This window comes from Oncorhynchus masou, chromosome 1 (assembly GCF_036934945.1).
Source record: "Oncorhynchus masou masou isolate Uvic2021 chromosome 1, UVic_Omas_1.1, whole genome shotgun sequence".
NCBI classification, from domain to species: Eukaryota; Metazoa; Chordata; class Actinopteri; order Salmoniformes; family Salmonidae; genus Oncorhynchus; species Oncorhynchus masou.
In genome coordinates, this window is record NC_088212.1 from 72175344 (window position 1) to 72247432 (window position 72089).

At 42.0% G+C, this 72089-nt stretch overlaps 1 protein-coding gene across 1 annotated transcript; it reads right to left on the minus strand.

Moving 5' to 3' along the window:
- Positions 1-6709: 6709 nt before the first annotated feature.
- LOC135550109 (synaptotagmin-9-like) lies at positions 6710-56031 on the minus strand. The gene is made up of 7 exons (XM_064980606.1): positions 55369-56031; positions 39098-39602; positions 37804-38362; positions 13131-13251; positions 12705-12876; positions 10998-11127; positions 6710-9208 (listed from the first exon to the last, which is right to left on the minus strand). Exons 1-7 carry the CDS (start codon positions 55514-55516, stop codon positions 9140-9142), a joined length of 1704 nt encoding a protein of 567 aa, XP_064836678.1. The 5' UTR covers positions 55517-56031; the 3' UTR covers positions 6710-9139.
- Positions 56032-72089: the final 16058 nt, after the last annotated feature.

The window sequence follows — 72089 nt, forward strand, 5'->3', positions numbered from 1 at the left end:
GCTCTCAGGAGTCAGTGCCATGTCAGGAGTGGAGGTCTGGGTAAGGGGTTCTGATGTGTGAACCTCTGTCATGGTCTTTGATGAGACCATGGAGATCTGGCTCTGAGAGGTGCCAGTAGTCTGTGTGTCTGTGTTCATATCTGTTGTCTGTGTTTCCGTCTGTGCCTGTGTCGAAGTGTTGGTAGAGGATGGCTTTCTCTCTGTCCTAGTTGCCATAGACGAGGTGGGCAGAGGGACTCCGGGTAGCTGCCACTCCAGCGGGAGGACGGCCAGGTTCCTAGCAAAGGAAAACTGAGAGAGGGAGCTCTACGCGGAGGAAAAGGGGGGTTAGGTTGAGGTCAGAGGGGAAACTGTCTGGATGTTTGAATCTCTGTCTGTACTCATAGTAATTACGGTTTCAGTAACCTACGTGGGAACGTGGTAGAGTCGGAGAGTCAGGTCTTATGTACATTTCCTCCACAGGGGTCGTCACTTGCCGTGGTGTCCTTCGATTTATCTGCATAAGACAATTGTAACACCCAACGATAATGTAGCATTATGGGAAGGTTCTTTTGCTCACAATAAAATATGATACAGCATGTTTGGTTGTCTCACAGAGTTAGGTCTTTGTCCCGAACTAGTTCCCTTGTCTGTTTCTGGTGTTGTACTTCTGGGTTTGTGGTCTTGAGATGATTTCAACAGCTGAACTTCAGTCCGGTCTTTTTCCCTCCCCACCTTTCCATTACTCTTGTCCTTGACCCTTTTGGTTGTAACATCACCTCCAGACAAGTCTGAACCTGTGTAGATTAGACATTTTGAAGACACGTTCTTCCAAGTGGAGCCAATCTCATTCTATATCTAATCAGCAGACACCCCATAACACTCACCGGTATCAGATGCATTATCTTTGTCCTGGTCCTTTCTACTCTGTCTGTTCTGAGAGGGACGAGTCTTCCTCAGCTTGACTTTCCCACCACAGCAGAAGAGAGTGAACAGCTGCAGGGCCGCCACAGCTGGATGGATGCTCTTCTTCTTCTCTTTCTGCTGGATCTCCTTTGCTTTCTCCTCAGGGGAGACCTCAGTGTCGCAATCAGTACATCAGTTAGAAATCTACTGACATTTCAAACTACAATATCAATGTTGAATGTACGTAGCAAATGAGCTCTAGCTTGATTAGCAGCAAATATGATTTCATAAGTGTGTTTCCATGTCCAAATGTTACACCCTAATAAGTAGTGTTAGTGCTGTCTGTTCTGCATTTGTGGTCCTGAGATTCAATGCAATATTTCTCTCCCCCAACCTTTCCTTTTCTCTGGTCCTTGATCCTTTTCACGTCACCTGCAGAGTTGTCCAAGCCTGTAAGTGAAACATTTCTAAGACACATGATGTGTTTTTTTCTCCAAGAAAAGCCTAAATAGTTGTACTATGTAGCAACACTAATCAATATACACCTCCTAACACTCACCAGTATCAGAGTCATTATTGTTGTTGGTATCGTTTATCGTTGTTCCCCTTCTCCCCTCACCACTCTGGGAGGGATCAAAGGGTGTTTTCTTCACCTTGACGCAGCTCAGCAGCGTAAACAGCTGAAGAAAGTTCAGGGCTGGAGGGATCCTCTTCTCCTTGGGTTTATCTTTATGTTCCTGTGTCTCCTTTGGTTTCTCCCTATGGGATACCTCAGAGACAGGGTCACTTAGTCTCTGACCCATGTCACGCCAGGGTAGTGTACTTTTGTAATCAATCAAATCACTTATTAGTCGAGAGATCGTTCAAATGTAGCTAATGCCTCTACCTGAGCTTGTCTGACAGTTTTAATGTGTTCCGAGATTATGACATAAGTGTGTTTCCGTGGCAACATGTTACCTCATAATGTTCCCTTATAATAACTAGTGCTCCATCCCTGGTAAAGGGGCATTGTGACATCATCAGGTTAGTTACCTATCCGCATATCCACCCAAAACACTGGAACAGCTTATTTCTATAGACCTAGTCTGCCCGTATGCCTGTATGTCTGTCTGTCGGTACAGATGAAGGATCTTAATTTTATCATTCTTTTGTTTCTGAGAATTGTACTGCAGAACAAGAAATGCGAAGATGTATTTGTATTACAAAAGGCTTTGTAAGTTTGTAATTTCTATTTTAAAAGGTCAGACTTGATTTGCACTAATAAACAATGTATCAACCCCTTCAAAATCTTACTTAATTATAATCCACATAATAATTCACATTTCCTGTTGCTGCAGAATTATTTTCCTGCTGTAGCAAACTGGCTCAAGTTAAAATCCTACAACTATGTACGTATGTCTCTCTCTTTCCTTCTCTCTACCTCTCTCTCTCTGCCTGTACTCATTTTCAACCTCTGCCTTCACCCTATTGCAGCAGTTTATTTTCTCATTATTTGCCTGCATCATGTTGCAAGGAGAGAGTGGCTGAGCACAGGTCAATCACTCCACAATGAGTATGATTATACAGTTGATTATCAAGTGCCACATTCAACAGACTACTACTGTTGGCAATCAGAATAAATGCTTGTTGTAGTCCAGGAGTCGACTCAGTGAATACATGCAGCCCAGTGGGCAAGAGTCATGGCAACACGTCTATTCATACCTCCTCTATGTCTGCACTATTAAAAGCAAATCTCAGCACCTGTTAGTGTCAGCTTTTAAGTGCTACATGTCAGCCTGATAATTACTCTGTGTGTCATCCGCTGAGGCGATTAGTGATAAAAGCTCACACAACATGATAGGCTAACACCTCTGTAGGCACCTGGATGGATCACAGTAGTTTATCCACTTCACTCAGACCCCTAACGAGAGGTTTGCAGGTACGCACGCACACACACACACACACACACACACACACACACACACACACACACACACACACACACACACACACACACACACACACACACACACACAGAAAGAGAGACAGAGACAGACAGATGCATCACAACCAATCACCCTATTGTCATACAGTAATGGTTGGTGTAGGTGGACTGCAGGACCATGGGTCATGGTTGTTAACCAGACGAGAGGCGACAGCAGGCTGGCTGTCATAAAGGCGCTCAGAGAGACCTGTGACACTGCGCATACTAATGGTAACTAAATTATTCATCTGTAGCACGGCAACATCCAACAGCAGCGCAGCTAGCTAATGGCCTGGTTTATATCAGTCAGGAATGAGAGGCCTTATCTACATCACAGCAACTCTAACCATTGGCCTGAGTGATGCTATATGCTAGACAGAGGAGAAGAGAGGGATCATGGACAATAGAAAAGAAACAGACTGCAGCTAGCTGAATGTAATGGGGAGCAGATATGGAAGAGGATGTTCTACAGTGCAGTAGCAGTGCAGTAGCACCAGTCTCTGTCTGTTGCCAGCACTAGTGGTAGAGGTGATACACGCTCTCTCTTTATGGTGGTCCATGTCAATGCCCTGCTTAGCAGTGTTATGTGCTATACAGCATAGTGTATGGCTGTGTAAAAGCCGTATGTTAATGACCTGTGAAAGAGCAGTATTGACGAGCTGCGTTAAAGCAGTAAGACCATGAGATGGTGTGTTTGTCACGGTCTTCTATATGCGAAGGAGAGTCGGACCAAAATGCAGCGTGGCTATTGAGATCCATGTTTAATGAAAACAAAGTGAACACGAATCAAATACAAAAAAACGATACACGAAAACCGAAACAGCCTAATACTGGTGCAAACTAACACACGACAGAAATAAGGACAATCACCCACAACACCCAACACCAAACAGGCTACCTAAATATGGTTCCCAATCAGAGACAATGACTAACACCTGCCTCTGATTGAGAACCATATCAGGCCAAACACAGAAACAGACAAACTAGACACACAACATAGAATGCCCACTCAGATGTGACAGTGTTTTATATCCCATGGGATGTGGGACCTGAAGTAAAAGGCAATGTCTTGCCTTGATATAATGATACAGTAAAAATCATGGAAGAAAAAATACATTTCCATTGGCCTCTCTAGCTGGGATGAGTTAACAGAGATATCATCACTGTGTGGCAGGTGGAGCATGAAGAAGCCCCAAATGGCCATGTAGAAATCTTAATCTGTGGTGGACACTCTAATGTACTTGTACTCTTGCTCAGTTGCGCACTGTCGTCTCCCACTCCTCTTTCTATTCTGGTTAGGGCCAGTTTGCGCTGTTCTGTGAAGGGAGTAGTACACAGCATTGTACGAGATCTTCAGGTCCTTGGCAATTTCTCACATGGAAAAGCCTTCATTTCTCAGAACAAGAATAGACTGACGAGTTTCAAAAGAAAGTGCTTTGCTTCTGGCCTTTTGAGCCTGAAATCGAACCCACAAATGCTGATGCTCCGGATACTCAACTAGTCTGAAGAAGACCAGATTTATTGCTTCTTTAATCAGGGCAACAGTTTTCAGCTGTGCTAATATAATTGCAAAAGGGTTTTATAATAATCAATTAGCCTTTTAAAATTATAAACTTGGATTAGCTAACACAACATGCCATTGAAACACAGGAGTGATGGTTGCTGATAATGGGCCTCCGTACGCCTATGTAGATATTCTAGCCGTTTCCAGCTACAATAGTCATTTACAACATTAACAATGTTGACACTGTATTTCGGATCAATTTGATGTTATTTTAATAGACAAAAAATGAGCTTTTCTTTAACAAGGACATTTCTAAATTAACCTAAACTTTTGAATGGTAATGTAAAGATAAGGTTGAGCGATGGCCGAGCGGCACAGGCAAGATGCAATAGAAGGTATAAGATACAGTATATACATATGAGATGAGTAATGTAAGACATGTAAACATTATTAAAGTGGCATTGTTTAAAGTGACTAGTGATCCATTTATTAAAGTGGCCAATGGTTTGAGGCGGCAGCCTCTGAATTAGTGATTGCTGTTTAGGAGTCTGATGGCCTTGAGATAGAAGCTGTTTTTCAGTTTCTTGGTCCCAGCTTTGAAGCACCTATACTGACCTCTCCTTCTAGCGGGGTGAACAGGCAGTGGCTCGGGTGGTTATTGTCCTTGATGATCTTTTTGGCCTTCCTCTGACATCGGGTGCTGTAGGTGTCCTGAAGGGCAGGCAGTTTGCCCCAGGTGATGCGTTGTGCAGACCGCACCATCCTCTGGAGAGACTTGTGGTTGAGGGCGGTGCAGTTGCACTACCAGGGGGAGATACAGCCCGATAGGATGCTCTCAATTGCTCTCATCTGTAAAAGTTTGTCAGGGTTTTAGGTGACAAGCCAAATTTCTTTAGCCATCTGAGTTTGAAGAGGCGCTGTTGTGCCTTCTTCACCACACTGTCTGTGTTGGTGGACCATTTCCGTTTGTCTGTGATGTGTACGCCGAGGAACTTAAAACTTTCCACCTTCTCCACTACTGTCCCTTCATGCGGATTGGAGGGTGTTCCCTCTGTTGTTTCCTGAAGTCCACAATCATCTCCTTTGGTTTGTTGATGTTGAGTGAGAGGTTGTTTTCCTGACACCACACTCCGAGTGCCCTCTCCTCCTCCTTGTAGGCTGTCTCGTCGTTGTTGGTAATCATGCCCACTACTGTTGTGTCATCTCAAACTTGATGATTGAGTTAGAGGCATGCATGGCCACACAGTCGTGGGTGAACAGGGAGTACAGGAGGGGGCTGAGCACGCAACCTTGTGGGGTCCCAGTGTTGAGGGTCAGTGGAGTGGAGATGTTGTTTCTTACCTTCACCACCTTGGGGTGGCCAGTCAGAAAGTCCAGGACCCAATTGCAGGGCGGGGTTGAGATCCAGGGCCTCCAGTTTGATGATTATCTTGGAGGGTACTATGGTGTTGAATGCTGAGCTGTAGTTGATGAACTTTATTCCTACATAGGTATTCCTCTTCTCCAAATGGGATAGTGCAGTTGTAACCCCAGAATATTGTTGTATAATTCTAAATACTTTTTATACCAATTTTTGGTATAAATAGCCTCTAAAATATATGTAAACAGACCCATAAATTTCAACATTTTGATTTTCTTGGAAACTGTGTTTGTTATTATATTATACAATATCAGTACTTGTTGCATTTACAACTTGTCTAAATCCTATCATCAACTGATTTCAGCCCGTGCATAGCTGTGGATTGACTGCATTGTTTAAATGGAATGTTGGCATATTGGCATAATTTGAAAAATGTATGGAATCATTGCTATAAAACTGTCTGGCTATAGCTAACAAACATACAATGCAGATAATCTTCAAATGCATTGTTTTACACTATCTTATCACAGCACTGGCAAACCATGTTTGACCACCTCCCTGACCAAAATGGCTGACCCTTTAGACCATCATAAGAAGGTTCATAACCATTCTAGCATTCTAATTCCTAATTCTATTTCCAAAGCATCCTGTAGGTTACACAGAAAGGGGAAATTGCCCTGTTTATAGCGAACGTTTCATCTTCATCATCATCATCTAAACGGTGTCACGCATCATCTTCTGAAGTGGAAGTGTCCCATATGCAGGGAGGGAATGTATCGGCTGATGACCAGTGGAGGAAAAGCACCCAGTTGTCATACTAAAAGTAAAGATATCTTAATAGAAAATTACTCAAGTAAAAGTGAAAGTCACAGAAAATACTACTTCAGTAAAATTCTAAAAGTATTTGATTTACCAAAAGTAAATGTAATTGCTAAAATATACATAAGTATCATTTAAAATTCCTTATATTAAGCAAACCAGACAGCACCATTTTCTAGTTTTTTATTTTATTTACGGATAACCAGGGCACACTCCAACACTCAGACATAATTAACAAACAAAGCATGTACTGTATGTTAAGTGAGTCTGCCAGATCAGAGGCAGTAGGGACGACCAGTGATGTTCTCTAGATAAGTGAGTGAATTGGATCATTTTCCTGTCCTGCTGAGCACTGTATTTTGGGTGTAATGAGTATTTTGTGTGTCAGGGAAAATGTATGGAACAAATAGAACATTATTTTCTTTAGGAATGTAGTCAAGAAAAAGTTGTCAAAAATATTTAAGTGGTAATTTCAATTATTTTTGCTCAAATACTTTACACCACTGCTGATGACATGCTCAGCTAAAACAGAAATACATGGCTCCAGTTCCTAGTGTTTTATCTTGTCATATTTAAAATGTACACAATGTTGGCTTGTTATAGATGTGGATGGAGCTATGAAGTAGGGCTGGTAAATGTGGTAACCTTCACAGTAGCCATAAGAGTGATTTCCAGAAATGGTAAAAGTCCATAGTACAACAGACATTACGTAATTCCCATGACTAAAGTCAATACAATGTCAGCCATCATTCCAGAAGAGTTCAACATATAAAGTCATTAATCACTAAAAGCATCAGATAATGAAACATGGATATTCAACAGACAGTCACGTTAGATCTCTTCTGATCTACAGTATATCTGATAAACTGGCTCAATACACGAGGTACAATTGATTAGATTTAGAACACCACACTTCTAGTGCTGCGGGTAGTAGGCACAGATCTAGGATCAGTTTACCCTCCTAATCCCTAACTTTACCATTTGGAGGAACATGCTAAATTGACCTGAGAACAGCATATGGAGTAGGTACAACTCTGATTTTTGGCACTTTGTGAGGGGCAGGCATGTCTAATTTAAAACACCCTCTCTGACAGTGACAAATCACAGCTCATCATCACTGGAGGCAGCTAATCCATGAATGGCAACGGTGGACCAATTTAGCCCCAGAACATAAAGCCTACGCAATAAGGAGCTAATGGTTCAATACCCAATCAGCTTGCTCTAAAAATGACAAACCTGTATGATACTGAAGGAAACAGTGGAGTCAATATTCTGTCAGAGCTTCAAATGTACAAGTGTACAAGTACATGTATCCCCAAGAGGTATGCATAGCCAAACCCAGCTGATAAAGTCAAACAGTATTTAGCAACTAGGCATGTACCCAGATTATTCTATACCATATTGATAAATCATCTGTGAATGTTCCGAGCAGATGTTCATTTGGCATTGGTTTCTATGTGGATTCATTAGTAACCTTCTCACAAATACAGGCGTTTCTTCCTGTCATGGTTATTCACTCGGCTGCAATCTCATTTATTGGATTTGTAATATGCAAAGATAAACAACGGATCATCGACAAGGTACAAAACAAATGACTAGACCCCATCTACATCTCTCAGAAAACACTTAGACTCACACACACACACACACATCACTGTTTTTTTTTTATGTCATATGACTATCTCTTGATACCCCTTCTCTCTGGTCTTGATCGTCTCTCCCCCTCTCTCTCTACAGTATTTCACAGTCACTCAGTTTGTGCCTTTTCCTATTTTATTATGACATTTAGCTTACTGTAATAACTTAATAGAATCACCTTCCCCCAATTACACACAATAATTGTATTAATTTACATGATCAGATTAGGCATGTTGGGTTTCATTACCATCTGGTTTTACACTTGCCTTTTATCGCCTCACGATAATCTACAGTTGTCATAGCAACAGGTGAGGAATATTAACATTGACCACCCAGCTGTGTTTTTATCAATAAATATTTATTGATAACATTTGAAAGGACATTTTTACGTACAGGTACTAAGTCTAAGAAATGAACTGCCACTGCACATGTCATGTGATCATGCGACAGAACATTCTATTCCAAGAACAGAAACCGAAAGAAACTGAGGAGAAGATATTCCACCAAAAAACCATGACCTCATGCACTGTTTCCAAATGAAATATGTATGTCAGTTCGACTGGTTGTTTTTAAGTACACTGTGCAATACAGACACACCCCATTAAAAACAGGTAGAGCAAGACTAATGTAAAAAACGGTTACTTCAAAATCAGGCTTAGACCAAACTGTTAAAACCTCCTGGTTGTTTTTGTCATCCATTTTCTTTTTGGGACTGAATAAAAAGACAACAACCATATTATGTGGTCACTCAACATGCAACTGAATCAATCCTAATCCCCATGCAAACGCCCTGTCCCAGAGACACAGAGCTGACAATGGCTGGTCTCTGATGACCATAAGATCGACCGCACACTGTCATGACGTATAGCAGTATGTCGACCACTCAGCAGGACGGTACTCCTACGATTGGGCTGGGCCGCCTGCCCCTTCTCCTTGTGGTCGTATTCCGGGAGGGACCAGACGGTTAAGCTTAGGGAGACGGAGGAGTCTTCAGGGAATTACAGGACCCTGCCTGGCTCCCGCCTGTGGTGCCTTGGTACTGTGGGAGAGAGAGAGAGAGAGAGAGAGAGAGAGAGAGAGAGAGAGAGAGAGATAAACCTCCAATAAAGATAGCTGTGTACATGTAGATTAGTAGTCCTAGAGACATTCTGTAAAGGGGATGAAGATAACAGATCATTTCGGGTCAGTGTATTGACCAAATCTGCTACTTTGATAAACCGATTAAATTGTGAGTTCTGTTTGTAGGTGAAGTTCACTGCACTGTAGTTAAAGCTTAATAGCAGCAATTGTGACCTAAAGACATTAATAAGAGCTCACAAATTCAAGACTCTCTCACTAATTGTAGGTGATAAGCAACAAGCTGTGCCAAACTAAAATGTGTTTTGGAAAGAATCTTTATTGCCTCTGAATCCTCCTTAGAGGACTGCCAAACAGAACTACTCTCTAAAACACCCGTAGTGAAAACAGAGATTCTCTCAAACTCCCAGCACTTCAACATGAAAGCACTTGATTGATTATTTCGCTTGCAGAAATCTAGCCGCTCAGAATCGGTTAGTTAAGCAAGCAGAAAAACGTCTTCCTCTCTTTTCATCTCATCGAGGTCAGATCTATTTTCCAGTGAAAGGGTCAGTTCTTCTTGACAGTAATTGTTCTGTTTGCTGGCTAAAAAGCAAAAAGACAGAAGCCATTACGGAAAGAGAGTGAGGGAGAGAGTGATGGTTTACAAAGCAAACAAACACACAAACATAGTTGAGTTTGAAGTCCTTTCGCGTCCCGGGCGTGTTCTGAATATGTGACTTTTTGGGGGAAGGCCTTGTGAAGGCAGAACAACATTGATTCAAATGGCTGGTGAGGCAGACTGCTAAATAATAGATGTGCTTTCCTGGGGGCTCAAATTAGGATTTCAAAGCATAGTCACATAATGTAACTAACTAAGTAAGTAACCCTGAAGCAAACAGAATAGTCTGCTTAATTGTTCCTTTTCTCAAATCCTCCTCTGTCTGTCTATCTCTTTTCTTGCTCTCGTGCTGTCTCTTTCACTTAATCTGCAGTATGTCTCTCCCTATCTGTCTGACTCATTCTCTCTTTCTCTCCCTCGCTCCCTCTCTAAACATTGGTGGTTCACTCAGCTGTGTTCTAAAGGAAGACAGTCTCCTTTGTTGCCAACACAATGAAGCCATTACACAAGGTTGAGTGCACAGGTCACACAGTCTCTCCTTCAACTCCTCAACACTCCTCTCCACTCAATCTATCATCCTAATAATAATAAAATAGATGTATTATTATATCTTTCCAATTAATGTCAGCTATTGTATGTATACCGTTGTTCAGCTACAATGAAATGTAGAAAGGCCTTGATTCTTGACCACTAACCACCTGTACACATGAAAGTCTGATTTTAATTGTATTTTTCCCTAGTAGATTTGGCTCAACAACAACATCAAGAAATCAAGGTAGTTCTACTCGCTGAAAGCATTGGCATTCTCAGCTGTGGTTGTTTTTAACAATGTAGGATTTTTTTGCGCTGGGAGGTAGAGAGGTTGAGAGCCTCTTAGGGTATTGATTATTGAGAAGAATGAGGCCTTAGAAAAGAGGAGGATAATTTTGATGAATGAGTTTCTGTGGCAGGTAACAACACTCTACCGTCTGAAGTCTAAAACCACCAGACAGGTCAAACTAGTCAACTTCAAGATGTTGGGTATTTGAGTCATTTTGACAATATGCAATAGAAACCTATTTCAGCTGAGACAGACCTTGAAAATGTTGCACTTGGAAACAAAGACATATGTGGGCACGCACACACACACACAAACGAACACCGGCTTTACCTCTATGAGCGGGTGCCAGTGGGCGATGGGTTTTCGTGGGTACGACAGCATTTCGCTCCAGTGGTCTCGGCCTAGGTGCTCTGCATCGTTGCCCACTTTACACACCCCGATGACCTCATTATGGCCTACACTGGATAGAGAAACACACAGAGGCCTTCATTACTCCTGCCTTTGGACTGGAGATGAAGGAGTACTGTCTCGGCCTAAACTTAACGTTTATTTGGGTAGTAAGATAAACCTACAAGTTTAATCCTAACTCTAGACAGAACATTAAAGTAACATTACAGTAACCCTGTGTGGATCTAAAAGTGAATCACATGTCTAATTGAAAATGTGCGAATTCAGTGAAAAATAGGACATCAACCAAAATGTATGATGGAATGTGAAATCTCAGGAAAGAACATTCATATTGCGTCTGTATGAATGGTGTGACAGAGCAACATGATGTGACAGAATGAGAGTATCTTTTCAATAACGGTGTGACAGAACAGTCATTATTTTGTAACATTTTTTTATTTCACCTTTATTTAACCAGGTAGGTCAGTTGAGAACAAGTTCTCATTTACAACTGCGACCTGGCCAAGATAAAGCAGAGGTACACATAAACAAACGTACAGTCAATAACACAATAGAAAAATCTATGTACAGTGTGTGCAAATGTAGAAGATTAGGGAGGTAAGGAAATAAATAGGCCATAGAGGTGAAAAAACTACAATTTAGCATTAACACTGGAGTGATAGATGTGCAGATGATGATGTGCAAGTAGAGATACTGGGGTGCAAAAGAACAAAAAGACCAATAACAATATGGGGATGAGGTAGTTGGGTGGGCTACTTACAGATTGGCTGTGTACAGGTACAGTGATTGGTAAGCTGCTCTAACAGCTGATGCTTATAGTTAGAGAGGGAGATATAAGTCTCCATCTTCAGTGATTTTTGCAATTTGTTCCAGTCATTGGCAGCAGAGAACTGGAAGGAAAGGCGGCCAAAGCAGGTGTTGGCTTTGGGGATGACCAGTGAAATATACCTGCTGTAGCGTGTGCTACACGTGGGTTTGCAAAACTAGGTGGTCGTGTGAATATGTCTGCCTTCACAGTAATGATGATACATTTGCCATGGTGGAAAAACATAGCGGTACTAAAATGAGAATTGATAAGAGAAAGAATAGAAAGAAGATAAAGACGAGGAGATGTTGGACTGCTACCCACAAGATAGGAGGCCCTGGAGTAACGTAACCTTCTCTATTTCACTCCCATCGGCATTGAAAGCTTTTTAACCCTCTGTAGGCCTTGCATCAATTCTGAATAAGTATTTTCTTGACTGGAGATACCTACTCTCTCAAGGGGCTATAAGAAGCCTGATAGACTGACAAGTACATAAAGGTATATAATGCATAAGAACCACAATTTAAAAACTACTGAGTCACTAAGTTAAAATCTACTGAGTTAAAAGCTACTGAGTTAAAAGCTACTGAGTCACTGCGTTAAAAGCTACAGAGTTAAAAGCTACTGAGTCACTGAGTTAAAAGCTACTGAGTCACTGAGTTAAAATCTACAGAGTTAAAAGCTACTGAGTCACTGAGTTAAAAGCTACTGAGTTAAAAGCTACTGAGTCACTGAGTTAAAAGCTATGGAGTCACTGAGTTAAAAGCTACTGAGTCACGGAGTTAACAACTACTGGATCTCTGAGTTAAAGCTCATTTACTCACCGGTCATAGTCCATGACGGCGATCATAAGGCCGATCTGGTCAATGTTCTCTGGGGGGACATCAAAGACTATGGCTTCATTGTAGACAGGGTTCAGAGTGTTCCTCTTAGTGGAGGTCTTCCTCTTCTTTAATCTCCGACCGTCACACATTAGAGAGACCTTCACATACGGGTCTAGAGAGAGAGAGAAAGAAAGAGAAAGAGAGAGAGAGAGACTGAGACTGAGACAGATTGAGACAGACTGAGACCGAGACATAGAGACCGAGAAAGAGTCTGCTGTGCTAATTTTGTTGCCTACAGCATATGTTGATGTTAAGTAGTATTGAATAGAAACACACAGTGTTATAGTGATGTGCTGAATAGAAATACACTGAGATATGCGTTTTTGTGGTAGTATTGTTATGGTGTGAGGTAGTGTTGACTTCTACCTGATGCCCCAGTGATGTCCATGGCCTTAAGGTTCCTGGCCTTGATCATGGTGATGGTCAGTCTGCCGGCGGTGGGCAGGTAGCACAGAGAGAACATCAGGTCTCCCAGGTCCACATTATCCTGCAGGGTGGAAACACAATACAACACCACAATATCAACCACATTATCCTGTAGGGTGGAAACACAATACAACTCCACAATATCAACCACATTATCCTGAAGGGTGGAAACACAATACAACACCACAATATCAACCACAATATCATGCAGGGTGGAAACACAATACAACACCACAATATCAACCACAATATCATGCAGGGTGGAAACACAATACAACACCACAATATCAACCACATTTTCCTGTAGGGTGGAAACACAATACAACACCACAATATCAACCACATTATCCTGCAGGGTGGAAACAAAATACAACACCACAATATCAACCACATTATCCTGCAGGGTGGAAACAGAATACAACACCACATTATCATGCAGGGTGGAAACACAATACAACACCACAATATCAACCACATTATCCTGCAGGGTGGAAACAGAATACAACACCACATTATCATGCAGGGTGGAAACACAATACAACACCACAATATCAACCACATTATCCTGCAGGGTGGAAACAGAATACAACACCACATTATCATGCAGGGTGGAAACACAATACAACACCACAATATCAACCACATTATCCTGCAGGGTGGAAACACAACACAACACTATCAACCACTGTATCCTACAGGGTGGAAGCACAACATAATATCAATCACTGTATCCTGCAGGGTGGAAACACAATACAACAATATAAATCACTGTATCCTGCAGGGTGGAAACACAACATAACAATATCAACCACTGTATCCTGCAGGGTGGAAACACAATACAACAATATAAATCACTGTATCCTGCAGGGTGGAAACACAATACAACAACATCAACCACTGTATCCTGCAGGGTGGAAAAACAATACAACAATATCAACCACTGTATCCTGCAGGGTGGAAACACAATACAACAATATAAATCACTGTATCCTGCAGGGTGGAAACACAACATAACAATATCAACCACTGTATCCTGCAGGGTGGAAACACAATACAACAATATCAATCACTGTATCCTGCAGGGTGGAAACACAATACAACAATATCAACCACTGTATCCTGCAGGGTGGAAACACAATACAACAATATCAACCACTGTATCCTGCAGGGTGGAAACACAAAACAACAATATCAATCACTGTATCCTGCAGGGTGGAAACACAATACAACAATATCAATCACTGTATATCCTGCAGGGTGGAAACACAAAACAACAATATCAATCACTGTATATCCTGCAGGGTGGAAACACAACACCACTATATCAACCACTAAATAAATAATCTCAAAATAATCAACATGCGGTCAGGATCGGTCAAGGACAAGATACTTATCATTCTTACCCTCAATATCATTAGAATAAGTATGGAATAGAATGCTATCACAACAAGCTCTGATCATATCAAGCACAAACCATTGCCTTGGGATTTTACAAGGACTTGAGCCAACATGTTGACCAAAGATCCCATGGCAACTCTCTAGTTGGTTTCGGTGAAGGGTAGGAAGAGCTTTTTCTCATGAGATTAACAATGGCAAATTCCCTCACTCTCTTTATAACTAATATGTTGCTAATTTATAGGAGAACTCATCACCGACATGTCCTCATAAGTATCATCACAAACTCATAAAGATGAAATAAAAAATTAAAAACTCGCTCACAGGTAATGGTGTAGTAGCAAAGATGTCAGGATAGATATATCTGAACCCTTCCCAGTCATTGGTCTGGAAAAGTCCCTCTCATATTTCCAATAATAAACAATGATGCTACACGAGTGAGAAGACTTCTGTTCGGCTGTAAAAAGCAACAGCTCAATTATCACCTTGTTCTGAAAATAACTCTGTAGAGTTGGTGGGATCTCCTCCTGGTGATCTTCTCTGACACACTGAGAATTCCACTGGAACATTTTAATGGGAGAGCAATAACTTTCAATGCAATATTTTAATTGATTAACCCAATGAAAAGTTTCATAAAAACGTTACCAAACTTACACAAAATATAACCCTGCAAATAGCCATAATGGTGCTGTACAATGTGTTTGAAAGAGTATTCAGTAAGCAACCATTTGTTTACCTTCATTAAACAACTTTGTTCCAATATTTCTGTCATTCAGTGATATTTATTCCCATAGTAATTTGTTATGGATCCATAACTAAATAAACATCAGCATTTTGAAAGAGTATTTTTATTATTATTTTATTTACTAAAGTGTAAAGGTGTTGATGAAAAAATACTGTACTGCTGTTTTAAGTTAGAAATGTAACACTTCAGAGTACTTAAGCATCGAATACATTGCAGGTAGGGGGATCTATTGTCCTGCTAATCGTGCTACAAGTGTTTGAAAACCTGTTTTCAAAATGCCACCAGCTGTCCATCATGACTGTAAATAAAAACACAGCATATTGTTTACATCTTGTTTACATTCTTTATTGTAACCACAATGTCACAAATAATTGTATCTACCTTTCCAATTACTTTTAGAGTTTGGGATTAATTTGATTAATATTATGGTGTTTCTATTCCAAGGAATATGAAAAAGACTCTGGGTTTCCGTTATCTGTACAACAGACGGTCAGGTGTACTGTACTGGGCTATTTAGCTAAAAATGCAGTGTCCTGCGGGCACACGGGAGACTGGGGTTCAATTCCCCGAGAGGGAGGAAGGAGTAGACTGTCATTGTAAACTGGCTTGCGTAGTTAAGTAAAGGATACAGTAAGAGTATAACATTTCTACACCCTCATTTTCTAATTCTAGTCTAATACCCAAACAGAGATTGAGTGAAAATAAAAATCTCAAATCAAATCAAATGTATTTGTCACATACACATGGTTAGCAGGTGTTAATGCAAGTGTAGTGAAAATGCTTGTGCTTCTAGTTCTGACCATGCAGAAATATCTAAAAAGTAATATAACCTAACAATTTCACAACAACAAGTGTAAAGGAATGAATACGAATATGTACATAAAACTAAATAAATGAGTGATGGCCGAACGGCAAGATGCAGGAGATGGTATAGATTACAGTATATACATATGAGATGAGTAATGCAGGGTATGAGAATATAGAAAGCGGCATTGTTCAAAGTGGCTAGTGATACAGTACATCAAGATGGCAAGATGCAGGAGATGGTATAGATTACAGTATATACATATGAGATGAGTAATGTAGGGTAAGTAAACATTATATAATATAAAGTGGCTAGTGATAAATTGATTACATCAATTTTTCCATTATTAAAGTGGCTGGAGTTGAGTCAGTGTGTTGGCAGCAACCACTCAATGTTAGTGATGGCTATTCAACAGTCTGATGGCCTTGAGATAGAAGCTGTTTTTCAGTCTCTCGGTCCCAGCTTTACTGACTTCGCCTTCTGGATGATAACGGGGTGAACAGGCAGTGACTCGGGTGGTTGTTGTCCTTGATGATCTTTTTGGCCTTCCTGTGACATCGGGTGGTGTAGGTGTCCTGGAAGGCAGGTAGTTTGCACCCGGTGATGCGTTGTGCAGACCTCACTACCCGCTGGAAAGCCTTCCGGTTATGGGTGGAGCAGCTGCCATACCCGGCAGTGATACAGCCCGACAAGAAGCTCTCGATTTTGCATCTGTAAAAGTTTGTGAGTGCTTTTGATGACAAGCCAAATTTCTACAGCCTCCTGAGGTTGAAGAGGCGCTGCTGCGCCTTCTTCACCACGCTGCCTGTGTGGATGGACCATTTCAGTTTGTCCGTGATGTGTACGCCGAGGAACTTAAAACTCTCCACCCTCTCCACTACTGTCCCGTCAATGTAGATAGGGGGCTGCTCCCTCTGCTGTTTCCCGAAGTCCACGATCATCTTCTTTGTTTTGTTGACGTTGAGTGTGAGGTAGTTTTCCTGACACCACACTCCGAGGGCCCTCAACTCCTCCCTGTATGCCGTCTCGTCGTTGTTGGTAATCAAGCCTACCACTGTAGTGTCGCCTGCAAACCTTATGACTGAGTTGGAGGCGTGCATGGCCACGCAGTCGTGGGTGAACAGGGAGTACAGGAGAGGGCTCAGAATGCACCCTTGTAGGCCCCCAGTGTTGAGGATCAGCAGGGTGGAGATGTTGTTACCTACCCTCACCACCTGGTGGCAGCCCGGTGGATCTAGGGTGATATGGTCCTTGACTAGTCTCTCAAAGTACTTCATGATGACGGAAGTGAGTGCTACAGGGCGGTAGTCATTTAGCTCAGTTACTGTGGCTTTCTTGGGAACAGGAACAATGGTGGCCCTCTTGAAGCATGTGGGGACAGCAGACTGGGATAAGGATGATTGAATATGTCTGTAAACACACCAGCCAGCTGGTCTGCACATGCTCTGGGGACGTGGCCGGGGATGCCTTCTGGGCCTGCAGCCTTGCGAGGGTTATCACGTTTAAATTTTTTACTCACGTTGGCTACAGTGAAGGAGAGCCCTCAGGTTTTGGTAGCGGGCCATGTCAGTGGCACTGTATTGTCTTCAAAGCGAGCAAAAAGGTTGTTTAGTCTGTCTGGGAGCAAGGCATCGTGATCCGCATCGGGGCTGGTTTTTCTTTTGTAGTCCGTGATTGACTGTAGACCCTGCCACATACCTCTCGCATCTGAGCCGTTGAATTGCAACTCCACTTTGTCTCTGTACCGACGCTTAGCTTGTTTGATTGCTTGGCTGAGGGAATAGCTACACTGTTTGTATTCGGTCATGTTTCCTGTCACCTTGCCCTGATTAAAAGCAGTGGTTCTCGTGTTCACTTTTGCGCGAATGCTGCCATTCATCCACGGTTTCTGGCTGGGAAATGTTTTAATAGACGCTGTGGGTACAACATCACCGATGCACTTGTTAATAAACTCGCACACCGAATCAGCGTATTCGTCAATGTTGTTGTTCGCTGCAATGTGGAACATATCCCAGTCTACGTGATCGAAGCAATCTTGAAGCGTGGAATCCGATTGGTTGGACCAGCGTTGAACAGACCTGAGTGCGGGTGCTTCCTCTTTTAGTTTCTGTCTATAGGCTAGGAGTAACAAAATGGAGTCGCGGTCAGCTTTTCCGAAGGGAAGGTGGGGGAGGGCCTTATATGTCTCGTGAAAGTTAGAATAACAGTGGTCTAGGGTTTTACCAGCCCTGGTAGCACAATCGATATGCTGCTAGAATTTGGGGAGCCTTGTTTTCAGATTATCCTTGTTAAAATCCCCGGATACAATAAATGCAGCCTCAGGATATGTGGTTTCCAGTTTATATAGAGTCCAATGAAGATCTTCCAAGGCCATCGATGTGTCTGCTTGGGGGGAATATACACGACTGTGATTATGATCGAAGAGACTTCTCTTGGTAGATAATGCAGTCGGCATTTCATTGTGAGGAATTCCAAGTCAGGTGAACAAAAGGACTTGAGTTCCTGTATGTTGTTATGATCACACCACGTCTTGTTAATCATAAGGCATACACCCCCGCCCTTCTTCTTACCAGAGAGATGCTTATTTCTGTCGGTGCAATGCGTGAAGAAACCAGGTGGCTGTACCAACTCAGATAGCGTGTCTCGAGTGAGCCATGTTTCCGTGAACGTTACAGTCTCGGATGTCTCTCTGGAATGCTACCCTTGCTCGGATTTCGTCTACCTTGTTGTCAAGAGACTGGACATTGGCGAGTAGTATACTCAGGAGCGGTGTGCGATGTGCCCGTCTACAGAGCCTGACCAGAAGACCGCTCCGTCTGCCCCTTCTACGGCATTGTTGTTTTGGGTCGCCGGTTGGGATCCGATCCATTGTCCTGGGTGGTAGGCCAAACAGAGGATCCGCATCGGGAAAGTCTTATTCCTGGTCGTAATGTTGGTGAGTTGACGTTGCTCTTATATCCAATAGTTCCTCCCGACTGTATGTAATAAAACCTAAGATTACCTGGGGTAACAATGTAAGAAATAACACATAAAAAAAACTAAATACTGCTTAGTTTCCTAGGAACACAAAGCGAGGCGGCGCCGGAAGGTCATTGATTTATCAAGACCAGTCCCCATGCTTGTCTCAGAGCAGTGCAAAACGGTGCTAAAATAGTTGTAGGCTATTGCATCTAACTTCAATATACTCTTTAAATAAATAAGACCTACACCAATTTTAACAGCACATTACTCAACACTAGTGAGACTCAAGTCGCCTACGGTAGGCCTACAGTACATCGAAAAATATGACATGACTCTCCGCCAATAATTACATATAGAGGATTGGAGGATATTTCTGTAATTCAGCGATATTTATTCCCATAGTAATTCGTTATGGATCCAACTATCCAACTAACTAAACATCGGCCTTTTGAAAGAGTATTTTTATCATTATTTTATCAATGAAAGCATAAAGATGTCATTATTAGTTACATCATTTCAGTGTGAACCTGCAGACTGGCACTAAGAACAGAACAGCGAGAACATTTCCCTAGTCAGCGCCATTATAAATGCAATGCCCCTTAAAGTGTTGCCAGTGTGGCGGGGTGGGGGTCCACCCCCTTCCCCATGGGCTAGGTAGGTCTTCTGTGCGCGGCTCTGCGGCCCATCCCGTGCCCCCTGCCCTCGTGCCTTGAACCTTGCACTCTTTCAGTAGATACAGCTGTAGAACTGCAAGGCAGTCCCATTGTGCGCCACTCGGGAGCCATGATCAATATATATTGTCCTGCTAATAACAGGGTTAATAATATATACATGTGAGGATATCCAACAGGATTTTATATAATTCTAAATTAATAATAATAATAATAATAATAATAAATCGCTTTGTTTAAAAAATAACAATATTTTGGAGATTATTTCATTTTCAAATAATGTAAAATGAGGGAGAAAAAGGCCATTCTTGAACATGGGGCTAATGGGGCTAATTTCTCATTTGTAAATAAAGCCAGTTTGTTATTTAGAATGATTTATTTCTGTTTTTAGATGGAGAAAAACCAAAAACCTACAGTCATCTCATGGGTTTCCCAGTCAAGGCCAACTCAGGTATTCAACCTGCATCTGTAGCAACACAGCTTGTTCTGCTATGCAGTGTCTTAGACCATTGCACCACTCAGGTGCTGTACAACATGACTGGCCGGGAGTGGCACACAGTACTACAGTAAGAGCAAAATAATCCTAAAAATAAAATAATAAAAACCTTAGTGTAACAATAGTTTTAGTAAGTAATACTGAAATTGTGCACAATTATCAGTTTCTCTTTAGGTTTATGTCGCCGATTCATTGTCAGTTAGAGACACAGTAGGACCCAAAACATAATCAGTGCTCTGACTCCCCCTTGCGCTGGTCTGGAGCAATGAAGTGGTGACGCAGGGTACCGTACTAAACCACAAATTACCTCTAAAGTCCCGCGGTGTAAGCTGTCAACTTTTAAAGGTGGAACCACTGTATATAGTACTGTAGTCCTACTAATGAATACAACAAGGCATTCCTAAGGCATCTTGATGCGTATGCAGCCTTGCACTCCATCAAAAAACTCTGAAGCATTTTTTTTTTACAATTACTTTCTCCTTCCCAAACTAGATTAGTGAACACAAACAGAATGCCCCTCAGACTGTTAATAGCAGTGTGTTCTGCTGGTCTCTCTCTGCCGTCTACCATGCCCGATGGGGGGGGGGGTGTTTGTTTTCTCCCAGAACCCCCTGTGGTGTTCCGTAATGAGGTCCCTGCGTCCTGTGACATTTACACGCCTCTCCCTAATTGTCTTCCTATCAGGTTGCTCAGGGGTGCAAGATCCGTGTCCCAGGCACCCGGGGACCCCCCATAGGGCCTTCGCCAGCAGGTAATTGCATTTTAAGAGGGCACGGGTGGGAAGGGGGTGACAGTAGATGTAGGAGGCAACTGCGGGTGTAGGAGAAGGTGACTGTGCTCCACTGAGAGTCTCTGGTCATCACGTCGCCTCACAGCCCCAAATCTCACTGGCTTTACACATCCCAGCTAAAGTACAGCCTCGTAGAGACAATACACTGCTAATGCCAATGATCAAAGAAATAGCCATGGTTTCAGGTAACATAATCTACTTACAGTAGCTACTACTCTGCACAGAATAAGCTAAGTGAGTCCTACAATTGTGCAGTCATACCTCTTTGTTTCAGAGCATCAAAATGACATATAAAAGGATTTCATCTATGGTCATGGCCTCAGCACAGATGTGGAATATACAGTAGCTGCACTTCCATTGAACTGTATAGGCCCTTCACACTAGAGACAAACAACAAGTGTACTGGATCCTGTGTTTGTCGGAGACGTCTTCTTATTGTGTGCTCATAGCTCTAAATCATTACAATATGACAATGCTTCCGCCTCCTTGGTGCTGCATCTTCCCCGAGCAGAGGAACACAAACCTGAAATAGCTTGCCTGTATAACTGACTGGGTGCTGTCTCTGCTTCATTTATAACAATGACTCTGCATTCACCATCAATAGAAGCCTATGCTGTGCCGTGATTTTGACAAATGGCCAATATTGCAGCAGATAAGCAAACACCCCTCTATAACCAGCAGGGCTGCTCTCCTGCGAGTCTAGCAATCAGTTATACGTCAACTAAGCGGATATTGGTTTTGTGTGTGTGTTCGTGTATGTATGTGTGTTAGTGTGTGTGGCTTGAATGGAATGCTATTGAACATAATGAAACCAGTTTGGACTCCATTCCATTCCAACCATTACAATAAGCCTGTCCTCCCACCAGCCTCCCATGTTCACATTGCTTGATGAGGAAAACCAGTGAGAGGAAGACACAGGAATACATCCAGATGACTTTACAGTCTCTGTTATGGTTTTCCTCTACAGTCTTCAATCATCCCTGTCAAACTGGGCTGGTCTCAAGACAGTGAATAGAAATGGGCACTAAGGCCACACAACAAGCAATGTATTTCGAATGACTTTGTTTTAAAATCCCAGGTAAACTTAATACCCGGGGTAACAGATCAATATGAACATAATAAATGTATCCCACAGGAGCCTGTTCGAGTAACAATTTGTGTACTCAAACTATAAGCAGAGGTCAGATGTAACCCCTGAATCTCCCTCCTACCCCATCTCTGCTCCATCTTTCTGTCAGTCACACTTATTGACCTCCATCAGGAATCCTTCCCTCTGATTGGTTGTCAGGCAGACAGATACATCACGCTACCCCCACCATCATATGGGAGTTAATGGGGGCCACTCATCTACAAACAACACAAATAACAGGTCACGTTCCACACAACCACCTTGGATTGTCTTTAAATGGCAACCACAATCTAGCCTTATCAAGGCTATTCCTCCAAGAAAGATGGATTTGTGAAAATTACTTTTTTTCATTGTTAGAAAATCACAATACTCATCACATAAGTGCAAACACACAGGGTGCAGCTTGCGACCACAGGGAACCATTTAAATATAAACAGGTTCTCCGGCACAAAATGCGTATCAGCCAATTAAAATTGTCGATTTACTTGCACATTACAGAACGGTAAGTTACAGCTGGTCCCATCAGATAATATGGCACATGTTAGCCCTATGCAAGCCTCAATAGGTGGCACTGAATATATCCTGGCAAAAATTCTTCATCAGCCTATCAAAGATCTCAGACTTTATATCCACCAACCAACAATGTGTTGTTTGACGTACTCGAAATAGGCCAAGCTACAAATAAAACTGTACTTCCACTGTTTCTCTGACGCTTTCTGGGATGTCATTTGAACAACATCACTGCTCTACTATTTCGGGAGCCATGACTGTCATCAACTACGTCTATGTTTGGTGTGCAGTGGTATCAGACTGCAGTAGTAACACACACTCTGTCTACACATATTCAAAGTTAACACGCAGCTGGTAAACATAACAGCAGGTTACAACAGATCTGAAAGGCTGTGAAAATAACATTGAACAATACAACTGTGTCTAGCTAATGATGAAAGGGATGAGGAGTTGTTATTTTGTCATTCAAGGCAAGTTGCTATCTTACAATAACTGTTCCATTTCAGAGAAACTGCTACATTTCCAAAGTAATTGAGGCGTGTCGTTATCTTACAATAACTGTGATATTTCAGTGCAACTGGCATGTTGTAAAGAATAACATTCAGTCCCCATGTATATCTTCCCCATCATACCGAGCACTGATACAGCTGGTCAGTGAGGATTCGCCTGTGTGATTCTGTCAGCTATGTGAGGAGATGTGGATCTGATTGCCTCAGGTTGTGAAAGAAGTGAGAGATGAATGATCTTGTCAGCTCTATGAGACTCCTCCCTCTTTCTCAGTAACACTTCAGCGGGGTTGTTTCATACTATCTCACCCTTCATCTCGCTCTGTTTTTTTGTTCTTTCTCTTTTCCCCTTGACTAGTGGTTCAGAGAGAGGGAAGATAGAATATATTGGGTGGAAACAGAGTGTTATAGACACTAGAGAGTAGTCCTGTCAGGGTTCTTTGTTTCTTCTGATCTATGATAATATAAGTGTGCTCTGACATGTTTCACTGGGTCCAGACTCTGACTGGCTACATGATAGCTTTGAAGGAAATGCGTTATTTATAACTGGAGGATCTCTGGTTCAAGCCCCCTCAACAGACAGAACAGTTTTACCATCAAGACCCTAACAACCTCCTCCGATATGCAGGTGTATTCATGTCACAGTACACAGTGAGCGGTTAACCCAAGTGTACATAATATACTGTAGCTAGACTCTGTATGAGCAGAGATCCTCCAGTTATAAGTAATGCATTACCTTCAAAGCTATCATGTAGCCAGTCAGAGTCTGTCATTTGCAGTAAATTGTTGTGTTTGGGGCCATGTGCTTGCTCATGAAAGTCAAGAGAAAGCCATTTCACTGGGCTGGGTCTGTGAACTGTTCTCAAATAAAATAAAATAAAATTACATGTGTAGACCTTACAGTGACATTCTTATTTACAAGCCTTTAACCAACAATGCTTTACGAAGTTAATTAAGAAAGAAAATACAAATAAGTGCTAAGTAAAAAATTGATAATAAAAAAATTGAAATGAGAAAATAGAAGTAACAAATAATTAAACAGCATCAGTAAAATAACAAGCGAGGCTATATACAGGGGGTACCGGTACAGAGTTAATGTGCGGGGGCACTGGTTAGTTGAGGTAATTGAGGTAGTATGTACATGTAGGTAGAGTTAAAGTGACTATGCATAGATTATGAACAGAGAGTAGCAGCAGAGTAAAAGAGGGGTCTGGGTATCCCTTTGATTAGCTGTTCAGCAGTCTTATGGCTTGGGGGTAGAAGCTGTTAAGAAGCCTTTTGGACCAAGACTTGGTACCGCTTGCCATGCGGTAGCAGAGAGAACAGTTTATGACTAGGGTGGCTGGAGTCTTTGACGATTTTTAGGGCCTTCCTCTGACACCACCTGATATAGAGGTCCTGGATGGCAGGAAGCTTGGCCCCAGTGATGTACTGGGCCGTACGCACTATCCTCTGTAGTGCCTTGCGGTCGGAGGCCATACCAGGCAGTGATGCAACCAGTCAGGATGTTCTCAATGGTGCAGCAGTAGAACCTTTTGAGGACCTGAGGACTAGAGGCTTTGTCGTGCCCTCTTCACAACTGTCTTAGTGTGTTTGGACCTTGATAGTTTGTTGGTGATGTGGACACCAAGGAACTTGAAGCTCTCAACCTGTTCCACTACAGCCCCGTTGATGAGAATGGGGCGTGCACGGTCCTCCTTTTCTTGTAGTCCACAATCATCTCCTTTGTTTTGATCATGTTGAGGGAGAGGTTGTTGTACGCAACTTAATGATAGTCTTGGAGTCGTGCCTGTCCATGCAGTCGTGAGTTAACAGGGAGTACAGGAGAGGACTGAGCTTGCACCCCAGTGGGGCCCCCTTGTTGAGGATCAGAGTGGCAGAGTGTTACCTACCCTTACCACCTGGGGGCGGCCAGTCAGGAAGTCCAGAATCCAATTGCAGAAGGAGGTGTTTAGTCCCAGGGTCCTTAGCTTGACAGAGCATCTTAGACAGATATCATGTGGTTTGGATTGGGTTTGAACTGTTCCAGAGAGCTTCATGTGCCCTCAGGCTAAGGAATGCTAACCACAGACAGCTCAACACAAACAAGACTACTGCAATCCAATTGTAATATCATTGTGAAAATAAAATATAAAGACAAAAATCTATAAATGTATAACTTACAGGCTATAACAGAGTTTTTCCTGGTCAGGTTACATGGTAGGGAAAACTCCTGGTCTTAGTCATGAGGGATGTATGATTTCTTGGTCTTGGTCTTGGTTAGGGCTGCTCCCTGTGGTTGATGGGGCTCCAGACTTAGTGGGAGGCCCAGTCCAGCCCTAGACATGCTCTAGTGATTAATGGATGCCATCACCATCTCTGTGTCAACCTGTCAAAGCTGCCTCCCTCTCACTAACAGCCGAGATTTAGGTCACTCCCCTCTGAAATGAAGCCCTCCATCCTGCTATGTGTATTCAAACATAAACATGCACAGAAGCACATGTGGCACATGCATGTACACTCACACTCCCGCACACACACACATGCACACACACACATACATCCAAATACCACTGCTCTCAATTATGTGCCTGCTGTCAAATGAAATACCATGAGCTTGAGACTGATATTTCTGTCCTTCCCAAATATAGATACACTAAAAGCTAATGACCCATGTTACCAGTCAACCCCTCACTGGAACATTATTTAGGTCATATTCCTAAATAATGGCTGGATCAAAGTGGCAAATACATTTGAAGTCTAATTAAACTTATCAAAGACCCAATATGAGTGGCCATTTATTAATTACTACCTATACTGAGTCTGCCCTCCATGATATACTTTTATTTCTCTGCCCAGCCTATTACCACCCTCATTGTGTCCAACTGTACACTCTTAGAAAAAAAAGAGTGTTCCAGGTAGAACTGTTTTGTATAAGAGTGTATTCATATTATTATTTAGACGAACATTAGTATTCATGGTTAAAGTAGAGCTCATCAGAGATGGTGGGTACACCGTCATCTCACCGTCATCACCCAGAGAGAGAGAGAGAACCAATTGCCTGATTACCAGACAGGTGAGGTGGAGGCAGAGGAGGCAGAGCTTAGGGGAGGAGGGAGGTGAGAGAGAGGAGGCAGAGGAGGTGAGGGGATGGAGGTAGGGTTCAGTTGTGTCACAGAGCATCCAATTAAACCACACTGAGACAGTCAGACACATGCACACATGTGGCCAATATGTTAGACAACCAATTATGTGAGACAAGAAGATAGCAGTGGAGGGGAGAGGAGAGTAGGAGAGGGTACATGAGAGGACGGCTGATGTTAACAAGGCAGCAGAGGGCCTGCATTCAGATAATTACCACTGAGTACACTCTGAAGCCCAACCTTTACATCCAAAACCCCAGGGCCTCAATATCTCTATGTGAATGTAGCCCAGCACTAACACAGGATTCAGCAGGGCATTGGTTGAATCAGTACTGGAAATGTCTGCACACCCTCTATGTAGTTTCGCAGGAGTAGGGCTGGCCAGCCCTAGACTTACACTATCCAACCAGCCACATTGGCTGGAACAAAAGTCGACAGCCAGGGCCAGAGTAGGATTGACCACCCCTGGTCTAAGTGCCTTTGAGTTCCATTGATATGGGTTGAAGGGAAAGGCAGGTCATTAGCTATTCCTATTATTCTCCAGGCAACAGGGCACAGGGCTCTAACACAGTCATCCTGAAGGAATAATGAGTCACTTAGAGTCAGGTCACCTGGGTTCCAAACTCATGAAAGTCAAAATGGTCGCTGTTCAGACAAACTACAAGACTTGTATCACTATTAAAGGCACAGAATCACCTGAACCCCAACACAGAGGACAGAATAACCGGCTCATGAATTATTATTATGCATGCTGTCAACATTTGAATGCTTTCCTTGCTATGTGACTGTATCGCAAACCTGTGTGCACAGGAATGCTCTGAGTGGGTGTTAAATCCTCTGTGACAAATGTCATCATATATCAGTGTGTGTGAGGGTGTTCTCTTCATCAGCTACGCCTCATTGATTCAGCACTGACCTCCCTGGAATAATATGAATCATATTTTATAATCAATGGGAGGGCAGAGCTCTGATAAATGTCAGTTCCATGTGACATGAAAAACACAGACAGGATCAATGGTCACATCAAAGTTACTGTAGCTCACACACTCACACACTGAGAAAAGCGCTGGTCCATCAATGAGATCACTGAAGACAGGGCCTACCTGTGATTGTCCACAACAAGACAGGTCTGTCTGATCTTACACAGCTTTGAAAAGGATTGCTGTGAGGAGATGATTAAACATCTCTATTCTAAGAAGACATAATGGGGAGAAGTGGTTGGGGAGTGTCATATAACAAATTGCAGGAGACAGCAGTCTACAGAAAAAAGTAGAGAGAACTTAATTTGTAATTTTTAAAATGTACATGCACATTTTCTCCTCTCCTCGACTGCATGTGCTGCTGCAGGAAGGGGGGCATTGCCTAAGCAACCAAATACTTGTTTGCTACAACACCTTGCTTGTTTCAGCAAGGAGCAACAATATTTCTTCACGTTGTAGAGTCCAAACCCACTGTCTCCAGGTCATCTATAAGTCTTTGCTAGGTAAATCCCCACCTTATCTCAGCTCACTGGTCACCATAGCAACAACCTCCCATAGCACGCGCTCCAGCAGGTGTATTTCTCTCGCCATCCCCAAAGCCAACACCTCCTTTGGCCTCCTTTACTTCCAGTTCTCTGCCGCCAATGACTGGAACTAATTGCAAAGTCACTGAAACTGGAGACTTACATCTCCCTCACTAACTATAAGCATCAGCTGTCAGAGCAGCTTACAGATCACTGCACCTGTACACAGACAATCTGTAAATAGCCCACCCACCTAACCCAATCTTTTTGCTCTTTTGCACCCCAGTATCTCTACTTGCGCATCATCATCTGCACATCTGTCACTCCCGTCCCATCTTGTTTTTTCTTAAGACAGTTTTTATTTATTTTCATGGTCTTCATCCATAACTGTCGGTTACAAGGTTATACAGTACTTGTAGTTGTGCCAGCCCTAAGAGTGGCAGACATACAGTACCAGTCAGAAGTTTGGACACAACTACTCATTCCGGGGTTTTTCTTTATTTTGACTATTTTCTACATTGTAGAATAATAGTGAAGACATACAAACTATGAAATAACACATATGGAATCATGTAGTAACCAAAAAAGTGTTAAACAAATCAAAATCTGTTTTATATTTGAGATTATTCAAAGTAGCCACCATTTGCCTTGATGACAGCTTTGCACACTCTTGTCCTTCTCTCAACCAATTTCACCTGGAATGCTTTTCCAACAGCCTTGAAGGAGTTCCCACATACGCTTAGCACTTGTTGGCTGCTTTTGAATGGTAGTGTATTTTTACACACACACACACACACACACACACTGAACTTTCCATCACACAAACACACACAGAGCTGTCAGTTGTCTAATTTACGTGGCACTGTGATGAGCACTCATTCCTGATGACCTCAGGCATCATCACCATGGGCCCATTTAGCTCTGCTGAATGAGGTTAGGACCTGGTGGAAAGGAGCTGAGATGGGGTGAATTGGGAAGATTAGTGCTTAATGCTAATACTAATGATAATGCCTCTGTGTCCTTCACCAGGGACCACTGGATGGAATAATGCAGAGAAAGTGATTATGAGTTATCTTCCTGAAGGAGACAATGCTTCACTACTGAGAGATGAGATACTAGCAAGCACATGTAGAGGTAGAGCCCTAGGGGTGCTGGAGCACCTGCCCATTTTGGTGGTGTTTTTTAAATATTTTTTTACAAATTACTTCTTATTTGATTTCTTGTCTCTTTTCCTATTAATTTTTTGTCTGTTCTCCCGAGTGGTGCAGCAGTCTAAGGCACATCTCAGTGCTAAAGGCGTAACTACCGACCCTGGTTTGATTCCTGGCTGTATCAAACTGGCCGTGATTGGGAGTCCCATAGGGCAGCGCACAATTGTCCCAGCGTCATCCGGGTTAGGGTTTGGCCGGGGTAGGCCGTCATTGTAAATAAGAATTTGTTCTTAACTGACTTTAAATTTAAAAAAATGTAACTGTAAATATAATGAATTGCCCAGCAAACTAGATAATTTCTCAAACTTAACAATCTTGAAAAAAGTCCCCTCACTCGCCTTTCTGCCACTGTGAGTGTGGAAGTTCGTTGCTGTACATTTTTTGTTTTATGTTGGGGGGGGTGCCTTTTTTTCTCTCACTTTGAGGACCTGCCCCAGCTGCCTCTGTGCACAGCCCTGGATACCAGGAACATATACTCCATCATTACCTTGCACATTAAAATAGATAGTCTACCATATGTGACTGGCAACACGATCCTAGACTTATTGTAATTCTTGACAAAAACTGTTCTTTTATACAGTTTATAACAGTACAGACTTCACTGAAGCTGGAGACTTATATCTCCCTTTCTAACTTCAAGCATCGGCTGTCAGAGCAGCTTACCGATCACTGTACCTGTACACAGCCAATCTGTAAATAGCCCAAGCAACTACCTCATCCCCATATTATTACTTACCTTCTTGCTCTTTTGCACCCCAGTATCTCTACTTGCACATCATCATCTGCACATCTATCACTCCAGTGTTAATCTGCTAAATTGTAATTATTTTGCTTCTATGGCCTATTTATTGCCTCGCCTCCTACTCTTCTACATTTGCACACACTGTACATAGCTTTTTCTATTGTGTTATTGACTGTGCATTTGTATATGTGTAACTCTGTGTTGTTGTTTTTGTCACACTGCTTTGCTTTATCTTGGCCAGGTCGCAGTTGTAAATGAGAACTTGTTCTCAACTGGCCTACCTGGTTATATGGAGGTAAAATAAAATGAAATAAATAAATAAAAGACTTAGATCTTCAAAATGGTGTATCATACACTGCAATTGGATAAAGTTATGGGAAAGTAATGCTGCCATGGAAGTTTATGTAATTGTTTACCCCCTTTTGAGAAAAAGCACTTCAAAGTTTTTGATATGATTTTAACATTTGCTTTGTTAGCTCTTCTTTGTTTATGGTTATTCAACATCGTTCACACCCTCTTAATCCTTAGCCCCACCCATCTCTTTGAGAATTCAAATGTAAACACCTGGGAGTCAGCATGGCATTGTCCTCCAGAAAGTAGTCTCTCACAACCTTCTGCAACTGAGCTTTGTTGATAGCACCACCTAAATTCTGTGCAGCAACGTTATTGAGCGCTTTAGCAACACGTTTGCAGTTGTCCAAGGCTGTAGCAGGTAGCCTAGTGGTTAGACTGTTGAGCCAGTAACTGAAAGGTTGCTAGATTGAATCCCCAAGCTGACAAGGTAAAAATCTGTTGTTCTACCCCTGAACAAGGCAGTTAACCCACTGTTCCTAGGCTGTCATTGTAAGTAAGAATGTGCCTTGCCTAGTTAAATAAAGGTTCAATAAAAAAAGCTATATAGTCCCAAAAATATGTTATAGAAAAGAGTATGTATAAACTGACCAGGGGAGCCTCCATTCATTTTTACACAGAAGCCTGTGACATGACACACCAATAAGGACTCATCTCTCAGCATTTCCAGCCCCTCCACTATCTCAGCCAATCATGGCTAGCCTGGAAGAATCCTGTATTTCTCCCTATATTATTTTTTTTTCAAAAGGCTCTCTTTTAAAGTAGGAACTAGCGTCAAATGCATAGGATCCTGTAACCAGTCACATATGTGCAGGCAAAATCTGAGGAGAAACACAATGATGTGTAGGCTAACTGAAATTAGACTCAATTTAATAACATGTTTGCACCATGTGGATTAATGTCTCCTATTTTCCTTTGTGGGATTCCAAGACGAGGTACTTAAATATATGCCCAAATATATGAACTTCATATTGCCCCAGACCTGTCAGAATAATACATCAGAGTCTCTCATTAGGCTCAGTGTAGTAACAATGATCTGATACCTTACTCCAGGTTGAAGAAACATTCTTTTCACCAGCACCACAGTAAGACAGAACAAAGTCATCATAAAATAAATCCTCTTTGAAAAAGTGGAGATCCATTCACTCCACGCACAAGCTAACTCCTCTAATTTCTCCCCAACTGTCAGCTCAGTGAGCTGGCTAGCAGTCATTTCTGTTTTCTCCATGGTAAAACACTCTTTCTTGGGTACAGTTGAAGTCAGTTGAAGCGTCTAAAGCCATGACATAATTTTCTGGAATTTCCCAAGCTATTTAAAGGCACAGTCAACCTAGCGTATGTAAACTTCTGACCCACTGGAATTGTGATACAGTGAATTATAAGTCAAATCATCTGTCTGTAAACAGTTGTTTCACTAACTACTTGTGACATGCACAAAGTAGATGTCCTAACCGACTGGCCAAAACTATAGTTTGTTAACAAGATTTTTTTTGTCATATATTTTTCAACTGTGATGTTTTACAAAACTTCTGAACATTTCTATTTCCATAGTTTCTACAGATTGTAAATTAAACATTTTTGCTAAGTGTATTATTAAATTATTGATCGATTGACTAGGACTTGTCAAATCATCCAGCAGTGCTATTTGCAGAGTTAGCTCCAGGTAAATGTTGCAATTCTTCAGCCATTCCTGAACCTGCATCCAAAAACAAGCTCCATATAAAGCTACATATGGACAGTAACAAAACAAATGATCAAATGATTCTGTCTCTTCGCAGCAAAATCTGCAGAGCTGGGATGGTTGTATCCCCCATATATACAGTATAACATTCTAATAATTTTAATTGAAAAACTCTACATTTTGAATCTGGTGTCATTTTGTGTATAAGTTGATTAACCATGTGCCATGGAATCACTGCAGTGCTGAAACTATTTAGAGCTATTGTTAAAGACTATTTGAGAACATGTATGTCAAGGCCTGGTGCCTTTTACATCCACAAAGACATATGACATGTTAGCTAGCTAGATGTACAGTACTGTGATTGGTTGTCTTTGAGGCTAGGGAGATGAGGGTGGACATGCATTGAGACAAGCAGAAAGTGGCCTCTACTTTCTAATATCGTGTACACACCTTCCACTTAAGCAGAGACATTTCCATTTTTCCATTATTGTGAGCGCAATGCTAAAGTCTAATATCAGTCATTACACAGACTAGGAAATAATATTATTTTCACCCATATTTGATGCCATGAGATCTGGAACCATGGTGCTTTCTGGAGTCATGATTGAAATCGACTCAGTAGTTTGAATCAGAGTGTAAAAGGTTAGCTACTATTCACAAGTCAGTGTGTAAATCAGCCCACTAATCAGAGCACCAAATCAGAGCACCAAATCAGAGCACCAGAAATGGAGGAACATTACCTTCTGAGTATTCTGGAGACTCCCAGTGTTATGACTGGATGGGAATTGTAGATGGTTATGATTTTATGGAAGTCTGTAGGTTATTCAAGGTAACAGTGTCCAAAGTACAAACTACAAAATCAATATCCCGAAGAAACAATGGATATACACTAGCAATGCCTCCTGTTAATGTTAGTGTGAAAAAAATGGATACAGCCTCATAATTACTCAGTGAGATGCACAGTCCCATTTTGTAAAAGAGCTTTGTAAAATGAACATACAGTATGTGCTAATTGGCCCATTTGCTGTAAACAGCAATGCTGTAATTTCTCTACCGCAGAATGTCATTAGCTAAATGGACCACAATAAGTCTTCACCTCCATGCCTCACTTTTGGAGAATAATAGAAAGATCTCAACTGGATAGATCAGTAAAGAATTTAGTTGCTAGCACAAGCTGAGGAGTTGTGAGTTGCGAGAATCCAGCTGAGGAGACACCGAGCGGAAGGCAGCCAATGAATTAGAATATAACAAATATGATTATTCTGCCTGGACACTGTTACTGCAGCTTAAAACTTGTTGAGGATAGGGGGCAGTATTTTCACTTTGGATGAATTGCGTGCCCATAGTGAACTGCATCAAACTCTGTCCTAGATTGTTAATATATGCATATTATTATTACTATTGGATAGAAAACACTCTGAAGTTTCTAAAACTATTGGAATTATGTCTGTGAGTATAACAGGCAATCTTCCAAACAAGAGGTGAAATTCTGAAAGTTGGGGCAACTTTGACATCATCGCCCCCTCCTTTCCCAACAAGATATGGATCTGGAAGCACTTCCTAAGCCTTCCACTAGATGTCCTCATTCAGTGGAAAGTGGAATGGAGCATTTGCTGTGAACTTTGACCTAATGGGAGGGGAAATCGTCAGTGTCCCGAAGGAATGCCATTTTCCTGTGGCGCATTTCTCTGTGAGTGCTACCGCTGTTCCATTTGGCTCCAGATGAAATTGTATGATCCCGTTGGAACATTATTGGATATATATGATAATAACATCCTGACGATTGATTCTCTACTTAGTTTGACCAGTTTATTCGACCTGGAATATATCTTTTGGAAGTTTTCGTGTGAGTTATCTTGGACCAGCAGTCAGTTTTTGGGGACGTGAGCTGAAAGTGATAGCAAATGCAGCTACTTGGACACTAGTATTGGACATTATGGAACAAAACCACGATTTACTGTGGACCTAGGATCCTTGCACTACATTCTGATGAAAGATCAAAGGTAAGTGAATATTTATGTTGTAATTTCGTATTTCTGTTGACTCCAACATGGCGGTTACGTCTGAGCGCCGTCTCAGATTATTGCAATGTTAGGCTTTTTCCGTAACGTTTAAAAAAAATCTGACACAGCGGTTGCATTAAGTGATTATTTATAACGCTATTTCTGACTTTTACTGACACCACAACATGGCGGGTATCTGTATGGCTGGTTTTTGTGGCTTAGCGCTGTACTCAGATTATTGCATGGCATGCTTTTTCCGTAAAGCTTTTTTGAAATTCTACAGAATTAATTCTATGCCTAACACTTGTATCTTTTATCAAAGTTTATGATGAGTATTTCTGTAAATTGATGTGGCTCTCTGGAAATTCGCCGGATATTTTCGAGGCACAACATTACTGAACATAACGCGCCAATGTAAAGTGAGACCTTTGGATATAAATGTGAACTTTATCGAAACAAAACATACATGTATTGTGTAACATGAAGTCTTATGACTGCCATCTGATGAAGATCATCAAAAGGTTAGTAATACATTTTATCTCTATTTCTGCTTTTTGTGACTCCTCTCTTTGGCTGGAAAATGGCTGTATGTTTTTCTGTGACTAGGTGCTTACCTAACATAATTGAATGGTTTGCTTTCACTGCAAATCCTTTTTGAAATTGGATATGATGACTAGATTAACAAGAAGTTAAGCTTTAATTTGGTGTATTGCACTCGTGAATGTATGAAAGTTAAATAATTGTAAAAAATATTTTTGAATTTCATGCTCTGCCATTTCAGCGGATGTTGTCGAAAGGCAAATTTCTTAACATAGGCCTATACCATTACTCTATATACAAACTTATACACACAAACAACAATTTACAGAAACACATAAACAATGACTACATCTAATCTGCACAGACCCGCATGCTCAAACCTCCATCCCTAGTGAATGCATTATTGTTTGCCACTTGGCCTTATATTGTTCCAATTTATTTTTCTCGGTTGTGCGTGCTATTTTTGAAGGCATTAAGTTGTACAACTGTCTAGGAATCCCCCTATCCCTTTCCCTTTCAAAATGTAAATAATAAATCTTTCGATTTTTTCTTTGTGTCAATGATGTCGGGTTGATTGACTTCAAGATGAGTGATGAGAAGAGAATTGAAGCACAGGGGTGGCAGCATCATGTTGCGGTGGTGCTTTGCTGCCTGAGGGACTGGTGCACTTTACAAAATAGATGGCTTCATGAGGAAGGAAAATTATGTGGATATATTGAAGCAACATCTCAAGACATCAGTCAGGAAGTTGAAGCTTGGTTGCAAATGGGTCTTCCAAATGGACAATGACCTCAAGCATACTTCCAACTTGTGGCAAAATGGCTTAAGGACAACAAGGTCAAGGTATTGGAGTGGCCATCACAAAGCCCTGACTTCAATCCCATAGAACATTTGTGGGCAGAACTGAAAACTTGTGTGCGAGCAAGGAGGCCTACAAACCTGACTCAGTTACACCAGCTCTGTCAGGAGGAATGGCCCAAAATTCACCCAACTTAATTTGGGAAGCTTGTGGAGACTACCCAAAACATTTGACCCAAGTTAAACAATTTAAAGCCAATGCTACCAAATACTAATTGAGTGTATGTAAACTTCTGACCCACTGGGAATGTGATGAAAGAAATAATAGCTGAAATAAATCACTCTCTACTATTATTCTGACATTTCACATTCTTAAGATAAAGTGATGATCCTAACTGACCTAAGACAGGGAATTGTTATTAGGATTAAATGTCAGGAATTGTGAAAAACAATGCGTTTAAATGTATTTGGCTACGGTGTATATAAACTTCTGACTTCAACTGTAGGTCTTCACTGTCAGATGTCTCCTGCCAGCTTGTTTTTCCCACAAATGAAACACATTGGGCTCTATTTTAACAAACCTAATGCAATGGTATATCGTAGCGCATGCGGTAGCTCTATAGGTTCAGTGGTGTGTCCAAAATATTTTAGCTGTTATCACGATCACAATTATCGGCGCATTTGCTGGCCTTGGTACGAAAGGGCTGTGTTTTGATGAATAAACAGGTTATGGGTGTGTTGAGACTTGGCGTGCTCCCTGAACGTGCTCCCTGGTGAAATATGTGATTGCTTCAAGTTGTGTATTTACTGTATTTTATGTCTTGCCTTGGAATCAACTCCATTTCCAATGTTAGTCCATTAAAGCTTGTTAAATAGCTTACAGAAACTAAATAACTAAATTTAGACCTATCTTTGCTAAACACGTTAACTTGAACCCATTTGCAGTCTACATTGTTCTAAGTTATTGCTTGGATTCAAAAGCATTCACAATGATATAGGGGCTAGGCCTACTGTAACTTGTTTTATGGCTGAGCAAGGACATGTCAAATATTGTCAATAAGCAAGATTAAATTAATTATTGATAAAGCCTAAAAATAGAACACATAATTATAATTAAATTCTAAACACAATAAAATAACAACTTGTTTTAAATAGGCTGTGTCACACTTACAGGCACCATCATTTCTCCCCGTGGCCATACAATATTAAAACAAAGAAGACTATGGAGGGTTTAACGGAACATCGTAACTTTTCACAGTAGCTGGACAAAGATCCAATATAGAGCGAAAGGGAGAATGTCCATTCACCGTCATACTGCTCCCAAATCGGCCTATGATTTATGAACATAATCGGATCCATCTTGCAGATCAGGTCCCATTCACACATCTGCAGAAGTTGCATTGCAGCCACAGACATTGTAACCATTAAAACAGACAGGTGAATTCCAATAAGATTGGTTGTAATAAAATGAAACGGAAAAAAACGCAATCAGGTTTTTAAAATAACAACAATAAATAAATATGAAATGTAATGATATCATAAAATCTCCACGATATAAAAGACACACATTGCAGTTGAACCAGCCTAGTCGGCCTAAGGGAGGGCTTGTGTTTTAAACATATAAAACGGAAAACAAGCAATTTTCAGGTACAGATAACTTCTGAATACAAGGTTCACTGGTATTCACCAAGGTTCTCATCTCTCTATTCATGGTGGGCATTCACATAGCCTATATCATACATTTCTTTTTTAAACATGTCCAAACGGGACTTGCATAGCTAAAATAAAGTGGGCTTGCCTCTAATGCATAGATGAAAAGGGAATGTCAGCTCACAGTTTTACTCCTCTCAAACTTTACATTTTAATAAAGTTTTGGTAATTAAGATTTATAACCAAGCGGTCTCAGGAGCCAAACCCTTTATTGAGTTTTGACTACTTCGCAATTGCATTAGGCAGGACTACAAAAAGCCTTGATTGAGAGGAGGTGAGGCCATTCTTGGTTTCTAACCAAATAAAATGAAAAAAAAAAACGTATAAATGTTTTTTTCTGTTTCTGAATACCAAGTATATGCAGGCGCCAAAATTACATATTGTGCCATGTGCATATGGGTAGTGTGTGTCACAGCTGGATAGGCTGTGTTTCTGCTGTCAAAATACATGCCATAACCAACTGCGTTAATGCTAAAACCAGCTTTTGATTGGTCTTAAATATCCCTTTGAGTGCTGCCTCAAATTACCACTTTGGATCATGTTTTTAAGGACACACCTCAAATATTTCCACCCCTCCCATCGGAGCACAAGCAAGCTGATTTAAGGCAGGTAAAATGCCAAACCCGGCATTAGGGCTGGAAAATGCCAGTGCGACAGTTTTTACATGACGAAATTGCAAACTAAAACACGTTTGACACAAGCGCCGCCGGAAATAGAGCCTATTTTCTTTATTGCAGATGAAGCTTACTGTGGCTCATCTTGAAAAATGTATCTGAGGCATTCAACCAGAGGAAAGTGCTGTAAAAATGGCTAATCTGAAATGAATATGCTGCTATAGTTATAATTGACCATTTATCTTAGTGAATCTACAGCGTTTAAGCAGAACAATCCTTCCCCTACAAGCCGGAAACAGGAAGTGATCGAACAGAACGTGTTGACTCACCGTGGAGACGTACTGGATGTCCCGGCAAAGCTTTGTCTCTGCAGGGAAGTCCACCAGATCCAGGAAGTTGTCTACCACCACCTGGCCGATTATATCGTGGCGCGAGAAGCGATCAAAGTCGTAGACACTGAAGTGCAGCTTTCGCGTCGGCAGCTCAGCGTACTCCACGGGGAACAGGAATACTTCATCGAACACGGGGTTGAGTGTCTTGCGGTGAACCTTGGTCTGGTGCTTGGTCTGCCGGTCCGGTAGTAGGTAGATCTTGACGTATGGGTCCGAGGTGCCCAATAAGTCCTTGGCGGGGAGATCCTGCGCCTTGTGGATCTTGACGATTAGTTGCTCCAGGTCACAGTCGAACTTAAGAATGAAGTGTAGGCGTCCACAGCCTCCGCCCCGTCGGCCCCCCTCATCCCCTTCCAGGGAGCGCTGCTTGTAAAGCTCTGGTTTGAGACGGCCCAGACCCAGGCCCATCCCAGTCAGAGAGTCCTGTCTCTGGAACTGGGCCACGTTAAAGTCCGGGTTGGACCTGTTTACAGATAATCTACGGATAGAGTCAGACCTGTGTAGAGGACAGACAGAAAGAGACACAGTATAAATATTTGTACAGTAGGGTTGGGGTAAATTCCAATTTAATTAGAAATTCCAATTCAATTCATAAGTTCACTCATGGTGGATAATTGACATTGAATGACATTGAAATGTAAAAAATCATCATTATTCCGTAACTGTTTGGACTTGCTTTAATTGGAATGGAATTGGAATTGTAAAAACATATAACCTCTGGAATTTAATTGGAATTCAGTATCATTACATTACGCAGTTAAAGGAATGATCACAAATAGTAAAGCAAATTTACTGTAGGATTATTTGTAATAATTTCAACCTGCATTCCTATATTTCTGACATGATCATCCTGAAAGCCTGGAGGGAATTTAATTTTCATTTGTGGAATTCTTGGAATGTAAACCTAACATTGGAATTTAGAGGAATGTAATTATCTCTTAATTCAAAGACTGACCTGGAATTCAAATTAAATTAAATGGAATTTAAAGGGAGAGAGAATTGAATAAGAATTACATTTGTGGAATTAACTCCAGTCCTGGTGGACTGTGGTACTCATGTACTGGCAATGTACAGTATTGAAATCTTTATTCCTACTTTATTCCTACTTACAGTCTTAGTAGCAGTCTTATATTGTAAGGGAACTTGGTATAGTAGGTACTACAGTATACAAGCACAGTACATGGCACAATAGTGACTTCATCATAGTAGAGGACTGTGAAATAGTACTCACCCAATCTCTGTGTGTATAGACATTGACCGGACGGAGGGGGAGGGCTCAGTGGTCTGCCTCTGCGTACGAGGGTTGGTGTGGACCCCGTTCTCGCGGCCTTTACTCTGGGTTTCCAGGGGGATGTCTGGAGATGTGTGGCTAATCTTCATGGCCGCCTCTGGGATGGGAATGATCGCCGCTATGGGGGGCGGTGAGACGGGGGTCACCGGCCCGGTCACTGTCCCAGACGCCACAGGGACAATGGAGCAGCGATGTGACTCACGGCGGTCGAGGGCGGAGACGGGGGGGTCGACGGCCGTGTAGACTGGCTCCCTGGCTGGGACGTAGGGTTGCAAAGGTGCCATGGGGGAATCGTGGTGCCCATGGGTGGGCTCCTTGATGCTGGGGGAGAGGCCACGCTCCCTCCATGGGATCCAGCAGAGCTTCCAGGACACGAAGATTGAGACCCCGAACAAGGCCAGGCCACAGGCTGTCACCACCAGGGACAGCAGGCTCACTGACACATCTACAGAGTGCAGGGAGGTGTGGAAAGAGGGAGAGAGGGAGGAAAGAAAGGGAGAGTGTTAGTAGGGTAATTTTACTTATACAAGGATGTGAGAGGCACAGTGAGACAAACAAAGATCAATTACACATGTACAAGACAGAGGCTTGGGAGAGAATTAATCATCACATCCTCATTTAACACATTTTTTACCTCGCTGCCATTGAAAACACGTTCTCTGGAGTGATGAATCATGCTTCCCCATGTGGCAGTTCAACGGACAAATCTGGGTTTGGCGGATGCCAGGAGAACGCTACCTGCCCCAATTCATAGGTTGATGGAGGATGAATAATGGTTTATATTTCTTTTTCATGGTTCGGGCTAGGTCCCTTAGTTCCAATGAAGGGAAATCTTAACGCTACAGCACATAATGACATTGTAAACGATTCTGTTTTTCAGACTTTGTGACAACAGTTTGGGGAAGGCCATTTCCTGTTCCAGCATGACAATTTTTTCGAGATCGGAAGACCTTGAATGGCCTGCACAGAGCCCTGACCTCAACCCCATCGAACACCTTTGGGATAAATTGGAATGCCGACTGCAAGCCAGGCCTAATTGCCCAACATCAGTGCCTGACCTCACTAATGCTCCTGTGGCAGAATGAAAGCAAGTCCCAGCAGCAATGTTCAAACATCTAGTGAAACGCCCAGAAGAGTGGAGGCTATTATAGCAGTGAAGTGAGGACCAACTCCATATTAATGCCCATGATTTTGGAATGAGATGTTCAACGAGCAGGTGTCTTCATACTTTTGTTCATGTAGTGTATGTCATAGCTAGAGATGCCCAAAGGCAAACTATGTGCCATTAAAGACACACCACAAGGAACGGCCTAAGACTGATTTAAATCACTGTGCACTAATTTAAAAAAAACATGGCATGGTCAATTACAAGTGTGCTTTGCGGGAACTTTTCTCATTCTCCCTTAATATTCTCTTAATAAAGAGAGAGTGTGACAAACTTAATTAGGAATTATCCAAAGTTGTTTAATCATCTCCTCTGGAGTCCCATATGCGGCCAGGGTCCTGATTTTAGTGCTGCTGTAATCCACTGTCCTTGACCGATAGGAATAGAGCAAGAAAACGTTGTGGAGAAACATTCTATGGGAATCAATTGACCCAACTTGAACAATTCCAAGCCACTCTTCAAGCTTAAATCTTCAATATTTAGATATACCTGGGGTGCAGGTGATATTTAACAGCCATTTTGAGCAATTAATTAAATTATGTGATGGATCATCTGTAAGAGTTTAAATTGGTGTGACGACGTCGGACCTTTCTGTTCATTTCTCCTCACAGAACTCATTGTTTGCTAAATAGTTTGCCACAAACATACTAGCTACAGTTGAAGTCGAAGGTTTACATACACCTTAGCCAAATACATTTAAACTCAGTTTTTCACAATTCCTGACATTTAATCCCAGTAAAAAATCCCTGTTTTAGGTCAGTTAGGATCAGCATTTTATTTTTTTGTGAAATGTCAGAATAATAGTAGAGTGATTTATTTCAGCTTCTATATCTCATCACATTCCCAGTGGGTCAGAAGTTTACATACACTCAATTAGTACTTGGTGAAATTGCCTTTAAATTATTTAACTGGGTCAAACGTTTCAGGTAGCCTTCCACAAGCTTCCCACAATAAGTTGGGTGAATTTTGTCCCATTCCTCCTGACAGAGCTGGTGTATCTGAGTCAGGTTTGTAGGCCTCCTTGCTGGCACATGCTTTTTCAGTTCTGCCCACAAATGTTCAATAGAATGAGGTCAGGGCTTTGTGATGGCCTTTCCAATACCTTGACCTTGTTGTCCTTGAGCCATTTTTCCACAACGTTGGAAGTATGCTTGGGGTCATTGTCCATTTGGAAGACCCATTTGCGACCAAGCTTTAACTCCTGACTGATGTCTTGAGATGTTGCTTCAATATACCCACATAATTGTCCCTCCTCATGAAGCCATCTATTTTCTGAAGTGCACCAGTCCCTCCTGCAGCAAAGCACCCCCAGAACATGATGCTGCTACCCCCAAAACATGATGCTGCTACCCCCGTGCTTCATGGTTGGGATGGTGTTCTTCGACTTGCAAGCATCCCCCTTTTTCCTTTAAATGTAACAATGGTCATTATGGCAAAACAGTTATATTTCTGTTTCATCAGACGAGAGGACATTTCTACAAAAAGTACGATCTTTGTCTCCATGTGCAGTTGCAAACCGTAGTTTGACTTTTTTATGGCAGTTTTGGAGCAGTGGCTTCTTCCTTGCAGAGCGGCCTTTCAGGTTATATCAATATAGGACTCATTTTACTGTGGATATAGATACTTTTGTACCCGTTTCTTCCAGCATCTTCACAGGGTCCTTTGTTGTTGTTCTGGTATTGATTTGCACTTTTCGCACCAAAGTACGTTCATCTCTAGGAGACAGAACGCATCTCCTTCCTGAGCGGTATGACAGCTGATTGGTCCCATGGTGTCACGAGTCCGACCGAGAGTGGTTCCCTTTCCCGGGCGGGTGGCGCTCGGCGGTCGTCGTCACCGGCCTATTAGCTGCCACTGATTGTCTTTCCTCCCCCTCCTTGTATGTTTAGTGGTAGCACCTGTTTATGTTTAATTAGTTTGTCTTTAATAGACAGCCGGCCCGCCTGGTTGTCGGCTCTGTTGTAGAGGTACGTGTTAGTACTTGGTCGTGTATTTTTCATTGTACATTTTGATTCCCTGTGTTTGGGAACGTACCTATTGTGAGCACCCTGTGGTGCGTTGGTGCTATTAAAGACGCACAGCATTGAACTCTCTGTCTCCTGCTTTTGACTCCACACCCACGACACCCGGAGCATTACACATGGTGTTTATACTTGCGTACTATTGTTTGCACAGATGAACGTGGTACCTTCAGGCGTTTGAAAATTGCTCCCTAGGATGAACTAGTCTTGGCTGATTTATTTTGATTTTCCCATGATGTCAAGCAAAGAGGCACTGAGTTTGAAGGTAGGCCTTAAAAAACATATACAGGTACACCTCCAATTGAATCAAATTTTGTAAATTAGCCTATCAGAAGCTTCTAAAGCCATGGCATCATTTTCTGGAATTTTCCAAGCTATTTAAAGGTACAGTCAACGTAGAGTATGTACACTTCTGACCCACTGGAATTGTGATACAGTGAATTATAAGTGAAATGGTCTGTCTGTAAACAATTGTTGGAAAAAGTTATTGTGTCATGCACAAAGCAGATGTCCTAACCGACTTGCCAAAACTATAGTTTGTTAACAAGAAATTTGTGGAGTGGTTGACTCCAACCTAAGTGTATGTAATCTTCTGACTTCAACTGTATATCCAATTCAAGATAACGCATTGTGCTTTGTAGGGTAATATAAAATAACAAACGGCGAATGTGTCTTCTTATAATGTAATTCAATTTGAAGTGTTTAGCCTTAGTATTGGAAACTCTAATGTTAATGCCTTAGAGATAGACCTTATATACAGTATAATGGTTTACACTAACCAGGTCAACGTAATCGAGGAGAGGAAACGTGGAAACAAATGTGCTTGATGAAATGAGACTCCCCTCCACAAGCTCGTCATCAGCCAAACTGAGTGGCTCAAACAGATTTTGCTAGTTGTACCAGACATTTTCTATACTAAAAGTGGGCGTTTTAAAACGTGTGGGTACTTTTCTCCTCTGAGAAAAAAAAACTTGTTTCAAAAGGGGTGTGGCGGATTACAAAACAAAACTCTTCCTGGTAGGACTCTGGAAGGATATTGTCACGCCCTGGTCAAAATGTATTATGTTTATCTTCATTTATTTGGTCAGGCCAGGGTGTGACATGGGTTATTGTGGTGTTTTTGTCTTGGGTTTTTTGTGGGATGTCTAGCGTAGTCTATGGCTGCCTGAGGCGGTTCTCAATCAGATTCAGGTGATTATCGTTGTCTCTGATTGGGAACCATATTTAGGCAGCCATATTCTTTGAGTGTTTTGTGGGTGATTGTTTCTGTCTCTGTGTTTAGTTTCACTAGATAGGCTGTATAGTTTTTTCACGTTTCCGTCTGTTGTTTAGTATATTACAGTAATTTCATGTCTAGTCATTTTTCTTTAATAAACATGAGTAACCACCACGCTGCATTTTGGTCTGCTCCTCCTTCAACAGAAGAATGCCGTTACAGATATACTTAAGAATTCTCAGCCGGGAGAGGCTATCGAGGAGAAGTGCAAACTCATCTGTTCACCTATTAACAAAATGATATTCTCCTACATATGGTAACGACTTATCGGTTTCCTTCCTGGTCAGAAGGGGAGGAGGACGGATGAGTCGAGGATAGGATGGATTTATGCCCAACGGAGAATCTCCCTATATCTATACTGGTTCTCATCCTCTACACAGTTTAAACTAAGATACTACACGTACAGTGGGGCAAAAAAAGTATTTAGTTAGCCACCAATTGTGCAGGTTCTCCCACTTAAAAAGATGAGAGGCCTGTAATTTTCATTATAGGTACACTTCAACTATGACAGACAAAATTAGAAGAAAAAAATCCAGAAAATCACATTGTAGGATTTTTTAGGAATTTATTTGCAAATTATGGTGGAAAATATGTATTTGGTCACCCACAAACAAGCAAGATTTCTGGCTCTCACTGACCTGTAACTTCTTCTTTAAGAGGCTCCTTTGTCCTCCACTCGTTAATGGCACCTGTTTGAACTTGTTATCAGTATAAAAGACACCTGTCCACAACCTCAAACAGTCACACTCCAAACTCCACTATGGCCAAGACCAAAGAGCTGTCAAAGGACACCAGAAACAAAATTGTAGACCTGCACCAGGCTGGGAAGACTGAATCTGCAATAGGTAAGCAGCTTGGTTAGAAGAAATCAACTGTGGGAGCAATTATTAGGAAATGGAAGACATACAAGACCACTGATAATCTCCCTCGATCTGGGGCTCCACGCAAGATCTCACCCCGTGGGGTCAAAATGATCACAAGAACGGTGAGCAGAAATCCCAGAACCACATGGCGGGACCTAGTGAATGACCTGCAGAGAGCTGGGACCAAAGTAACAAAGCCTACCATCTGCAAGGGCATTGAAGATGAAACGTGGCTGGGTCTTTCATCATGACAATGATCCCAAACACACCGCACGGGCAACGAAGGAGTGGCTTCGTAAGAAGCATTTCAAGGTCCTGGAGTGGCCTAGCCAGTCTCCAGATCTCAACCCCATAGAAAATCTTTGGAGTAGGTTGAAAGTCCGTGTTGCCCAGCAACAGCCCCAAAACATCACTGCTCTAGAGGAGATCTGCATGGAGGAATGGGCCAAAATACCAGCAATAGTGTGTGAAAACCTTGTGAAGACTTACAGAAAACGTTTGACCTCTGTCATTGCCAACAAAGGGTATATAACAAAGTATTGAGATAAACTTTTGTTATTGACCAAATACTTATTTTCCACCATAATTTGCAAATAAATTCATTAAAATCCTACAATGTGATTTTCTGGATTTTTTTTTCTCATTTTGTCTGTCATAGTTGAAGTGTACCTATGATGAAAATTACAGGCCTCTCTCATCTTTTTAAGTTGGAGAACTTGCACAATTGGTGGCTGACTAAATACTTTTTTGCCCCACTGTATGTATACAGTGTGAAAATGCTGCAAGTAATCCTGTAATTATATTTTCAGCATGACTTGCAACATGTTGTATGTTGATGATGCTATTGATGTATTGCACTTTGTTGTCCCCATAACGGTCTTGTAGGAAGCAGTGACAGTCCTATGAACGTGAAATGTGTCTTTAAAATGCTGTCAACATCATCCTAATTACAGAGCATCGCGGTACTGCTCACATTCAGAATGAGAGCTAGAGAGACTTTAGGGTTTACTGTGTTCCCATGTAACATGGGTTGCAGGCACTTTTTGGCCATATCAAGGCAGCCTCAAATCACAAATGAAAGATTAAGATTTCAAAGTGTTGTGATGAATAATTAAGTGTGCTCATTCAGACTGGCACAGGGTCCCCCAGTCACCGCGGAAGGGGGGGAACAGAAAGACAATCATGAAGAGCCTTCTGATTCATCTTGGCTTTTGCCTCCAAAGCAATCCCAGGAAGTGAAGTACTGATGAGATCTCCCTCTCTGGGAATTCTTCTGAAGAGGATGAAGTTCCGCCAGAGAGATCTTCAAAGAGATGAATCAGTGTCATTGGGAATTCATCATTTTTGCACAGCTGTCACCCATTGAACTTGGAGGACTTGGCAAACTCTCAGAGATTAGGGTCACACAATGTAACACAATGCACGACACCTAACTAACATACACCTTCCGAACTGCAGAGCAAATCAGCACTCCCCCACTAATCACTACTACACATAATGGCAAACCTACAGAGGCCGTGCATTTTTCCTAACTATCTTTACATGTGTTAAATGGTCAGATTGACTAGAGGCATTTATAAAACAAACCCACTCATCTGTAAATTGTTTTGCACCATACAGTATGTACCGTGTAGTTCACCATGTTTTGCCATATGCTGTCCCATTCTCCAGCCCTGTTTGTCCGTTGTTACTGAAACCCTGTGGGTTTACATCAACTGAGGCGTAGGAAATTATGAAATTATGATTCGTGTAATTAATCCACTGGGAGAAAGCTTTTTTAGTTATTTGTTTAATTATATATGTACGCTAAATGACTAAGCACAGATAGGGCTATGCAAGAGAACACTCAGGATGTTATCTTGTCTTAAACAAGGTCTGGATTTGTGAGATACCATGTTTCTCTGGATCTCAGTGACCACATCTTAATGAAATCTTATCGTAGACCCTTTACATACTGTATCTCCACAGGGGTGAAAGTGAAAAAAGTGAAGACAGCAGTTTGGCACTAATCAGTAACGGTAAAAATGATGTACTGCCGTGGAAAGACAAAATTACAAACATGGCAAATCTCTTGAAATTGAATTATCATTCAGGTCGAGAGCTGCGGCTTCTGATGCGAGGTCTGTTTCATGGATTTTAGTGCTGAGCGATTAATCAAAATGTTGGTTATTTTTCATTTTTTAAACAACATCGGTTCAATTATTTTAATTGCATTTAGTTTGTTTTTTTGTCTGTGAGCTCAATGCGCAAATTGCACAATTTCTCTAAAGACAAATCAGATCCAGCCTGAACTGTCCGATGTCGTATGGAGTTGTAGCTTCCAACAGGCCAATATTCTATACTGTACAACAATATAAAGACAACATCCAACAATTTCAAAGATTTTACTAAGTTACAGTTCATAGACAGAAATCAGTCAATAGAAATAAATTCATTATCACCCAATCTATAGATTTCACATGACCGGGCAGGGGCGCAGCCATGGAGCTAGGCCAACCACTGGGGAGCTAGGCCCAGCCAATCAGAATAATACAAAATTAAAAGAATGGTGAGGCCGGTTGGACGTACAGCTAAATTCTCTAAAACAACGTTGGAGGCGTCATATGGTCGAGAAATTAACATTAAATGATTCTCTGTTGGACATTCCTGCAGTCAGCATGCCAATTTCACGCTCCCTCTAAACTTGAGACATCTGTGGCATTGTGTTGTGTGACAAATCTGCACATTTTAGAGTGGCCTTTTATAGTCCCCAGCTCAAGGTCCACCTGTTTAATGATCATGCTGTTTAATAAGCTTCTTGATATGCCACACTTGTCAGGTGGATGGATTATCTTGGCAAAGGAGAAATTCTCATTTACAGTGATATAAACTCATTTGTGCACACAATTTGAGAGAAATACATTTTTTTGTGCAGCTCATGAAAAATGAGACCAAGACTTTACATGTTGCATTTATATTTTTGCTCAGTATAAACAGTAGTAATTAACTACAATGACCATAATCCATTGTGAATCTACTTAGCCAATCTGTGTTTCTTTTGCTCCTGCTACGGAAGAGAGAAGAATGTGCGATCTTGAGGTGATATAGAGCGCAGCTGTTGCTTAGCCAGGTACCTCTACCTGAAAATACACTATCAAAGTGATTGATAGTTGGTATTCAGCAGTCATAAAAGTATGCCTTATTTATTTTGAAGAACTACTAAAATAGTGATTTTGTCAGACAGCATAGGCAGCAACTATACAGAGATGAGAGGATGACTTGGAATGAAATAATAAAGTCATCAAATAAAACAAATGTAATATACACAACTAAAATATTTTATTAAAGTAAAGTGCTTAAATGGTGTTTAATAAGTGAACAGCAGTAATGTGCAGTCACTACCATCATGGGACTTTTATTCATTGTTTTATTCTGTGTTGTTACAGCATTCCACCAAAATAATAGAAAATATACCAAACCGACCTCAAAAAGCTGTAATCGCTCAGCACTAATGGATGTGGAATCTGCTGGGCGGACCAAGGGAAATCACATGCAGGGTAAAAGGCCAGCTGACCACCTTTGATTGCAGTAAAAAGCAAAGGGGTTGTTTTTGACATGGCCCCTTCCATTACATATTCCCTCAGAATGTTGAGGCAAAGCCAGCTGGGAGTCTGGGGCTTCCTTAATGAGCCTAGTATTGCACACCACCTACCCTTCTTCTTCCTCCTCTTATTGCTGTCTCCTAACTTTCTATTACCATCCCCCTCGTCCTCCTTAACCTCACCCATGCTTCCCCCTCTGATATGTCAGGGATATAACTCCTTTTACACATCAAAGTCAAGAATTATACTGTTCCGATAGCTCTCACAACAATCAGTAATCAAACAGTTGATTAAAATAATAGATTATAGTCCACAGCGGTCTAAAATAAATGTACCCTTAAATGAGCCACTTCCAATATTGCAGTGAGTTAGCCTACGTTGTGACAGTGTGAAGAAGGTGAATGATGAAGTCTGCCCAGAAATATTATCTTCAGAGCCTTGACCGCTCTTGCATTTCTCAGAGCACTTGCAAAAACCTCATCAAAACGTGTGTATAGTCGACACTGTACATGGTGGTAGATGGGACGAGGCCACTCTGACTTGTCTTGCTTTGAGGATGTCATACCAACATACCACACACATAATATCTCAACTTGTGTTTCTAGGCTATTATGAAGATCAAAAAACGTCATAAACAATTGTGAATCTTCTTGGGCTGATCCTTCCGTTCAAGCTCCTCCAAGCTGTTATAAACATGATCCAGGATCATAAAATACTGCAATATGGAGAACCAACTGTATGAAAATGTACCTCTGCGTTCATATACTGTATGTTACCTGCATTATTTGTATCAGTTGATTGAGTGCTTCATGACAGTAATGGCATTGAAATGCCACTAACCAGGGTGGCCATTTTGCTGTTGTAAAATTCATGCCATGCCACTCCTGTCACCTGTGATGAAGCTCCTCTTTATCTGTGTAGGACACGTTTCAATTTTCAAGTTTTAATGTCAAGTGAAATGCCTTTCTTGCCAGCTCTAAACCTAACAATGCAGTAATCAATATCAATGTAGTATTGAAAATTATTTAAGGTAGAACACCCAAGTAGTAAGTAAGCTACATGCAGTTCCAATACAATATGTATAATGTGCAGAGATACTGGAGTGATGGAGAGCATTGTCCATATGTCCACCTAATGTCCTCTGTACACACAGCACATGTGACCGTCACAGACCTGCAGTTGGCTATTGAACATGAATGGGAGAGGCTTTCAACACACAAATCCCATTCTCTGAATCAAAGCTACTGATAGCATCAGTCACTATTCCTGATGAAATAAGTCAATCGGTGAAACCACAGGCCATGTCACAACCAGCCAAAGACATGGTACACCAGGGGTGAGCTGTGTTTAGACCACAATGTGGCATCTGATTGGACGGTGGCTATTGAGCTCAGAGATGAGGGCGATAGACTGACATGGGCTGCCCTGTAGCCTGAGAGCACATTGATCCAGAGGCCTAGTGGTGGTTTGCTTGGCACATTGCCCTGGTACTGCCTGAGGAGGTCTAGATTCATAGTATATTTGAAAATACTCAAATATCCCCGATAGCTAACAAAAACATCCAACAGAAAGAGAGGGGGGGGATATTGCCAATTTAAGCACTTCCTTGAACCTACAGTACTCCCTTGTGTTGCTCTAAGGTGCCTTGCAGATTGTTTGGTGTTGAATTAGTGAGAGATTAGTTAGGAAGCACTAATTAGTGTGCCCCTATAGCAAACTGATATGTAATAATCTACATTACCTACACCTCTACTCAATAAGTCATCAGCAGCAATAGCAGTCAATATGCACTGAGTTTATAAAGCATTAGGAACACCTGCTCTTTCCATGACATAGTTTGACTGACAGGGTGAATCCAGGTGAAAGCTATGATCCTTATTGATGTCACTAGTTAAATCCACTTCAATACATGTAGATGAAGGGGAGGAGACCGGTTAAAAAAATATTTGTACGTTTTGAGACAATTGAGACATGGATTGTATGTACGTCATGCAGAGAGTGAATGGGCAAGACAACGTGTTTTTTTACTCATTATTAGGAAGGTGTTCTTAATGTTTTGTACACTCAGTGTAAATTAGCTACTGTATGTGAATATGAGTGAGCTGCTACCAACCAAAAACCTCATAGGCATGATCTATCACAGGCATTATCTACAGTTGAAGTCAGAAGTGTACATACACCTTAGCCAAATGCATTTAAACTCATTGTCTTTCACAATTCCTGATATTTAATCCTAGTCAAAATTCACTGTCTTAGGTCAGTTAGGATCATCACTTTATTTTAAGAATGTGAAATATCAGAATAATAGTAGGGAGAATCATTTATTTCAGCTTTTATTTCTTTCATCACATTCCCAGTGGGTAAGAAGTTTACATACACTCAATTAGTACTTGGTAGAATTGCCTTTAAAATGTTTAACTTCTTATGGCTTGGGGGCAGTATTGAGAAGCTTGGATGAATAAGGTGCCCAGAGTAAACCGCCTGCTACTCAGGCCCAGAAGCTAAGATATGCATATTATTAGTACATTTGGATAGAAAACACCCTGAAATTTCTAAAACTGTTTGACTGATGTCTGTGAGTATAACATAACTCATATGGCAGGCAAAAACCTGAGAAAAATTCCAACCAGGAAGTGGGAAATCTGAGGTTTGTAGTTTTTCAACTCTTTGCCTATCCAAGATACAGTGTAAAATTGGTCTGATTGCACTTCCTAAGGCTTCTACTAGATGTCAAGAGTCTTTAGAACCTGGTTTGAGGCTTCTACTGTGTAGGAGGAGAGAATGAGAGCTGATTGAGTAAGAGGTCTGCCAGAAGGCCATGAGTGTTATGGCTATCGTCGGAATGAGACCAAGGTGCAGAGTGGTGGACGTACATTATGAATTTATTAAATGAACACCAAAAAAAAACAAGATAAATTACACGTAAAGTAATGTAGCACTAAACCAGCAACTAACAAAAAGAAGATCCCACAACAGAAAGTGGGGAAAAGGGCTGCCTAAGTATGATCCCCAATCAGAGACAACGACAGACAGCTGCCTCTGATTGGGAACCATACTCAGCCAAAAACAAATAGACAACATAGAAGTCCCACCCCAAATCACACCCTGACCTAAACAAATAGAGAAATAGAGAGCCATTTTAAGGTCAGGGCGTGACAATGAGCTCATTTAGGCACGCTCCCGTGAGAGGTAGCTGCGTTCCATTGCATTTCTCAAGACAAAGGAAATCTCCGGTTGAAACATTATTGAAGATTTATGTTAAAAACATCCTAAAGATTGATTCTATACATCGTTTGACATGTTTCTACGAACTGCAATGTAATTTTTTTACTTTGTCTGGCCTGCATGTTGTGTATTTATCGAACAAAACAAACATTTATTGTGGAACTGGGATTCCTGGGAGTGCATTCTGATGAAGATCATCAAAGGTAAGTGAATATTTATAATGCTATTTCTGACTTCTGTTGACTCCACAACATGGCGGATATCTGTATGGCTTGTTTTGGTCTCTGAGCGCTGTACTCAGATTATAGCATGGTGTGCTTTTTTGGTAAAGCTTTTTTGAAATCTGACACAGCGGTTGCATTAAGGAGAAGTTTATCTAAAGTTTCATACATATTTTCTATCAATGTTTAGGATGAGTATTTATGTAAATTGATGTGGCTTTTGGAAGCAAAACATTACGGAACGTAACGCGCCAATGTAAACAGATTTTTTTATATAAATGTTAGTGATTAATTTTATCTATATTTCTGCTTTTTGTGACTCCTCTCTTTGGCTGGAAAATGGCTGTGTTTTTCTGTGACTAGTTACTGATTTAACATAATCAGATGGTGTGCTTTTGTCATAAAGCCTTTTTGAAATCGGACACGGTGGTGGGATTAACAACACATTTACCTTTAAAATGGTGTAAAATACTTGTATGTTTGAGATATTTTAATTATGAGATTTCGGTTGTTTGAATTTGGAGCCCTGCACTTTCACTGGCTGTTGTCATATCGATCCCGTTAACGGGATCTCAGCCGTAAGAAGTCAACTTGGGTCAAACATTTCGGGTAGCCTTCCACAAGCTTCCCACAATAAGTTTTGGCCCATTCTTCCTGACAGAGCTGGTGCAACTGAGTCAGATTTGTAGGCCTCCTTGCTCGCACACACATTTTCAGTTCTGCCCACAAATTTTCTATGGGATTGAGGTCAGGGCTTTGTGATGGCCACTCCAATACTTTGACTTTGTTGTCCTTAAGCCATTTTGCCACAACTTTGGAAGTATGCTTGGGGTCATTGTACATTTGGAAGACCCATTTGCGACCAAGCTTTAACTGATGTTTTGATGTTGCTTCAATATATCCGCATAATTGTCCTTCCTCATGATGCAATCTATTTTCTGAAGTGCACCAGTCCCTGCTGCAGCAAAGCACCCCCACAACATGATGCGGCCACCCCAGGTTTCATGATGCAAGCATCCCCCTTTATCCTCCAAACATAACGATGGTCATTATGGCCAAACAGTTCCATTTCTGTTTCATCAGACCAGAGGACATTTCTACAAAAAGTACGATCTTTGTCTACATGTGCAGTTACAAACCGTAGTCTGGCTTTTTTATGGCAGTTTTGGAGCAGTGGCTTCTTCCTTGCTGAGCGGCCTTTCAGTTTATGCCGATATAGGACTTGTTTTACTGTGGATATAGATAGTTTTGTACCTGTTTCCTCCAGCATCTCCACAAGATCCTTTGTTGTTCTGGGATTGATTTGCAATTTTCGCACCAAAGTACTTTCATCTCTAGGAGACAGAACGTGTCTCCTTCCTGAGTGGTATGATGGCTGCGTGGTCCCATGGTGTTTATAATTGCGTACTATTGTTTGCACAGATGAACATGGTACCTTCAGGCTTTTGGAAATTGCTCCCAAGGATGAAGCAGACTTGTGGAGGTCTACAATTTTTTTCTGAGGTCTTGGCTGATTTCTTTTGATCTTCCCATGATGTCAAGCAAAGAGGCACTGATTTTGAAGGTAGGCCTTGAAAAACATATACAGGTGCACCCCCAATTGACTCAAATTATGTAAATTAGCCTATCAGAAGCTTCTCAAGCCATGACATAATTTTCTGGAATTGTCAAGGCTGTTTAAAGGCACAATCAACTTAGTGTATGTGAACTTTGAATCACTGGAATTGTGATACAGTGAATTATAAGTGAAATAATCTGTCTGTAAACAATTGTTGGAAAAATTACTTGTGTCATGCACAAAGTAGATGTCCTAACCGACTTGCCAAAACTATTGTTTATTGACAAGACATGTGTAGAGTGGATGAAAAACGAGCTTTAATGACTCCAACCTAAGTGTATGTAAACTTCCAACTTCAACTGTATAAGTACACTGAAACAATGTCGAGTAGTTGGGAGTCTCAGTCTACAAGGTGACACAGCAGGAGGACATGTTGCTGGAAAACTCTTCCCCCAGCCACTCTCTGTATGGCCATGATCTGGCTTAAGATAGAATAGCTTAATTTCTCCCGGGGTTGCTATTACTGAGGACTCAACATGGCATATGTTATACATATAGCCCAGAATCACACCATTGTGCATAATGGGTCTGAGTGCTTAGCAACATGCTCAGCACTACATTAATGTATAGACAGCAGGCAGATGTCTGTGAAGTTATTTTGGTAAAGGTGAGAGATCTATTGTAAGATATATTTTTCATTTTCCAGATGATTTAAAATAGTTAGCTTCACAGTGGCATTAACATTGAGTATGGGCAGACATTCATTCTGACCTGATCTGGTGTGAGGGAGTTGCTTGGCCTGTACAAACACTGCAAATGTGTTAGCCATGGTTGGTTTTTAACCCTCCACACAGAAACAGACACACACACACTCCTCTCCGTTTGGGTCACATTATATTTGAATGCCAGAGAGCAACGCAAAAAGACTTGTCAATCTTCCTAGATATTTTTCTCTTCTCTCTTTCATCTGTATTTCTCTCTGGTTTTATTGAGATGCCAGTCATCCAGGACAGGATGACATGGCTCAGCTGGATATGTTAATAAAACCAGGGTCTGTGGACTCAAGGGAATCTGCCTCTGATCGCAGTTCAATAACCCCACCATACACTCCACCTGGCTGTCAATGCAGAGGGGAGAAGGGAGAGTGGAGAGAGGAGAAGGGAGAGTGCACAGAGAATAGTGCTGAAGAGAGAAGAAATGGTGCATAGGGGAGAGGAGCAGGGACAGATAGTAAGCAGAAAGTAGAAGGGAGAGGAGAGGGGGTATAGGGGGAAGGGGAGGGGAGAGGAGAAAGAAGAAGGGAGAGGGGAGCAAGGAGATGGGTGAGTGAGTGAAGAAAGGTTTTGACTGAAAGGATGGGGGTGGGGTTACGAACCACATCGTGAACAATTCATCAATCAGGGGCATGTGAGAAATGCAGAAGTTGTTCACAATATGTAACATTTTATGCCTTCCAGAAACCTCCTGTAACCTTCTAGTAATCACCAAGGTCTGCAACAGGCAGCCCATGATCAGTGGGTAGAGTGGAAAACACGTCCACGCACGCACGCACGCACGCAAGCTCGCACGCACGAACACACACACAAACAGCTCGCGTGGGTTAGTGTGATACTGTATTACTAAGAATGCACTCCTCCCTCGTCTCCAGACGCACTCGCACGGTGTGCTCGCTTCCCCAAAATTCCCGTTCCATTATAAGCACTTCTTCCCTCTCTTGCATTGGCTAGCACGTATATGAATGCACTCACCACTCACCCTTGGTAAATGGGTCAGGGATTAAAAAACGAATCCGCTGATAACTTTAGTGTGGCCGAGTGTTGCATCGCATGTGCCAATGCAAATACATGAGATAGCATTGGGTATCACGCGAGCTCAAGCTTCAAATGGAAACTCGCTCCAGTCCCCATCCCCCACTCTCAACACCCCATCCACCTCAGGTGCACCAGAAATAAATGCACATATTACAAATCCATAGTGCGCACTGCATATCCCACACTACATGTATTGGCAAGGTTGAATATAACCTACTGGCTTTTATTTATTTTTTTAATCAAACATGTGTTCCTGCAAAACCCTATATAAAATAATTTTCCCACTCCTAATCTCCATGCAACAAGTTCTGTGCAGAAATTGAACCCTTTCTCTCCAAACTTAATGTGTGAAAAAAAATATTTAGATCAAAGTGTTTCAGAGCAAGTTACGTCTGTATAATTCAAACCGAAAAGCGCACACGCACACGCATTGCATACACATACACTGCTCTCAGGTCCGATTAATTGGATAGGATTGACTGGTGCATACCTGAGTCCGTGTAGCGTGGTCTGGCGAGGTCCCGGAAATGGTAAATGAAATCCAGACAGTTTTCGTTCTGTACTTCCCCTTTAGAGCACAGATCAGACAGTAGTTCTAGTGCTTTTTGACAAATCTCGTCCTCTCTGTCGCCAGGCATTTCCCACCAGCATCCTTCTGAATGGAGGGGCTCCTATGGCACCACCACACCACCCCGCCCACCAGAGAGTCGACTAGCCCCCGCAGAATCACACTAATCCTTCCGGCAGAGAGTCAACTGAAGCCCCAGTAGCAGCGCACCACTCCACCCGAAGCGGAGCCACCAACACCCAGCAGCTCAGCACCACTCTGGCTGTCTGAAAAACCAACCAGGGTAGCGGAGGAGGAACAGGTAAGTATAGTAGGTCAAAAAAACATCATATTCCTTTGTTTCTTTCCAAACGTCGGGCATCCCCTTTCGAGTGTGTAGTATTCAATTGTGGGGTTCTCCCCATCAAAGTAGCCTATTGTACAATTTAGCCACAGGTTGATTGTCCGACCACTCACAGGAGGCTATGAGGCGCCGTGCGCTAACCACACTCAATTGGTGATGAAAAAGTGCATGCGTCCTCTCGATGCGTGAATGACCCGCGCCGCGCAGCCAGTCGCTCAATTCACCATCAACGCAATGAGCGAGCGCGATCCCGACTCTCCACGGTTCAAAGCGCTCCGCTTATTAACTGCGCCGCCAACACTAAACCCCCAATGCTCTCTTTGCGCCGAGAACCCTGGGCTGGCATCCAAATGCACGTCAAGAGTGACGCCCAACTGGCTTTCCATACAACTGGCCCTGAGAACGAACTAATTAGTGGTGTTGACTGTGCACATTGTTTAGTATTAAGTGCATGTTTTCTGCTACTGCATTCATTCCTATTGTTTCTCAGTTATATTCTATACTGTTCTGTTTATCGCTTTGGCCAGGTAGGATTGTTGTTCTACCTATTTATCTTGGGATATACAGTATGTCAATGCCATTAAGGGCTGCATGGTGAGGCTGGTTGATAACTAATTATATTATAGATTTGCACAATTGATCAGTATGCACCTCTTTAATTGTGCAGTCAATTTAATAATTTCTCAATCCATTTCAGTGATTGACAAGCACTGTATTAACCATGTGGAAATGTGTGTTTGTATGAGTGTGCGTGTGTGTGCATGCATGCATGTACAGTATATGTATGATATATAGATTTAAAGATGGAACTATAGGGGAATTTAGGTGTATGTAATACATTCCTGTCCAACCCTTGTCCAGACAGTTTTGTAAAGATGAATGAAAACAGCCTGTTCACCAAATAGTTGTTTAAGCAGCACAATGGAGCTAAAGCTACCAGCCCCATAGAGCCTTATACAGGAGTAGAATCAGACTCCATAATGAATGAGAGCTAACCCGTTCCATGCTGGAGGGCATGGTTACCTCATAAAGAGCAACAATTGGACCTGTACAGCTTAGCACCATCACAACCAGTTCATCGAACAGCAAAACTTTTCAGATAAATTGCCCTTTGGATGTAATATGCTACAGGCAAACCATCACACTTCCCCAACCATGCTTCACTGTTGATATTTAATTTAAAATCTTACCTTTATTTAAACAGGCAAGTCAGTTAAGAACAAATTCTTATTTTCAATGATGGCCTGTGAACAGTGGGTTAACTGCCTGTTCAGGGGCAGAACAACAGATTTGTAGCTTGTCAGCTCGGGGGTTTGAACTTCCAACCTTCCGGTTGCTAGTCCAACGCTCTAACCACTAGGCTACCCTGCCGCCCCAATGATATGAGGTTCTTACTGTGGAATGCAGTGTTTGGTTTTCGCTAGACATAATGGGATACTGTCATGGCTTCTAGGAGTAGTGGGTGGAGGAGTCAGGTGCAGAGAGCAGGGTAGTTCAAAACGTGGATCTTTATTCCAAGACAGAGTAACGGTCACGCCACACACAAGGGCGCATAAATACCCAGTCCAACAAACAGGACGAAACTGTCCGGAAAAACGGTATCCACAATAATCCACACACCATGAACAGAACAACAAGCCGGGCACAAAAGCCGGTGGGCCTCCCGGGTTTAAACATCCCAAAACAAAACCCAAACAAGAAACAGGTGACACTAATCAGACAAAACTAACTGAAACAGAAAAGGGGATCGGTGGCAGCTAGTAGGCCGGCGACGACGACCGCTGAGCGCCGCCCGAACAGGAAGAGGCACCATCTTCGGTGGGATTCGTGACAGATACTCTGTACTCTGTATACTCTCATTGGCTGGTCCTTGCTACATATTCTAGTCCAAAATGCTCACTCAAGTTTGCCAATAAAGCACCTTGATGATCATCAAGACATTTGGAAGAATGTTCTATGGACAGATGAGTCAAAAGTATAACTTTTTGGGCGACATGGGTAATGCAATTTTAAACCAAACCTTTAAGTGATCATCAATTAAGAGCAGTCGGATTAAGTAATAGTAACATGAATTTTAACAAAAGAGAATATGAACATATCAAAAGTAATGTGATCACTGCATTGTAAAAATCAATTACTTTCTATTAACATGTATTGGAGCGTCAAACATGTATTTCTAGGTGAAAAAATTAACTGTATGATTTTGTGTATTGTACTTTGTCAATTGAAATTTTGCTTAGAGTTTTGAAACAACTGCCTTTTTGATGATCTGTTTTGAGTTTTGTAGAAAGAGTGAAAATGGCACAAAGGGCAAAAAAATGTATGTAATAGGCATCTAGTGAAATCATAGATGTCTTTGTTTCGTATAATTCATTGGAAGAGGAACCAGGGTTTGGTTATTCCCATGATCCAAGTGTATTTCAATGGAACATTGTCATATACAGTGCATTCGGAAAGTACTCAGACCCTTTGACTTTTTCTACATTTTGTTACGTTACAGCCTTATTTTAAAATGTATTACGTTGTTTTTTCCCCTCATCAATCTACATACAATACCCCATACAATAAGTCAGGAACCAAAACACACAGTCAGTTAGGAAAGCAAAGGATAGCTTTTTCAAACAGAAATTTGCATCCTGCAGCACCAATTCCAAAATGTTTTGGGAGACTGTAAAGTCCATGGAGAATAAGAGTACCTCCTCCCAGTTGCCCACTACACCGAGACTAGGAAACAGTGTCACCACTGATAAATCCAAAATAATCGAGAATTTCAATAAGCATTGCTCTACGGCTGGTCGTGCTTTCCACCTGGCTACTACAACCCCGGCCAACAGCTCTGCACCCCCGCGCAGGAACTTGCCCAAGCCCCCCCCCCCCCTCCACCCGCTTCTCCTTCACCAAAAATAACTATCAAGTATGTCCGTTACTTTGAATCGAATGATTAGGGGGTCCAATCATAGCCTACATGTACATCAGAACAGACTGATTGATCAGAGGGTCTAATCATAGCCTACATCAGAACAGACTGAATGATCAGAGGGTCTAATCATAGCCTACATCAGAACAGACTGAATGATCAGAGGGTCTAATCATAGCCTACATGTACATCAGAACAGACAGAATGATCAGAGGGTCTAATCATAGTCTACATCAGAACAGACTGAATGATCAGAGGGTCTAATCATAGCCTACATCAGAACAGACTGAATGATCGGAGGGTCTAATCATTGTCTACATCATAACAGACTGAATGATCAGAGGGTCTAATCATTGTCTACATCAGAACAGACTGAATGATCAGAGGGTCTAATCATAGTCTACATCAGAACAGACTGAATGATCAGAGGGTCTAATCATAGTCTACATCATAACAGACTGAATGATCAGGGGGTCAATTAATAGCCTGTATGAAGTGCAGTCAGTGAGACACATGATCAGAGCCTTCCATCTCTGTGTATCCACACTAACTGCAGTATCACTATTGAGAAAACAATATGTTCATCCATCAATTATGATTATTTTGGCCCCTCGTTTGCCGGGTAGGATATACCGTGAAGGTATAAGCTTTGCAAATATGGTGACATTTGAATTGTTTTTCACACACACACACACACACACACACACACACACACACACACACACACACACACACACACACACACACACACACCCCACACAGACAGTCATACACAAACATACACCCCACACAGACAGTCATACACAAACATACACCCAACCCACACACACATACCACACCCACCCCGCAAACACGTACACGTGCACACACACACTCACACTCCACTCCCCCACACACACAGAATATATACGAATTTGAGGGAGTGTAGGAGAGATGAGTGAGCCTTCATGTGCTTTCTGCCTGCTCTCGAATAAGAACACAGATTCCAGCAGTGTTCATGCCATCAAAGACATGCACGACTCACAGTGAACTGTAACCAGTTTGTGTTCATACTCCCGCTTTTGCCCTCCTCCGCTTCTCCAATGGCGTGCTGTGCTTTCCTGCATTCAATAAAGAAATGTTTTATCCTACAATGCATACTTCACACAACAACAGCAGAGAACTGTGCACCGGTTACCGCAGTTGTTTTGTTAAAAGCACATCATTTGTATACCATTTTTTTATTTCTCATACAGGTATTTTTCTTTGTCAGAACTCCACCATCCCCCATTGAAGGAGGGGAGAAAGCTGAAGAGAGAAGTGGGTGGTGGCAATGGTGCTGTGTGTGTTGGTGTGTGTTAATTGTGAGACATTCTTTCTGCACAGCCTCAAGTCAGCTTTCTTGGTGTCCATGGCAACTAAGAGACACTAGGGCCTCTCTGTGAATCTCTGTCTGTCTTTTCTATAGTGTCTTTCTCACTCTCTCTTACTCTCTCTTTTTCACAGAAAATATGTGTATGTGCATCTGTCTATTACAGTAAGCTACTTATCCTCCTTTATTGTTCAGCCAATATGATGGTTGGGTTTAGGGAAATTAGGTAGCTCAAGTGGGGAATTACCCTCCCACTCCCACTCCTCTTCCCACTCTACTTTCTGTTTTCCCTCCTCTCATCAACCTCTTCTCCCTTCCATCTTCTATTACCCTCTCTTCCTCCTCCTCGTCCTCTTCTTTTCCTCTACAGCATATTCTGCACCCATACTCCCATATTTCCCTCCTCTCTATATCTACCCTGCCGCCTCTCTCTTCCTTTTTACTCTATCTATCCCTCTGCACCTTCTCCCATCATCCCTCCAGCTTTTCTAAGGCTCAATCATCCACATTGTCTCCTTTTTCTTCCTTTTTCTTCTCATCAACTCTTTCCTATCCATAATCCAATCTGTATCCATATCTCATATCTCAATCTCCACCCCTCTCTCCTGCTCCAGTAATGGCAGTGTGTTACAGTCTAGCTGTGAAGCAGCTCAATGGGGCAGAGCATCACAGTGATAAAAGGCTGGTGGAATGCACCCGCAGAGCCTTACCGCACACACGCACGCAAGCAAACACACACACACACACACACACACACACACACACACACACACACACACACACACTAACCATTCCCATTACAGAGCCCCTGGGAACACACAGCCTGCATCCTCATCGCCGCTTCATCCCAACCCTTAACCCCCTCCAGCCCACCCCAGCAAGGGGAAGGTATGAGAAATGGAGTAATAGAGGAGAAAACCCTCAAACCCACATACATACTGTGGTCTCTCAGAGGCTGTGAGATACCCCTACTCGGCTGATAGAGGGAGTTTCTATTTTAGGAGAACATTTAACTCTGGGCACTGGAAGCATATGGCTCCAGCCAATATAGAAAGTGATGATCTAAGCTGTAATCATATGAGGGGAAACCAAGAAGACATAAAAAGCTCAGTCTACTTTATCAATTATATACATCTACAGATTGTGCAGTTCAATTGGTGTTTGTTTGTTAAAACAAAGCATATGGCATGATCAATTCAAAACTAATCAGTGCCACATATAACCAGGATATATGTCTCTTTCTGTAGTGTTTTGACCCTGTGTTTTGATTATTGTAACATTAATCCAATAGACTGGCTCCCCAGGCCCATCTCTAAACACTTTCTGATTGATTCTGCTGTGATGGCGATGTTCTGTAATGAGTGCTTGATATTGTTTTATGGATCTCTCTCATTTTCTCTTGTTTTTTTGGCTCTCTCTCCTTTTCTATTTCCTTCTCTCGTATCCTGTGGGCCTGTGGTGTATAGGGTTTAAGCACTATTGAGCACAATAACCATTTCAAGGTGTGTTATGCTAGGAAGCTAGGCTGTATTGTGCCTCTGGCTCTTTTCTACTGCAGTTGGTGTGTATGGTTTTAAGTGTTCAATCTTAAATACTCTGATGCATCATCGCATCAAATAAACATAAGAGACCAAAAATAAAGTTGATGACAAATATCCCTTTGATGTAACCCATATGCAAATTGCAGAAAGAGGATAATTATACATTTAAAAAAATCCCTCCAAATACAAAGTTATTCCAAAATGGCTGTGCTGTTCTGTGCAGTACACAATTAAGCTATCACTGTCAGAAGGTAGGACAGAGTGAGGGGATTCTGAAATGTCAAATGGAGAAATTGAAATGTTTTGGATGACAGTGACTAAGAGAAGCATCTCTGGATGCCATGAAAAGGTGTCGCTGTCAGAGCCTGACTAGGCTTTCCTCTTCTCTTTCATTCTAAAAAAGAGAGGATGGATTATAAGCGTCCCATTGGCAGAGGGTCTATCTGCAGCAGGCAGGGAGGAGAGAGGGGGAGGGGGATGAGTGAGGTGAGAGAGAAGGTTCTGCATCTCATCACTCAAATGATTTATTACTGTTTATTGGGAGCAGAAGAGCACAAGCGGTGCCCAAGCCTCTTAACTCCATGTCTTAAAACAAAGGCTGGTGTTACACAACCACCAGGTTCTCTATCACAATAATTATATGTGAAGAAGAATTCCACAGGTAACCTGTTCTGCTTATTCAAGGACCACTGATCTGGCAGCAAGGAGTCAGTAACCATTGACCACAGCTGGTCATGACCATGTCCATGCTCAGAGCCCACTGGCTAGAGGCATTATGGTAATTTCGCCACAGCCCCCTTGCCTGATTAACTAGGGAGATGGGAGATGAGACCTTCACCTGGCAGTGCCAGTGACGTAATTGCAGTTAATTTGAGTGATTTGCTCCCAATCACCATTCAGAGTATCTGGCCGACATTGCACCTGGCTATCTCCCAAGCTCAGAATGGAAAATTATACAAATATAGTCTACCATTGATTCCTGCTGGTCTCAGAGCCTTCACTCTATGCCACATGCATAGGGCCAGCGTGCAAACATCTGCTTTCAGTTACATTGATAAAGGACAAAGACACAGTAGGCTTCAGGACATATCAGCTTCCGAGGTGCTAAAGCCCTTTTTTATATGCCAATACATTTCAAAAGGCGTGTTTGTTTGTCTTTACGGGTATGTATGTATGTGTGCTTGTGGATTTATGAAACATGCGTTGTGGTTTAGGACTAAGAAGTCGCCCTGAGGGTGTTTTGACAAGCACGTGTTCTTTCGTCTGCTCTCTCCCTCCAGAAGACCAGCACGCTAAAGCGGGAACCCCAGGGAATACACACACGCAACCAAAGAACTTTAGCCGTAAACATATTTATATTTTTCATCAACGTATTCCCTGGAGAGACCGAGAGAAGGAGTAGCGAAGCTGCGATGAGGAACACAATCTTCTCCAGAGGAGAGAGCATTGCACAGCAGGCTCTACTTCCTCCTCTCTGTTTTTGCCCGAATCCCCTTGTGTAAAACACCTCATCCAACACTTCTCTGAGGCAATCCGAACTCATGTGTCAGACAATCGTGCATTTCATTTAGATCTGAAGCAAATGAGTAGGCAGATACCTCTCTCTGTGTCTCAGCTCCAAAGAAAGACAGTGCTGTCTCATTGAGACTCCATCAAGAGCTGTTTCTTTTTGTTACTGATTTGGATTGTAATAACTGTGCTGTATTGTCTGTAGTTAGTATGCATGACAGAGACCTGCATTCCTGAAAGCTTTAGCTAACCTTTTCGCTTCAGAGTTCATATCTTGAATGATACCTCTATTACTTCCAGCAAACCAAACATCACCATCACATTCCTCCATGTATGAGTCGCTCCCCCATTGGTGGAAACTGATGACTATGTCTCTATAAAACATGATCGAGCATCTCACCTCACGTCTTAACAAACCTGTTTGTATGTCACTCACATCTCCAGCGCCAGGCTTTTTAGCGAGCAGGAGACTGAGAGATGTAAAATGGCTCCCTTGTGTTCTACAGTAAAGCACTCTGAGCCTCCTGTGATCTATCGGTAATCATCTGGCTGGCTTGAGCTTTCCTGTAGCCCACCCATTATCCCATCTTCCTGAGGTGTGGTAGATCGGTACACTCTCTCATCTCACAACCTTCACTATTCACAGTAGCTTATGTGTTTACTCCATTGTATATCAGGCTTACACTTCTACACCAAATATACATACCTTTCAATACAGTATAGATGTATAACACATTTATTAATAATCTATAGTAAAACAAGGAAGATATCTATTGTGAGATGTGTATATTAATTGCATCGAAACATGCTTATACACACACAACCATCATATCCAACAGGCATTTCACTACCCTATACAAGAGCTGAGAAAACAGAGAAGAGACTCAAACTAACCCAGGCTTTAGATGGCTGTGAACAGAGCACGTCCCTTGAGTGAAAACTGCCTCATTTACATTCTGAGATGACCACCACTGTATTGTAAGGCTTAATCTATGAGTCCCCCAGGCCAGCTCCTCTCCTGGCCATTTACCAGACACAATACAATACAATAACAGACCGGGGTTTGTTGGACCCACACTACCTACAGTCAACACTAAGAAAGTATGTGGATATACCCCAGTATTACAGACACAGTTACACACACAGAATCCCTCCCCCACCATTCTCATACTGTAGTTTTGTGTTAGAGCGAGCAACACAATACATCCCCATTTCCTCGGCTCTCTGCTAAAAACTAGGCCACTTAAAAAATTAAAATGAAACCCTCATTAGATTTTCAGGAGAATGGGGTTGGTAGAGGGAGGGGAGGGGATGGGAACACGGGAACGTGGAAGCACCAAAGACGCAAATTAAAAATAAGCAATTTTAACTTGCCGTGAACAGCCGTCAACCCTGAAAAATCCCATGCTAATTGAATGGATGCATTCTTCACACATGGTGGTAGTGTCTTCAGGGCGCAGTGTGGAGGAAAGGGCCTGAATCACGCTAAAAATAGACCCAGTGTCTTTTATTATATGTGTAACAAGCAGAGATAATTAGATTAGATAGCATTTGATATTACACACTATCTCCCTTAGATCTCCTTTCAGTGCCATTACCTGATAGCGATAGACACCATTTAAATGCCTCTCCATTTCCACAGTACTTGGGTGGAAGATACCTCCACACAGTATCAATGGGCCTGTGATGAATGGAGGTGAATAGTGTTACATGGTGGAACTGAAAGACTAAGTTTTATGGCATATTTCATCCCCCTCTGATAAGAGAATTATAAACATCCATCAGTCAAACAAATATTACCCCTGTATAATGGTTTCAGTGTGTGTGTGTGTGTGTGTGTGTGCATCCTGTCAGTCTGATTGCCTATCTGCATATGGGCATGTGTGTGTCCACTCTGCCGTCTGTCTGACTAATGTGAAATAGGAGACTGGCACTATTAACAGGCTGCAGTCAGGCTGCTGTGTGTCCTCTGACCCTTTGACAAAACACAGATAGAGAGCTCTCTTAAATAATTGAGTGAACAAGCCAGGGGACATAGCAGGAAGTCCAGGCCACTATTATTACATCCGCTACTGAACTGTAATGTACTGGACTCAACTCTATATCATAACTGTAGTGTATTGAACTCAACTCTATATCATAACTGTAGTGTATTGAACTCAACTCTATATCATAACTGTAGAGTAATGGACTCAACTCTATATCATAACTGTACTGTACTGGACTCATCTCTATATCATAACTGTAGTGTATTGAACTCAACTCTATATCATAACTGTACTGGACTCATCTCTATATCATAACTGTAGTGTATTGAACTCAACTCTATTTCATAACTGTAGTGTATTGAACTCAACTATATATCATAACTGTAAGTAATGTACTGGACTCAACTCTATATCATAACTGTACTGTAATGGACTCAACTCTATATCATAACTGAACTGTACTGGACTCAACTCTATATCATAACTGTAATGTACTGAACTCAACTCTATATCATAACTGTAGTGTATTGGACTCAACTCTATATCATAACTGTAGTGTACTGGACTCAACTCTATATCATAACTGTACTGTACTGGACTCAACTCTATATCATAACTGTAGTGTATTGGACTCAACTCTATATCATAACTGTAATGTACTGAACTCAACTCTATATCATAACTGTAGTGTACTGGACTCAACTCTATATCATAAATGTAGTGTACTGGACTCAACTCTATATCATAACTGTACTGTACTGGACTCAACTCTATATCATAACAGCAGACAGGACAATGGAAACCTATATCATAACAGCAGACAGGACAATGGAAACCTATATCATAACAGCAGACAGGACAATGGAAACCTATATCATAACAGCAGACAGGACAATGGAAACCTATATCATAACAGCAGACAGGCCAATGGAAACCTATATCATAACAGCAGACAGGACAATGGAAACCTATATCATAACATCAGACAGGACAATGGAAACCTATATCATAACAGCAGACAGGCCAATGGAAACCTATATCATAACAGCAGACAGGACAATGGAAACCTATATCATAACATCAGACAGGACAATGGAAACCTATATCATAACAGCAGACAGGACAATGGAAACGTATCCCTGGGGATGATTTTCCTTTCCTCGGGCTCTGGCCCAAACCTTTTGAGTGTCCATCCCTATTACAGCGGTGAATGCAGACGTGTAATGTGCACATGAAAAGGAAACACATGGGGCTGAATGGAGGGAAATCCTGTTCATGTTAGCTAAAGTCACTTTGCTCGTGTTCACATTCACATTGTTAATGTGTCTGTATTCATGAGTTTGGTCACGTCCGCAGTGCGTAAATACAAAAACTAATGCATCTGCATAGAGATCAAAATAAACAACCTTGATGCTGTCCTGTCTCTATGGACAACAAGTACACATGTTCCAGCAGATTGAGGGTCATGTGAGTTATACAGACATGAATTGTTCAGCACTCATATGGAGTTGTCCCAAAACGTTTAGCATCTTTGTACCCATAATGACTATGTACTCTCTTTATACTTGCTAGCCCACATGGTGTGTGTGTGGTTGTCAGTATTGGCTTGGGAGTATGCAAATGAGAGAGCCTGAATACGAGCTGAAACTGATGCTGTTCCACTGGCTTACCTCCCATCCACCCCAGGAGTCCCACAGCTTTCACACTGAGAGAGGAAGACCCCCCATCTCCTATCCCTCTGTCTCCTGGCTCCACCTGGGTGATTGACGGAACGAGAGCTGCTGAGGGGATGAGACCTGGTGCTCCGCTAGGCTAGGTGTTACCCCAGGGGGAAGCAGCCTTGACGGGGGTTAGGGAACCCTGCTGATACTGGAGCACACCTGTTAGACCTGCAGAAGCCTGGCCCTCATGGGAGGATACAGGATAAAGCTGTGTGGTGTGTGTGTGTGTGTGTGTGTGTGTGTGTGTGTGTGTGTGTGTGTGTGTGTGTGTGTGTGTGTGTGTGTGTGTGCGTGTGTATGTGAGTAGGTTTTTCCTATACCCTAGCTCAAAGCATTAAGCAACAATCTTCTGTCTCAGGGAACTCACCTCCCCCGATTGACGGCGTCTCTACAAACAGCACGAAATCTTCTCTTACGGAGTGAGGAAACATTGCAGTTAAGGTTATTCTGCTCACACCTCATCTTCCACTTCACTCGTTTTGCCAAATGTTTACTGTATCTCTTCACATTGACTCTGGTCTTAGTCTCGCTGTGGGGGTACCTAAGGCTGCAGTGGAGTGGTTTAGCCTGTAAAGCCAGGAGTTGCTGGCTAGAGGATTCAGTGTCTTAACTGTGGATCTCTGAACCTCGACATGTCAATACAAAAGTAATCCTTGACACTAGATACAGACTGGGATACCAGACGACAACATAAATCAGTGTCTCACCCTAGCTAGAAGACATGTTTCTAGTCTATGCTATCGGTTTAATATGGATATCTCTGATGCAATATGGCCTACGTAGGAATTTTTGATCAACTGCAGTGAATCCTTTGGAACATTATTGTTTGCTTCTACTTGGAATTCTGAAATGCCTTGTGGGAAAATTGCCGGTTGTTGTTTCTCATGTGTCTCGTTGTTTTCCTCAAGCTGTGAAAATGAAGTTACTTATTTGTGGACAATAACTGAAATTTGAATGTGAATGGGAGTGGGAGGTGTTTCTGCAGTGGCTGATGTTCTCAGTTTTCCCTCCCTCTGCCCTTGGGAACAAGTCAGCATTACTGATCATTATTGTACTGCACTTTACTATGAAAACCACATAGTTCAACATATTACATTATATCTCTGTGATGAAACATGTAAATTGCAGGCAGTTTCATGTCTACAGCAGACACACAGATCTGTCTCATTCTCTGTAACGATCCTCCTCCTGTAAATTACTGGACCAAAGCGCAGCGTGGCACGTGTTCATGATATTTTATTAACTCAGAACACTCAAACAAAGAGGAAAACGAACAGCTCTGTAGGGAAAATAAACCATACAGAAAACAACTACCCACAAAACCCATGTGGGCAAAACCTACCTAAGTATGGGTCCCAATCAGAGACAACGATAGACAGCTGTCCCTGATTGAGAACCATACCCGGCCAAAACAAAGAAATAGCTAGAGTTTTATGTATAGATTACATATTTAGCTGATTCCCGCCAACAACCAACGACTATGATTAGGGTTGCAAAAATTAAATACATTTCCCAAAATCTTCAGGTTTTCCAAAAATGTTGGATTCTCTTCTTGTTCCCTCCTGATTCTGGAAATCTTCTAACCAGGATTTCTGGAAAACCATGGAATTTTGGGAAAGTAACTGGATTTTTGCAACCCTAGCTAAGATCATTGTCCATGATGGAAACATTTAGTCAAAAACAGACCATTATGTTGGACACATTTGTAGCTAATTAGCAGCTAGGTTTGATAGAAAGCACTAGAAGCTCATGGTCTCTAGTTCTATAGATGTATTATTTACTGTTCTCTAAAAGCAGAACCATTTAGAGAGGATGAGACTGGAACAAATCCAGGATGTCAACTTAGTAATTTTCTTCAGGGCTAAAATGCAACAAGAAACAAAACTGTTCTGCCTATGTATATTTTATTGAACAAATGCATGCATCATTCATAAAGGCCTCATCACTTATTGAAGTATTACATTGGCCCTTTGTAGATGAGGTGCTGGGAAGGTTTGGGGGATGCATCGATTTGAAGGGATGCATTGATTTGGAGGAGTTACAGTGCCTTGCGAAAGTATTCGGCCCCCTTGAACTTTGCGACCTTTTGCCACATTTCAGGATTCAAACATAAAGATATAAAACTGTATTTTTTGTGAAGAATCAACAACAAGTGGGACACAATCATGAAGTGGAATGACATTTATTGGATATTTCAAACTTTTTTAACAAATCAAAAACTGAAAAATTGGGCGTGCAAAATTATTCAGCCCCTTTACTTTCAGTGCAGCAAACTCTCTCCAGAAGTTCAGTGAGGATCTCTGAATGATCCAATGTTGACCTAAATGACTAATGATGATAAATACAATCGACCTGTGTTTAATCAAGTCTCCATATAAATGCACCTGCACTGTGAAAGTCTCAGAGGTCCGTTAAAAGAGCAGAGAGCATCATGAAGAACAAGGAACACACCAGGCAGGTCCGAGATACTGTTGTGAAGAAGTTTAAAGCCGGATTTGGATACAAAAAGATTTCCCAAGCTTTAAACATCACAAGGAGCACTGTGCAAGCGATAATATTGAAATGGAAGGAGTATCAGACCACTGCAAATCTACCAAGACCTGGCCGTCCCTCTAAACTTTCAGCTCATACAAGGAGAAGACTGATCAGAGATGCAGCCAAGAGGCCCATGATCACTCTGGATGAGCTGCAGAGATCTACAGCTACAACAATCAGTGTATATTTGTGTATATTGCACAAATCTGGCCTTTTTGGAAGAGTGGCAAGAAGAAAGCCATTTCTTAAAGATATCCATAAAAAGTGTTGTTTAAAGTTTGCCACAAGCCACCTGGGAGACACACCAAACATGTGGAAGAAGGTGTTCTGTCAAATGAAACCAAAATTGAACTTTTTGCAACAATGCAAAACGTTATGTTTGGCGTAAAAGCAACACAGCTCATCACCCTGACCACACCATCCCCACTGTCAAACATGGTGGTGGCAGCATCATGGTTTGGTCCTGCTTTTCTTCAGCAGGGACAGGGAAGATGGTTAAAATTGATGGGAAGATGGATGGAGCCAAATACAGGACCATTCTGGAAGAAAACCTGATGGAGTCTGCAAAAGACCTGAGACTGGGACGGAGATTTGTCTTCCAACAAGACAATGATCCAAAACATAAAGCAAAATCTACAATGGAATGGTTCAAAAATAAACATATCCAGGTGTTAGAATGGCCAAGTCAAAGTCCAGACCTGAATCCAATCGAGAATCTGTGGAAAGAACTGAAAACTGCTGTTCACAAATGCTTTCCATCCAACCTCACTGAGCTCGAGCTGTTTTGCAAGGAGGAATGGGAAAGAATTTCAGTCTTTCGATGTGCAAAACTGATAGAGACATACCCCAAGCGACTTACAGCTGTAATCGCAGCAAAAGGTGGCACTACAAAGTATTAACTTAAGGGGGCTGAATAATTTTGCACGCCCAATTTTTCAGTTTTTGATTTGTTAAAAAAGTTTGAAATATCCAATAAATGTCGTTCCACTTCATGATTGTGTCCCACTTGTTGTTGATTCTTCACAAAAAAATACAGTTTTATATCGTTATGTTTGAAGCCTGAAATGTGGCAAAAGGTCGCAAAGTTCAAGGGGGCCGAATACTTTCGCAAGGCACTGTACCTGTTGCTCAGATTTGTTTAATCATGTCAGACTACAAAGCTCATAAAATAATTTCAGGACCAAGCCACAGGTATAGGTAGAGGTGCAGGTATAGGGCACCCCTCGGCAGGAAAAACAGAACTAGATAAAAGTTTGTGCCAGGTGTGATATCCCTCCTAAATAGCTCGGGCTAATATTCCTATTGACCCAGTAAGGCCAGCAGGCTAATGTTCCTATCGACCCAGTAAGGCCAGCAGGCTAATGTTCCTATCAACCCAGTAAGGCCAGCAGGCTAATGTTCCTATCGACCCAGTAAGGCCAGCAGGCTAATGTTCCTATCGACCCAGTAAGGCCAGCAGGCTAATGTTCCTATCGACCCAGTAAGGCCAGCAGGCTAATGTTCCTATCCACCCAGTAAGGCCAGCAGGCTAATGTTCCTATCCACCCAGTAAGGCCAGCAGGTTAATGTTCCTATCCACCCAGTAAGGCCAGCAGGCTAATGTTCCTATCCACCCAGTAAGGCCAGCAGGCTAATGTTCCTATCGACCCAGTAAGGCCAGCAGGCTAATGTTCCTATCGACCCAGTAAGGCCAGCAGGCTAATGTTCCTATCGACCCAGTAAGGCCAGCAGGCTAATGTTCCTATCGACCCAGTAAGGCCAGCAGGCTAATGTTCCTATCGACCCAGTAAGGCCAGCAGGCTAATGTTCCTATCCACCCAGTAAGGCCAGCAGGTTAATGTTTCTATCGACCCAGTAAGGCCAGCAGGCTAATGTTCCTATCGACCCAGTAAGGCCAGCAGGCTAATGTTCCTATCGACCCAGTAAGGCCAGCAGGCTAATGTTCCTATCGACCCAGTAAGGCCAGCAGGCTAATGTTCCTATCGACCCAGTAAGGCCAGCAGGCTAATGTTCCTATCGACCCAGTAAGGCCAGCAGGCTAATGTTCCTATCGACCCAGTAAGGCCAGCAGGCTAATGTTCCTATCGACCCAATAAGGCCAGCAGGCTAATGTTCCTATCCACCCAGTAAGGCCAGCAGGCTAATGTTCCTATCCACCCAGTAAGGCCAGCAGGTTAATGTTCCTATCCACCCAGTAAGGTCAGCAGGCTAATGTTCCTATCAACCCAGTTAGGCCAGCAGGTTAATGTTCCTATCGACCCAGTAAGGCCAGCAGGCTAATGTTCCTATCCACCCAGTAAGGCCAGCAGGTTAATGTTCCTATCTACCCAGTAAGGTCAGCAGGCTAATGTTCCTATCGACCCAGTAAGGCCAGCAGGTTAATGTTCCTATCGACCCAGTAAGGCCTGCAGGTTAATGTTCCTATAGACCCAGTAAGGCCAGCAGGTTAATGTTCCTATCCACCCAGTAAGGCCAGCAGGCTAATGTTCCTATCGACCCAGTAAGGCCAGCAGGCTAATGTTCCTATCGACCCAATAAGGCCAGCAGGCTAATGTTCCTATCCACCCAGTAAGGCCAGCAGGCTAATGTTCCTATCCACCCAGTAAGGCCAGCAGGTTAATGTTCCTATCCACCCAGTAAGGTCAGCAGGCTAATGTTCCTATCAACCCAGTTAGGCCAGCAGGTTAATGTTCCTATCGACCCAGTAAGGCCAGCAGGCTAATGTTCCTATCCACCCA

Excerpts from the sequence above, each read along its gene's own strand:
- LOC135550109 (XM_064980606.1), bottom strand. The coding sequence starts at position 55,516 with ATGCCTGGCGACAGAGAGGACGAGATTTGTCAAAAAGCACTAGAACTA. Across the intron at positions 13,252-37,803 it reads ACATCCAGTACGTCTCCACG|GATAATGTGGACCTGGGAGA; the intron begins GTGAGTCAACAC and ends TCCACCCTGCAG. Across the intron at positions 11,128-12,704 it reads GCCGTCATGGACTATGACCG|TGTAGGCCATAATGAGGTCA; the intron begins GTGAGTAAATGA and ends TTCTCTATCCAG.